The sequence below is a fragment of the Lygodium microphyllum genome, chromosome 23 (assembly GCF_053477565.2).
Source record: "Lygodium microphyllum isolate KBCC chromosome 23, Lygodium_microphyllum_v1.1.10, whole genome shotgun sequence".
Lineage (NCBI taxonomy): Eukaryota > Viridiplantae > Streptophyta > Polypodiopsida > Schizaeales > Lygodiaceae > Lygodium > Lygodium microphyllum.
Genome location: NC_141157.1, coordinates 58,457,955 through 58,530,043, shown reverse-complemented (window position 1 = coordinate 58,530,043; position 72,089 = coordinate 58,457,955). Strand labels below are relative to the sequence as shown.

General features: G+C 39.2%; 1 protein-coding gene across 1 annotated transcript; it reads right to left on the bottom strand.

Moving 5' to 3' along the window:
• Positions 1-42,298: 42,298 nt before the first annotated feature.
• LOC148016226 (uncharacterized) lies at positions 42,299-62,017 on the bottom strand. Its single transcript, XM_087664094.1, has 6 exons — positions 61,798-62,017; positions 43,580-43,672; positions 43,145-43,175; positions 43,037-43,066; positions 42,762-42,876; positions 42,299-42,682 (listed from the first exon to the last, which is right to left on the bottom strand). Exons 1-6 carry the CDS (start codon positions 61,855-61,857, stop codon positions 42,628-42,630), a joined length of 384 nt encoding a protein of 127 aa, XP_087520220.1. The 5' UTR covers positions 61,858-62,017; the 3' UTR covers positions 42,299-42,627.
• Positions 62,018-72,089: the final 10,072 nt, after the last annotated feature.

Below are 72,089 nucleotides of genomic sequence, written 5' to 3'. Positions count from 1 at the left end.
ACTAAACAGGTGCATTATAATGTGGTTGAGGAAGCACAGAGTGCTTAGTAGCATTTGGATAAAATTAAGAATCTATATGACAAGAAAAGTCCTCATAGTACAGTACCAAAATGTTTATGTAAAGTTTCAAATTGATAATGTATAATACTAATGGATCTAGTACTCTAGTACATTCCATAATATAGTACCAAAAGGCTACTATGAAGCAATACATGCTTTTGTGAAGTACCAAATTGAACATGTGTAGTACCAAATGGAGTACTCTAGTACATTTCCTGGTATGATGCCAAAAGGGAACTATAAAGTAACAAATGCTTTTATGAAGTATCAAATTGTTATTATACAATATTTTGATATATTTTTCAACATAGTACCAAATGCTTTTGTAAAGTACCAAATCATTAATATGCATTATCAAAAGGGTCTAGTACTCTAGTACATTCCCTCTAGAACAATACCAAATGGGTACTATAAAGGTTCAAATTGGTATAGCATGGTACTAAATGGGAATACCAAATGGCTCTAGTACTATTATATTTCCTACAATAGTACCAAATGCTTCTATAAAGCTTAAAATTGATACTTTATAATACTATTTCATAGCACAACATCGAAATTCTTCTGTAAAGTACCAAGTTACTTCTATATACATTCAAATTGGGTTTGTGCAATACCAAAAAAGATACCAATAGAGTTTATTACTACGCTATTTTTCCTAGGTACTAAAATATTTCTACAAAGTACCACATTGGTTTTATATAGTACCGAATTGGATCCTGACGGGACCATAAAGGATTAGTGAATGGGTTTGGTACTCTATTATATTTCCTAGCACAATACAAAAATTTTGAATATAAAGTCTCAAGTTTGTATAGCAAATTTACAAATATATATTGCATAGTACCAAATAGGGCTATCAAAATATTGGTTATTTCTTGTTGCTCCAAGTAATAGTAGCACTCCCCAGTTTCATGCTATTTTCAAGAACTTGACTTCGCAGGGAATTACCTTTAATGATGAGGTTACTCGATTGTTTTTGCTTGGGACTCTGAGTGAGTCATGGGATGTATTTTGCACTGCCTTATGTGCTCCTACTACTATTTTGAACTTGCCTATTGTAGAGAATGCTCTTCTGCAAAGATCAACCATAAGAACTTGGATGCCTCTCATATGTCACATGCTTTGACTTTTAGAGGCACAGATGGTAATGGAGAGAATGAACGTGGGTTTGGACGTGGTAGAGATTGTTGCATGGTAAGTCGCGCAGCAAGTCTCATGGGAGAAATGCTAATGTGACATGTCATCATTGTAGCAAGAAGGGTCATATGTACCCATAGCGTCATGAGTTGCACAATGAGAAGTGCAAAGAGAAGGGGAAAGACAAAGTACAAGAAAAGTCCTCTGATTGCAGCATTATGTCTATCAAATCCAGTGTGAAAATTGAGGAGATAAATGTCATGCAGGAGGACTGATGACTCTAATGAGGAGTATATACTTGCAGTTAGTTCTTATAATGCTATGCCATTGACCAAGGTTCACTCTATGTATGCATAGTGTTGGCTTTTGGATTTTGGTGATTCATTTCATGTTACACCATGCCATTCCTACAACACTGTCTCTGGTTCAGTTTGCTTGGGTGACGACGGGCCACTTGCTATTGCTGGCATTGGGGATGTACGACTATAGTTCTTTACTGACAGTACTTTTATGTTATAGGATGTATGCCATGTACCTACACTTACATGCGATCTTATGTTTGTAGAGGGCAACTTGATGATGCTAGATTTCATGTTTCATTTGGGGATTTTGCCTGGAAGATCACTCGTGGCGGCAGACTTGCGCTTGCTCAAGGTGCCAAGGTTGGCAGCCTCTATCCTCTTATAGTTGATGGGTCCTCTATTGACCATGTTTTGTCAGTCGATTTCATCCCACATGTATCTCTTTGGCATGCCTGTTTGGGCCATATGTCCTTGAAGAGAATGGAAATGCTTTCTGGTTTTTGTAGTACTTATCGCTCCTTGACTATGCATATTTTGATTCATGGGAGCATTGTCTTTATGGCAGACAGACTAGGAATACACATAAGAAGTCTGGTAGGGCATGCATAAGTGAGCCCCTAACATTGGTACATTCGAATGTCTGTGGGCCCATGCCTTGTCAATCTATGGGTAGTGCAAAGTATTTTATGGCATTCATTGATGATTTTTTGCGTAAAGTTTGGGCTTACCCCCATTAAGCTTAAGTCATATATCTTGGATGTTTTTCAGAGATGGCTTGCATTGGTTGAGAACCAAACTGGGCATATGTTGAAATGCCTTAGGATTGACAATGGGAAAGAATATGCGTTACATGCCTTTGAGCAACTATCTCACGAGAGGGGTATTAAGCGTAAGTTGATCGCCCCCTATACCTCACCCCAAAATGGCTTGGTTGAGCCAATGAATAGAACCATCTAGGAGCATGTATGCAATATGCTTAGACATATAGGCCTACCACATACCTTTTGGGTTGAGGCAATCAGTACAGCTGTGCATATCATCAATAGATCACCTTCCAATGATTTGGATTTTCAGGCTACAGAGGAGATATGGATTGGGAAACCTCGGTCTTATGCATATCTACATGTCTTTGGATGTGAGGCATTCTGCCATGTGCCCAAGGACAAGTGTAGTAAGATGGATATTAAGAGTGTCAAATGCATTTTCCTTGGCTGTGGAGATGTAGGTGAAATGGGTTATCACCTCTGGGAGATCTACATGGGCGGAAAGTCATCGGCAACCATGATGTAGTCTTCCATGAAGATAAGATGCATAGGCGGCGTGAGAAGGTGGTCAAGATACAAAGGGTTATATTCTAGGAGGATCCCCGTGCTCCAATACAGTAGCCTGCACAACTAGATGGTCAGCCTGCATCAGCAGTTGTTGGTACACATGGCCAAGGTATTGGATAGGATGCTAGACATGTAGTAGAGCCTGTAGTGAGGCAGTCTACTAGAGATAGACGTCCACCTAATCAATTTGAGCCCTCAATGCATTATGTCTTGGTTATAGATGTAGGAGAGCCTCTCACATATGATGAGGCTATGCACAAGGGTGAGAGTCACTCTTGGGAGAGGGCTATGTAGTTTGAGATGAAATCCCTGCATAAGAATATGACTTGGGATTTGGTTGCATCGCCTAATGGCAAGAAGGATTTGCCATGCAAATGGATGTACAAGCTGAAAAGTACCCCTGGGCACCCCAAGTTGGCTTATAAGGCAAGACTGTTGCTAAGGATTTTAAGTAGGAGCATGGAGTTGACTTTGATGAAGCCTTTTCTTCTGTGGTCAAGATGACCACCCTATGCTTCGTTTTGGCCTTATTCACGCAAAGCTTGACTTGGACATGTATCAGATGGATGTCAAGACTACATTCTTGCATGAGGATTTGCATGATGAGATTTACACTGAGCATCCTAAGGGCTTTGTAGAACCTGGCAGGGAGCACTTACTGTGCAAGTTGAAGAAAAGTATTTATGGCTTGAAGCAGGCACCTAGGATGTGTTATCATAAGTTTGATGCCTTTATGCAATCACAGGGCTACAATAGGAGTGCTATGGATCCGTGTCTTTACACTAAGACAGCCCATGATGGCTCATTGCTTATTTTGGTACTTTATGTGGATGATATGCTGATAGCAAGGAAAGCTCATGATGAGCTGGATGCTCTTAAATTTCAAGTGAAGAAGAGATTTGAGATGAAGGATTTGGGACAGGCCTCTCACATTCTTGGTATGCGCATTAAGTGTGATAGGCATCACAGACTACTCTATCTCTCACAAAGGGAGTACATTCATAAAGTCCTTGAGCGTTTTTGCATGCAAAAGACGTGAAGCCTATTGACTATCCATTATCTTCTTATGTGAAGGTTTCATAGGCCGATTTTTCCCACAGAAAAATGAGCACATGGCCAAGATGGCCAAGATCCCTTATGCATCAGCCGCCGCCGCAGGCAGTTTGATGTATGCCATGATAGCCACTCGACTAGATATTGCCTTTGCAGTTGGTGTTGTGGGATGCTATATGGCTACACCTAGAAAGAAGCATTGGGATGCCGTGAAGGGTATCATGAGACACCTGAAGGGCGGCAGAGCATATATGTGTATTTGCTATGGCAACCAGGATACAAGAGTTGTGGGGTACACAGGCTCGGATTATGCAGGACATGCAGATAGTAGGAAGTCCACTTCTCGTTATGTATTCACCTATGCTAGAGGTGATGTCTCTTGGATGTCCAGGGTTTAGAAGTGTAGGCTCTCTCTACCATTGAGGCCAAGTATGTTGCAACCTTTAAGGCTTGCAAGGAGGCCATATGGTTGGGCTGTTTGGTTCATGACCTTGGGATTGATTCTATACCTATGACACATTCAGATTCTATGAGTGCTGTTTAGCTAGCTAAGAATCCGGTCTTCCATGCGAAGACGAAACACATTGAGATGAGGTATCACTTCATACTTGGGGTTGTGGAGGACAAGTCTGCTGACCTTGTTAAGATATCCATTGATAAAAATCCTGCAGATTTGTTCACGAAATGCCTCACTACTAAGCTCTTTGCCTTCCTCAAGAGATTGATGGGCGTTGGATGAGATGACATTTTACCTCATCCTGTTGTACATGTGTACATTGTATTGTCTTTTCTTTTTCTTTTCACTCCTCACTGGGGTAGATTCGCCTTTACGTGGGAGGTTGTTGGGGGTAAATGTGCCTCTGCCTAGCTGCCAGTGTATTACTACACTAACATTACCCGCCATTGCACACGGCAAGTGGCAGGCCCCAATCACTGTCACTTTATTCTTTATTCTTTTAGTGACAGTTTGAATAAAGGAAGGCCCGGTCACACATTGTGACTGTTGGAGTTCCCATTTGGTCTCTCTCTCTTTCTTGCTCTTGCTCTCCTGCCATAGCCCTTCCAAGCAAGCTTCGATCCTTCTCACCTTTCAGAAAGTTGAGGGGCTCCTCCCCAATCTCCTTACCCACATCCTTGGTCTCCTTGGTGCATGCCAAGAGATTGGTAATCTTGTTGAGTATAAGAAAATGTTGGGAGAACAAATGGTCTAGCAGCATTCTAATTGGTAGGTGCACTTTCTCATATGCCTTGCCATCCCCCTAGTATATGGGGCCCTCAAACTACAAGCATTATAGTAGTAGACCTTTGTATTATGAATTGATATCTTAATCAAATGCTACATCAGCATTGATTAAGTCTACAATGTACACTTTGGTGTCTATGTCAGTATCGTATTTGCCTTCCTTAGACTTATGGCTTTTCTCAATGATTAGCCAGATTTCTTCATCTTTTTCTTTTTGATAAGGAAAGCTCTACTCACAATGCGGCCTTGACAAAATGTTCTAGATCCTTGGTCTTTCATTGCCAATGCCCTATAGAGTGTGTGATGTGGGCCCTGAACATAAATAAAATGCAACATTTCCTCTTTGGGCTTGGCCATTGGATCTGTAATTTGCCAAAGTAGCATGTGAACCTATACATTATAGAGTTGAATATCCAAATTTTCCTTCTTGAGATCCCAAAGGCATTCCACCTTCTAAGGATGAGTGTGCTCTTGTTGAAATTAAGCTAAGAAGGCCATCTTGGCATTAGGGTAAGTTGCCCAATTTCATTCTTCCTTGAGCTAAGTATCAACTTGCTGTCACATGGTGGTTTGAAACACCATAGCACAATGCACTTCATCCATATTTCTCAAAAAATTGATGCCATATGCCACCGTGAACTGGCAAATTTGAGCATCTAAATCTTGCTCCTTTGTGCCCCCCATAAACTTAGGGAAGGGAACCTTTTCCACAACTACCATAGTTACACCAAAAGGAGATACAGGTAGATCCAAACTAAGGTTGAAGATGTGAATAATAGCCTAGCAAGTGTTACTTGTGTAGAAGGTGCAAAGGGTGGCAATGGAGATGCTCCTCAAACTGAAGATTGTGATTTAGGCCTTTGTGGCCACAATTACTTTGAGGAACCATCCACATTAGGAGTAGAATGCAAACCACTAGAAGAGACAATTGAGGTTTCAAACTCTAGAGATGTTGCATGCCATGACTCATGCCGAGTTCACCATCCACAAATTGGAGTAAGAGGTGGTGACAAACCTTGAGAGCACATGCACATGCAAACTCACAAATGTAGAAAGATTATCGTGGTTGCCAAGTGTAATTGGATAAAGATATTTCCACAAAATACATCAAAATACCATGTCCATACTCGACACAGAGAAAGAAATACTAAATCATAGTGAACATTGTAATTTAATAAAAGAAATAATACATAAGAAATACTTATAACAGATATTGCACAAAGAATAACACTGTTATCTTCATTATGATCATTGCCATTGAATGAATGTAAATATAGTAGAGTATACTACATTTAAAGCCGCACTATCAAAACTCACAAATCTTGAAATACATGGGTATCAATACATGGCCATTCAATGCAACCATACTACGACCATCCATCTAGTGTCAAGTGTATTGTCTAGTGCTAAATAAGCATGATAACCAAAAAATTGAATGAAATATTTAAATTGTCCTCTAGGTAAGGTTGCATGACTTGGATGAAGACCTACATTAAGGGCCATTGTGAAGTTATGTAAAAAACCAGGAGATTGCATCTTGTTGAGAAGCTCATTACATATCCACATTTCACCAAATGTTGGTGCTTGTTCTTTAGTAGTGTACCAATCCTAAGGAAAATCAAAATGGAAGTGTGTAGTGTTTGTGAAAATGTAAAGGCTCAAAAAAATAGTATCACACAATCAGACAATCTTGTAATGGCAAATGAAGGACTATAACTTCATCATGAAGAGCAAGCAACATAAAGAGAAGGATATACACATAAACTATGTGTTCCACGATAGCCGTGCAATTGACACCTCCACCACCACTCTCACCAATGTTGTCTCTAGTTCACATAGTTTAACATGTTGTCCTTCCTCACCAACATGCAAGCACTCATATGAGTTGCCACAAACAAGAGAGGGGGAGAGTATCTCATTCACACACACAAGAGAGGGGGAGAGTATCTCACTCACAAACAAGAGAGGGGGAGAGTATCACACACACACACACACACACACACACACACACACACACACACACACACACACACACACACACACACACACACACACACACACACACACACACACACACACACACACACACACACACACACACACACACACACACACACACACACACACACACACACACACACACACACACACACACACACACACACACACACACACACACACACACACACACACACACACACACACAAAGAAAGAGGTAGAGATAAAATAAGGAGATATTTATAGATAGATAGAGGATATATATATATATATATATATATATAGTGAGGTAGACATAGAGAAGGAGAGAGAGATATAGAGAAAGAGGAGGGATAGAGAGAGATATATATAAATAGAAAAATGAGAAGAGAGGGAATCTCCTAAGGAAGAGTGAAAGGGCAAGCTATGTAACACTATTAAGGTTGGAAGCTCAAGATGACTACATGTTGGTATCTCATACCTAGGCACTCCATCAAACCAAGCAACATCCACAACTTGCAACAAACCCCTAGGTACTTTTTACATTCCTACTCTTGGTCTTGACCATTTCAAATATGAAACATGATTGAATAGGAAAGGAAGAAAGGCATTCATGATTGTAATCCTAAGTCGAGAAGGAACGAAGTTATCTTCTATAGAAAAGGAACTTTGAGTCCCAATGGTACTAAATTGCTAAATTCTTTTGCATGAAGGAACAATCACTCATTGAAAGTAAAGGCCATTCATAGGGTTAAAATAAAGAGAGCTATGAATGGTTTCTCTATGAGAAAATATTGAAGCATTTAGGAAACAAGGTTGTGATGTTGTGGATTTCATATTCTTTTATGGTATCCAAAGGACATAATTTTGGTTTATTAACTTTTTCTTCTAAGATAAGGTTTATTGATCTAGGGAAGAGATCATTTCCCTATCCAAAGACAAATTGAATTGACTCTTACAGAATAGTCATAGCGATTGTTTGGTTGAAATTACAAAAAAGGGATGTTTTCCTAGCTATTGCTGATAGGTTGATTATCTTAGTCATTTATTTGTACAAAAGTTCTCGTGCCCCATGGGTGGATTTCTAGTTCCTCACTAAACCGATCGGGCCCCAAACCGGATTTCTTGTGCCCCTTGGGTCACAAGAACTTGTACATATCTAGATCGCCCAAACCAAAGCCAACCCATGTCACGCTTGATTTAAAGACAATGAGAAACAAAGGGGAGTGTAGCACATCAACGCTTGTATCTATAGGACATAGTCTCATTCTCATCTCCTAAAATGACATAAGTCATGGTTCTGCTTGCTTACCTAATTGGTCAATGAGGGATTTGCTAAACTAATGGGACTTTGGAGGGAAGCTCTTAGCTAATCAAGACCACCTTCCCTTAGGACAGACCCATTGAGGATCTCAACCTTTCGTATCCCTTGATTGTATGTTTTAGTTATCTAATTACCATGGGTGGATTTCTTGGTAGAAAGTTATTGTGTCCCATGGGTAGATCACAAGGACTTGTACCTAGCTAGATCACAAAATTGATTGGGCCCCAAGTTATTTGGTAGAAAGTTCTTGTGCCCCATGGGTGGATTTCTTGTTCCCCATGAGGACACTCAAAAAATCGATGCTAGATGATTTGATAGGTGACCTTAGTCAACTCCAAGAACCTAGATTCAAGTTGATCCTTATGGACTACAACTAGAAATTTCTAGTTGCGAGTGGACTCAAGAAAACCTAGGTGATAAACCCCGTATTATTCTAAGGAGTACTAGGTGGAACCTAGATTCAAGTTGATCCTTATGAACTATGGCCAAAAATTTATGTTGCAAAGTGGACTCAAGCAAACCTAGTGATAAACCCCCTATTATTATAAGGAGTACTAGGTAGTGTCAATTAGGATTATCTCTTGAGAGTAGGTGACTAAAATTGTGCCAATGAGGGCTCCTCAATCGAGCACGTTACAGTTTCCAAACTATATCTGCAAGTAAAATTGTGCTCCTAGGGGTGTGCCTAAGTTGATTGTGCAAGGTAGATGGATGGGTGCTCAATTGGGAGATGGGCTTAGTGCTAAGGAAGCCAATGCTTCCTAGGTATGTCGTCCAACACTTGGGACCTGATGTATATGAGAAGTTGGTCCATTTGTGCTCAAAGATGGTAGGTCTACTAAGCGATTTAGAGATGTCCTACCTTGATATGCCTTGGAGTGTGAAATGGAGGACGGGGTAGGGGATCAGAGATGGAGCTAGTCAACTAAGGCCAATGGGCACTGCTAGCTTGAGGATCCCCTATTTGTAGTATTAGTACATGTGCCTAATCTAAAGGTGGAGTAGATATCCCTAGTTGTAGTATTAGTATGAGATTAGTACACATGCCTAATCTAGAGGTGGGGTAGATGCATGCCTAATTGTAGTGTTAGTTCATGTGCCTAATCTAAACGTGATACATTCCTCATTCATCAAGTATTCCCTAAGTTACATTTACATTGCCATTGGAGTAATAGGTGAGAGAAACATGTTAAGTAGCTCTTTCTTGTCTTCAAGTAGCTCAAAGAAATATAGAAATTTAAGTATTGTTTACAAAGAATGAGCCAATCCAAGGAGCTACAATCAATTCCCACATTGATATCAAAGAATAATGGATGTAGCTGGCATTTGTATATCATTTTCTTTTGGCAAATTATGAGAGGAATAAACTTGCATGGCTAAAGTGGTGCTAAAGGATGGAGTTAGTCAATGAAGGTTGTAGCAAAAAGCATTGATTGATACCACCAAGTTTCAAGGTTGTAATAAGCAAATACTCAATGATTCCTTGGCATTTACATTATGAATCAGTAGGAAGTTAAACTTCCCATGCTTTATGGATAATATGAAATTCCATACTACCTTCAATAGCAACAACATGTTTGGTACACGTTCTCTCAACTTCATCTTTGGCACATTAGATGGCTTATCACTATCTCTTGCTCCTTTAGATAGCCCCTTTCATGCTTGGTTTGTGACATATTTGAGGTTGTGAATGAAATCCTTGTTCTTTTGTTGTATCCTTTCTAGCCCATGATTCAAATTTTTAACACTTTGGGAATCTCTTATGGCCTGTTTGAGCACTAATTCTCATTGTTTTTCTAACTACCACCACTCTCTAGACTTCTTTCTATAGCATGGTGGTCTTTGCTTGCAAGATACCCAAGTAAAGCTGGAAGTTTTGGTACTTGTTCTCTTAGGATTCTTTGCTCTTTCAAAGTCTCCTTTCAGCTCCATATCTCTTGTGTTGTTCCCATCATTTTCCTTGGCTACCTTCTTCTTGCTTTCTTGTTTATGATTGAGCTTTCTTCATTTAACAATATCTAAGTTTTTGTGTCCCCTCTATAGTAGGACTTCCACAACCAACTAGAAAGCAAAAACAAGGAACTAGAAAATAAGAAAAAAGAGTTAGAGGAGTTGGAAATTCGCATCTAAGGCTTTGAAAAGGTGCATAGAGAAGTTGAGGACTAGAATACAACTAACCAAAACTAGAGTGCAAAATAGAACACAAAAAAAGTGGTAGGTTTGGCCAAAGAACTTGCAAATGTTCAATAAGGCCATGCTCAATTACAAACCACCATTCATCAGCCTGCAAGCCACACTAGAAACCAATATTGTAGGCATAGTAGCCAAAGTGAATGAGGAAGTTGAGAAAGTTTAGATAGCCACACTTCAATGCATGTCTATTAATCTAGATAGTGTCCTTTTATGGATATTTTGGGAAGATCAATACAAAGAGTAGGTAGCTATGTGCAAGCATGTGATCTATGCCCATGTACCACAAGGCAGTAATGACCATAATAAAATTACAAACAAACTAGGCTAAGGCTCCAAAGGCCCACTTGGGAGTATCCATTGCTACCTTGGAAAAGATTGACTTTGTCTAATTGATGATATATGAGCCTACAAAGGAAAGATTTCTTTCTCATTTGTACCATGTAGGGTATGATGATCGTAAATTGAAGGACATGGGATTTTTTGTGCCTGCCTCCTCCTCATCAAGTGGAGAACATGGAGGCAACATGGAAACTACCCTCAATAAGGCCTCCTTCAAAGGATTTTCTAGAGCTCTTAAATTATGACACCCTACTAGAGGGAACCATACATGAAGTCTTGAATCATGAACATGACTCAAAATTATGAAAGGATGTTGAAAGTGTGGAGAGCCTAGCCACAAAGGTGACGGATGTCCCTTTTAACATACAAGTAACACAAGAGTAGGTGAAAGCCTAGAGGAACCCATGAATAGATATCAAGAAAGGCAAGTTCATGAAGTAGAGTTACCTTTGAATTTAAAGTGTATGAAGACTCCAAGTTCAAAAATCCCTTGCCTATGAGAATAGTACATTTATTCATTGAGGCAAGGTTGAAAATAAGGATGAAAATAGCTCAACAATGGCTTGACCAATTGGATGTGGAAACTCTTTGCAAAGTTTGTAGGTCATAGGTACCAATGGGAGAGCAATAGGAGTAGTTGTTGCATTGAGCGACAATCTAGAGCAACATGGTTGGGATAGCCAAAATGGTAGCACCCTATTTTAGAAAAGGAAGGGTTTGTGTGGGATACTTATTGCTATCAATATGTGGATGAGCAAGTCAAGATTTTGAAAATAAACACAATAGGTAAAATTTCCCTAAGATCCCTAATATTCAGGCCCTTGAGCATGAGAAGTCATATCTATTCCATCCTATAACCTAGTATCCTCATTCAGTGACTTTCTTAAAAGATTTAGTAATTGCCATCCATGATCTCAACATGTAACTACCTAAGACTACTAGTGATGCTGCTTTTTCACTGATAGGCTCCTTATGAAGATGGCCTTCCACCTCTCTTCTTTGATGTGAACACTTGAATATATAGGATGGCTATTGTATGACTACATCTTTGTGCACTACTCATGTCATCTTATTGTATAGACATCTTGAAAGATATGGTTGACAGTTGGTTCACCAAAGGCACCCACCCATTCTACCTAGAGTCTCTGATCACTTTCAGGCTATTAGTGAAAGATTACTTGCTAGACAAGCGTTGCCTAATGAGGACAATCTAGCCACTTCTTGAGGAATGAAAATCACCCGTAAAAAGAGAAAAAAATGAGAGAGAGAGAAAAAGAGACATGCAAATAAGATAAATAGCTCTACTTAGATCAAAACATTGCAAAATCACCACACCTAGGGATCCTCAGATGGAGCTTCAATTGGCCAACTCCACTTCCAACCCCTTAGCCCCTTCCCCCATGACACATGATCAAGGCTTAGGACACCCTAGGCCACCCAATAAACCTGTCACCCTAGGTAGTGCACTGCACCTCCCCTCACACCAAACTGGGTCCTCAAGTGTGGGACAAAATTTTGGGTTAACTTAGAATTTGACCCAACTCCCAATTGCACTAACATGTGCAGTAGCCAAAGCACTTTAAGATAGTCATAGTGCTTAGGAAAGCACTAGTGTATAGATAGGTACCATGTTATTTTTGAATATCCCTCAACATTGGTGGCCTTGTATCATCCTTAATCTCTATCACCACCAAGTACAAAACCACTCTTGAATCCACCAAGATCACCCATCAAAGCTCCAAATCATGACCAACATTAATAAACCCACTTTATTAATATTTCTTCAATGACTATTTCAACAACAAGTCATTTATCAATGCTTGCTAGAGCAATCTACCTTCAATGGAGTGCCATGGAACTGGCACACATCTAAGAGGGGGTTACTATTAACCCCAATAGGAGAAGGCAAAGAAGCAAGGGAATGCCAATCAAAAAGTGATGAATAATTTTTTACAATGCAAGCGCTCGGGGTTTCTTTGAGGGAAATACTTGTGAGAACTTGATATGGTAATCAATTTGATACCAAGAGTTGGGTTCACTTCCATGCAAGTTGTATTAAGTTTTATATAGAGTAGAGCCCCATATAGAGTGAGTTGAGTGAGGTCACTAGAGTGGGATAACTATCCAAAATCCAAAAAGGGTCAAAATCCTCAAATGCATATAGGAATGAGACATGCTTATCAAATGTGTGCCAACTTTTGGACTAGCTTTCTTTCTTTATTCTTTGGTTATTACTTGTGGCTCTTGTGCACTATTGAGAAAGGGAGTGAGGAAGAAAGTGTGACAGTGAAAGTATAAGGGACACAACATGAAGCATTTGGCAAGCTCTCTAGTTCTTTCTTAATTTTGCATCATTTGCATGTTGGTGACCTAAGTCTAGTGGTGGGTTGGATGTTTAGATTGAGAGCTCATTGAATGAGGTAGCTGCACAAGGATTGTGACACCTACTTTTGTTTGCAAGGGACTACACCAACGAGCAAGTTTGAGGTGTATCTACTACAAAGTTGGAGATATTGGTTGCTATTACTATAATGAGAGTGGCCAATGGTTAGGAGGAGAGAAGTGAGGGACTAGGTGAGAGCTCGCTTACATCGATTGGTTGAACTCCAAAAACAATAGGAGCTTCACACTTGTCCCACTATCAATCATAGTTGTGCCTTGGCACACGGAGCTCATTGTTGTTGTGCATTCTATTAGTATAAGAATGCGTGTATTCGTGATGCTAGTATTGTTTATGATTACATATGATTTTATATATTAATCTGTATATTTGAACAAATATTAGGTTTCGAATGTTTTCTCTAGGTTTAGTTGATGTTTCTATACTAAGAGATAAATACTACATCATTTTACTACAATAATAATGTATGGAGTAACTTATTCTAGAAGCTATAATTATTTACGTTATGGAACATATTAACCTTGTTGAGCTAAATTTGCTTTTATCTATATTTAGGAAAAATGAATGTGTATCTTTTAAAATTTGTATGATAATTTAATTGATCATATTAATCTTTGTGAATTGAATGTGCTTTTAATCATATCTAGGCGAAATGAATAGATATTTTTACACAACTATACATGAGGTAAACATCACTCACAAGTTTTTGAAGCCGGTCAGATTTGCTTGGAAACTACCACATAGCTTGAGATGTTATGTTGATGAATAATACTTTGGAAAACTTCATATAGCCTCAGTTGTTATGGTGATGAGCAGTACCTTGGAAAACATTAAAGCAAAAGCTAAAAAGCTTGAGATGTACTCACTTTCACATTTTATTGTTTTTTAAATTAAGAATTAACTTATAATTTTGTAAAAGCATAACAATAACACAAAAACATATGAACATGCTATACAAATACCATGTCAAAGAGGTGGGACAATTCCCTTGGTTGTTTTATAATTGTGGGGGAAGGTGTTGTTCCCCCATCTTTTAAGAATATGCACTTTCTTTTGCTTTACTATTCATTATTACAAAAAATATTATAATATTGTGAAGGTTATACATATGAAATAGTAGTTATCTTTGCTGAAGTGAAGCTTGCATTGATGAGATAGAATTGAATGAGCAAACTTAATCAATTCTAACTAGAAAATTTTCTAGTTGCATGTTTATGACTACTTGAAGTAAGTATTGCATTATAATAAACTAGCAATCAAGCTACTATTATATACTATTAGTCTATGTCTAAAATAGCATATATTATAACTAAGATATTAAAAAAATTATATACAAAATGTATTAACATAGCATATTATTCTTATATAATGATATAGATACATAATTATAATATTAGCCATATATATACTATATTAAGATTATATAGATATATCATTCTTATAATAGCATGACTAGAATATTAGATTTGCATAAACGATTAGACATACTCATAACATATTGTTACTCTCCTATAGCTTCCTTCTCCAGCTATAGCATCAACTATTGACATGTAGATGACCACCCCATGCGAGAGAGAGAGAGAGAGAGAGAGAGAGAGAGAGAGAGAGAGAGAGAGAGAGAGAGAGAGAGAGAGAGAGAGAGAGAGAGAGAGTGAGTGTGTGTGTGTGTGTGTGAAGTATTCACTGCAAGATACATGCCATATAGCGAGTCTAAAGCGATGAAAATATTTGTCTAAAAATTTATCCCCGTCGTTGCTAAAAATGTCGATATACACATCTCTACAAATCCATCACTATTTGCATCACAAATACAAGTAACAATACTTTTTTAATGTATTTATCGACTTTGATAGGAATGCGTGCAGAAAATACGAACATTAATAGTAGCGACAAAGAAAAAAAATGTGGCAGGGCTACCCTGCCACCTTCCATCACCATGTGTTGAACAATGTTTCATAAAACAATTGTAAATTCAGTATACAATTATCATCAAAACATTCACATCATGAGATGTTCGAAAAAAAGAGTCATTGAGCAAGGTTAGGCAAGGTTGGGGGAGTAGTCAAGGACCCCCAAGAGCTCCCTCTTGAAGGGCAAAGTCACCGGTAGAGAGTAGGCATCACAAGAAGCAAGAGGACATGGCTACCTTGCTTCACAAAACATGTGGACTTGTAAAATAACAAAAGAGAGCTCCAATACCTCTAAAGGAGTGCCCTGAGAGTGCCCAAATAGGCCGGATAGGTACTCGGGAAGCCGAGGAGCAATCAGAGATCGAAGGAGTCAAATATGGTTGCCGAGAAGGAGACCCAATGAGTGTAGGTAATTAATAGGAAGCTGAAGATACCACGAACCAAGCTCAAGTAGTCATGAATCCATGCTTTGATATTAGTTGAAAGGTGAGAAGGATCGAAGCTTGCTTGGAAGAGCTATGGCGGGAGAGCAAGAGCAAGAAATAGAGAGAGACCAAATGGGAACTCCAATAATCACAATGTGTGACTGGGCCTTCCTTTATTCAAACTGTCACTAAAAGAATAAAGAACAAGGTGATGGTGACGGGTGTTGAGATATCGAGCTCCACTCATGATATGCCAGGGTGACCGTTGTGCATTCATATCACCGACTTGTTAGGTGCAGATGCGGTTGGTACACCGCCCATGAATAATAGCTAGATGACAGCTATCCTTATCTACTCTAGTTCGTGGCTCTGTTAGTATGCCACCTTAGTTAGTTGAGTTTGGTTTGAGACCCATATATAGGGTTCTTCTATTTCTTTGTACAAGAGTTCTTTTTGGCTTACATAAACTAAGAAGAGGAAAACTGTTTTCAGCCTCCACCTTTGTGTGTATTCCCCCATTGTGCAAGCAAGAAAGCTACAAGTGAGACTCCTTCCTTCTCTCCCACAATCTTGACATGGTATCAGAGCCTTGTTCCTGGTAAGGAGCTCAAGAAAGCAAACCAAGTTCGCAGTGTTCTGGTAAGAGGATCAGTGTTGCTTTCATTTTTCTGTTTTGGGAGCAAGTCTCTGCAGGTAGCACAGCTGGGAAGTGCAAGAGTACATTGTCTCAAATTGAGACGCTCTTCACGGTGTAGCAAGAGGGCAGTATATGCTGCGGGTAAGGGCTTTAGGCCTTGGTTGCCCTATTTTTTTGATTCGAGGCCATTTCGGTGCTTGTTTTGGAGGCAGAAGTTTTTCGCATGCACTCAGGAAAAGGCCCTGTTTTTTGCTGTGCGACCACTGTTCTATAGGTCGGTGAAAAGTTACTGTAGAAATTGCATCGTATGCGTGTGCGCAGAGACATTGGGAGTTACAGAATCATCCTTGTTGCATGTTGATACAAAATCGTCACTAGGAAGTGACTGTGTGGTCAAATACCACTTTCGTCAGTTTTGCAGATTTGCCCTTGTAAGGCTGAAACTGTGTTTTTTATAGTGACAAATTTTTTTGCAGTGTTCTGTAATGGCGTCTGATTCTCATTCCTAGATTGCCACTGAAAAGCTTGACAAGAATAATTTCCAAGCATGGAAGTTTAGAATGATGAATTTCCTTATGGGAAAAGAATATTGGGAATTCGTTGCAGGAAATGAAGAAGAACCAGTTCTTCCTGATATTCCCAATCAACAGCAAATGCAGGCATTTAAAGGATAGCATGAGAGAGCCAAGAAAGTTATGTACTAGATGTCTATCAACATTTCAAACTCTATGATTGTGCATATTCAGGATGCAAGTACGCCAAAGGAGGCATGGGATATTCTGTTAAAAATGTATAGCACAAATACACAAGCCAGGAAAATGCAGCTCAAGAAAGAGTTGCACAATGTGCAAAGAGAAAGTATGAGCATCAATGACTACCACATGAAGGTGAAGAAGATTGCAGATGCACTTGCTTCCATTGGGTCGCCAGTGGAAGATGATGATTTAGTTTCTGTGACCTTGAATGGTCTAGGAAAGGATTATGCACAGTTTCGAACATCGATTTCCATTCGTGAAAGATTTTCTGATTTTGAGGAGTTGATTGCTCTTCTAATTTCTGAGGAGCAGAGAAATGGTGGTGCATCTTCTTCAAGAGGAACTTCAAAAGAAGCTGTCTTCTACTCAAATGCTGGAAGAGGTAGAGGAGGCCAATCTGGAGGCCGTGGTAGAAATCAGAATATGCATCAAACTCAAGAAAATCAGTCCTATGGAGGACGACGTGGTAACTCTAGAGGCAGGGGGAGCCAAAGAGGTCGTGGTGGATGGCAAAGAGGCCAAAATGCAAACAGCAATGTTGAATGCTACTACTGTGGTAAAATGGGTCATATGGCTAAAGACTGCTATAAAAAGTAGAATGACATCATGAATGGAAAATTGCAACAAGGGAATTATGCATCTTCTAGTAGATAGGGTGATGACAGAAATGAGCATTTTTTAATGGTGCAGCACATGACCAATTCTGTGACAAGTGTAGAAGAAAGCAACGATGTGTAGTATGTTGACTCAGGTGCATCAAACCACATGATAGGTCATGCAGAATGGATGCAGAATGCAAGGAAAATGAAAAAACCAGGATTTATGGAGACTGGTGATGATACTGCACATCCTATTGTGCAGATTGGAAATATTCCTTTGTCTATGTAGGATGGAAAAAAGAAATACCTGTCGGATGTATTTCATGTCCCGAATATCACCAAGAACTTGGTTTCTGTTGGTCAAATGGTTGAGCAGGGCTTGCAAGTCAGATTTAATTCTCATGGATGCTTTGTTGAGGATATGAAAAATAAAGGTTGCTTGATAGCAAAAGGAAAGAAGAAAGGCAGAATGTTTACGTTGGATGCAGACATGCCTGAATTGAGTGCAGCAATGTTTACACATAGAACCGGTGTAGTTGCAGATATTGATATCTGGCATAAACACATTGGTCATGTTAATGTACAGTGACTTAAATCAATGCAAGCCCAAAATATTGTTACAGGATTGCCTACATTCAAGGTTGCAGAAATGCATAAGGTATGTGAAGCCTACCAATTTGGAAAACAGGCAAGGAAACCATTTCTTAGACATGTTCAAGAGAGTAAGAAGCCATTGGAATTAATCAACTTTGATGTGTGGACAACTAAAGCTGCATCTATTGGAGGATGTCATTATTTTGTCACTTTTATTGATGACTATAGCAAAAAAGTTTGGGTGTATTTTATGAAAAAGAAAAGTGAAGTGTTTGGGCATTTCAAAACTCTTAAAGCTATGGTTGAAAAAGAAACAGGCCTGCAAATAAAATGCCTAAGGTCAGATGGAGGGGGAGAGTACCTCTCAAATGAGTTTGCAAGGTTCCTACAGGAGCATAGCATAAAGCAGCAATATTCATGCAGTCATACCCCACAACAAAATGGAATTGCAGAAAGGAAAAGCATGCATATTGGAGAGGTATCTCGTGCCGTGCTCAACGAAAAAGACTTGCTAGATTTTTACTGGGCTGAAGCAGTTGCTATAGCAGTCTACATAATGAACAGGACTCCCACTGTAGCAATACATGGGATGACTCCAAAGGAGAGGTATATTGGTAGGAAACTGGATATTTCTCATTTGAAAATTTTTGGTTGCATTGCCTACATTCATGTGCCAGATGAGTTGAGATCCAAGTTGGATCCAAAAGCTGAGAAGTGCATCTTTATTGGTTACTCTTTGCAACAGAAAGGGTATAGATACTATAACCCTTCTAGTCGTAAGTTTACAGTGAGCAGAGATGTTGTTTTTGATGAGATGAGTAGCTGGTATAAACTAGTAAATGTGATTGATAATGTAGTTGCACAAAATGGTAATGCTGCACAGAATTCACAGCATCAGTCTCACAAGATATTAGTGGACCTGGAGCGTCCTCTAGTAGTGGTTCACATTCTTCGCCATGGACAAGCAGATTGAGATCAGGAGAATCTTCTCAAAGCAATGCAGATAGTGGTATGCAGGTATCACGAAAAGGAAAAGAGAAGGTAGATTAGCCCATGTTCGATGTGAATGCAGGTCACTCTTATGTGGATGGTGAATCCAGTGGCTCAGAACAGAGCATTGATGATGAGTTAGGTATTCCTTCTATTGTTTCACCTGGAGTAAGGAAGACCAGGGATGTTTTGAGAGCACCTGGGGGTGAACCTACTTTGCGTAGGTCTACCAGAGCTAGGTATCATGTGGATAGGCTGAAATATGATGGATTTACAACCATTCACTATGCATATATGGTCAAAGTGATACAAGAACTAGAACCCACTTCTTTTGAGCAAGCCATGGGAAAAGAAAAATGGGAGAAAGCCATGGATGAAGAAATGGATGCCTTGGAAGCAAATGCTACATGGGAATTAGTACCTTTGCCTAAAGATAAGAATGCAATTGGTTGTAAGTGGGTTTATAAGGTGAAACACAATGCAGATGGTTCTGTGAATAGATACAAGGCAAGATTAGTAGTCAAGGGGTATGCACAAACATATGGCATTGATTATGAAGAAACATTCAGTTCGGTTGCAAGGATGGCAATCGTAAGAGCAGTCATTGCTATGATTGTATCAAAGGGATGGTCTTTACATTAGATGGATGTAAAGAATGCCTTCTTGCATGGTGATTTGCAAGAAGAGGTCTATATGGAGCAGCCACCAGGCTATGTGCATGCTGTTTATCCTGAGTTTGTTTGCAGGTTGAAGAAAGCCTTGTATGGCTTGAAGCAAGCACCTAGAGCATGGTCTGACAAGATAGGACAGTATCTTGTCACTATTGGCTTTCAGATTTCCAAGGCAGATTTCTCACTTTATGTGAGAAAAACATAGAAAGGTATTATGCTACTTGTCATTTATGTTGATGGTTTGATTATCACAGGTGATAGTGATGAAGATATCCTTCATAAGAAAATGCTATTGAAGCAGAAGTTTGAGATGAAGGATTTGGGAGAGCTACGTTATTTCTTGGGCATTGAGGTGATTAGATCACCAAGTGGGATACGACTCTTGCAGAGGCAGTATGGATTGGACATGCTGTCCAAATATGGGATGACAAGCTGTAAGCCTATTTCAGTTCCTTTGGAGCAGAATGTGAAGCTGAGCGCAGATGCAGGTGAGCTTTTGGAAGACCCTACTATGTACAGACGCATAGTAGGAAGTTTGATTTATATGACTATTACCAGGCCAGATTTGAGCTATGCTGTTGGATTGGTAAGTCAGTTTTTGCAGGCTCCAAGGAAACCACATTTGGATGCGGCTAGACACATACTCAGGTATGTGAAGTCCACATTGCAGTATGGACTACTTTATGAGACTGGGGTTCAGATACAGTTGCATGGATACACTGATGCTGATTGGGCTGGTAGTATTTCTTATAGACGATCTACAGTGGATATGTGTTCTCTTTTGGGAGTGCTGTAGTCACTTGGAGGAGCAAGAAATAGCCTACAGTTGCCTTGTCGAGCACAGAGGCTGAGTACAGGGGTGCAGCAATGGTTGCATGTGAGGTAGCTTGGTTGCATAAGCTACTTTATGATATGCGTCAGCCTACAGATGGGTCGATTGTCATTTATTGTGACAACATGAGTAGTATACACTTGGCAAATAACCCAGTCTATCATGCTAGAACAAAGCATATTGAAGTGCATTATCACTATGTGCGGGAGAGGGTTTTACTAGGTCTTATTGATCTAGTCTATGTCAGCACAGAGGATCAGGTAGCTAACATATTCACGAAGGCATTGGGCATAGAGAAGCTGCGCAAGTTCAGAGACCTACTTGGTGTGCAGGAATTGGGATTGAGCTCGAGGGGGAGTGTTGAGATATCGAGCTCCACTCGTGATATGCCAGGGTGACCGTTGTGCATTTATGTCACCGACTTATTAGGTGCAGATGCGGTTGGTACACCGCCCATGAATAATAGCTAGATGACAGCTATCCTCATCTACTCTAGTTCGTGGCTCTGCTAGTATACCACCTTAGTTAGTTGAGTTTGGTTTGAGACCCATATATAGGGTTCTTCTATTTCTTTGTATAAGAGTTCTTTTTGGCTTACACAAACTAAGAAGAGGAAAACTGTTTTCAGCCTCCACCTTTGTGTGTATTCCCCCATTGTGCAAGCAAGAAAGCTACAAGTGAGACTCCTTCCTTCTCTCCCACAATCTTGACAACAGGCACCCGCCACGTGCCATGTGCAATGGCAGGTACTATCAATGTAGTAATACATGGGCGGCTAGGCAAAGGCGCCTTTACCCCCAACACTTTCCTAAAAGTAATCTTTCTTCTATATGCAGAAATGCCACTAGCGAGTGAAGTGCTGGAAGGTCCAAGCTTTTGATGCCAAGAGTGACAAGACAAGGATAAGGTGCCCATGCCTTTTGTTAGTACTACAATGGATTTTGAATAGCCACATGTGATGACTTGTTTGTGGAAATGACTCAAGCTAGTAATAATAGGTGTATCTTGGGAAAAACAAGAAGAAGTTTGCCATTGCTTGGATGAATTTAGTGTATTCAATGCTATGCTACTTCACCTTCATTAATTATGGTTGTGCCTTACTAGATGCCTAAAGGTCAACTTGAGCTCGAATCCTGTGAAGACTATGCTTGTAGTCAAAGGAGGAATGTTACTTGGACATGTTGTTTCATGTGATGGGATTTCAATGAATTTTCCTAAGATGACTGCAATCATGTGCATGCTGAAATTTTGAGGTCCCACCATTAGCACTAATGTGGTCTCTAGGGAAAGTCTACTAGCATGGTTTCCATCTTCATCTTTTGGACCATGCTGTTATTCCTCTCAAAAAATTAGCCATGTTTACAAATCTTATTTTAAATGCAATGCAGTGGCAAATTTAGCATTCCATCATGTTCAACTAATGTTGTCTAAAGCATCAATCTTGATTTCTTCGGACTAGACCAAGGAATTACATGTGTTTGTGGATGCATCAAACAACACAATTGGGAATGCCATGATGTAGTAAGATACTAACACATGGTTCTGGCCTATTATTATGATAGCGAATGGTTGTTTTTAGCTAAGAAGAATTATTTTATTATTGAATAGGAATGTTTAGGCATGGTGTACTTTGTGAAGAAATTTCAACACTACCTTTTGGGTCACCCATCTCTGATTTATGTTGATCATTTAGCTTTGGTATATTTAGTAAAGTGGTAGAATGTGACAGAGGCCACCTGGCACAATGGATCTTGTTGGTACAACAGTGGTTTGCAGGCCTAGAGTTCAATATTGCTGGATGATTTACTTTCTCACCTAGATAATGGCAACGCTTGAGGTGGGGTGGATGATGATTTTCCTAATGCACAGTTTTTTGTGGCAATTGTTTCTTCATTCTAGGCCATCTTTATCTCATTTAAAATTTTCTAAAGTTTTGCAATAGGTGGTATTGCATATCAAATAGGAAGTTTCCATGGAGGAAGCACATTAGGGGCTATGTGGAGGACATTTCGCAAGTGATGTCATGGTTAAGAAACTGTGGTGGCCAACTATGCATGGCGATGTTCGAAAAGTGGTCTATCAATGCAATTCATGCCAATGATTGGGCCAACCATATGTGCAAGTTAGATTACCTCTTCACCCTATCTCACTCTTGGAGCCCTTTTATAAACAGGGTTTGGCTTTTGTAGGCACATTCACTGCTAATGTGCGGGTCAACTATATGTGCAAGACACGTTACCTCTTCACCCTATCTCACACTTGAATCCCTTTCATAAATGGGGTTTGGATTTTGTAGGCACATTCATTGCTATTGTGTGGGCCACATTCACATCAATTATATCTTGACTACTACAACTTATTATACCAAATAGGCTGAGGCATGGCCTCTGAAGGACAACATAGCTCAATCCATAGCAACTTCCCTTTTCAAGGATATTTTTACATCGTATGGATGTTCGATCAAATCAATTAGTTATCATGGCAGTAACTTTCTCAAGAAAGCCAATAAGTGCCCAATGGCATTCTTCTTGATTATCCATAAGATGTCTTTCCCCTACTACCCTTAGGCTAATGGATTGGCCGGATCCATTAATAAAACCTTGTGTAATATCCTAACAAAGCTTGTGGAGCATCATTGAAAGGTTTGGGATACTAAGATTCTAGTTGCTTTATGGGATATCATACTTCATTCAAGGTGGTGCTAGTCTTTCTCCATGTGAATTAGCTTTTGGCTTGGACTTTGCTACACCATTTGAATTTATGGTTCCCAATATGCAAATTGCAACTTCAAAAATGCTTCTTTCAAACGAATCATTGCCTTTTCGATTGGAATCCCTAGACTAGTTAGATGAATATCCAATATGGAGTGCTCTTGTTTGAGCTACAGCTTTGGTAGAAGTATCAAGTTGATCAATTTTATAAGAAGTGTTGATTTAATAGTGGGCAAGTAGTGTTAGTGCTCAATACTGAGATGGGAAAAATTTAAGCATTGTTTTGCCTCTTTTAGTATTAGCACAAGAGGTGGTTGAGGTTGTGATGGCATTGTCATTGAAGCAAAAGCAAATCTTCAGCCTAACTTCTAAAAATGAGTTTCGCCTCAATACCATGCAAGAGCCCTACCGGTCTAATGGGAACCATGTAGAGGTTCAGGAATCATATAGAGGTTTGAGGATCATCTAAATCTAAAATAATTTATTATAGAATATATTGTAAATGCACAACAATCTTGCCACAAATGATTTACAAGTGACCCACTATCCAAATGCCATTACAACCATTGCTTTGTTTGCTTGGTTGGCCATACAAGCTATTAAGGATGGACTAGAGCAAGAGCTAGTGTCTACCATTTTGCAAGGCGTGGAAGGTAGCCTCCTTAAGTCTATGACAATTTGCTCTGATTGTAGTAGGTGGGACTTGATCAGAGAAGAGACCACGAACAACCATGTCCACTTAGCTGTGAGAGACAAGTTGCCATGGTTGTAGAGAACAAGAGGTCGAACCTAGGTGGCTGAACCCCACCTTCCATCCATCCTGCACACATCATTATAGAGGCCATGTATTTGTAGTTGAAGTCCTTCAACTTCTCCAACAAGGTGGCCTCCTTGTTCTTCTTGGAAGAGAGCCCCTTCCCTAACTGGAATGCACTCCTTTTGTTGCAGCTTAAAAATCAAGTGGGTGGTGACTCACAAGACCAAGGTTTTTACCAAGCTTGGGCAACACCTTACCTTCCTTTTCCTCTTCTGGGTGCTAAAGAACCATTGTGAGTGGTTTCCCCTCTAGTGAGTCAACAATGTCTATTATGGTGGGTGGTAAGGGTCTAGCTAGTGCTTGTAAGGAGCGACTGGGTCTATCTTGTGTTGTTAAGGAGTAGTCAGCAAAGTAAGAGGTGGAAGCAACTCTACCAGCTATAGAGGTGATAGTGGCGATGGATCCGATCTCTAGGCATTGTTGACCAAGTTGCTACTAGAGTTCAAGAGTGAATTTCATCCTGTGGCCTTGCTTTTTGTCCTCTATAGAATCTACTCGAGGATGTTTCCAAGCCATCAAGTGTTTTTTGCCAATTCCATCTCTACAAAGAGATGAGATGGATTTCAAGACTTGGCTAGAGTTTTGAGAGAGCTCAAGTTGTGGCAGGAAGTGGCCTCAGGTGGTTCCCCTTTCCAGTCAGAGGCTCTTGTTGCCGTTGCCACGTCTCTAAACTATAGTGGCCCTTGCCCACCAAGAGACGTCCTCCACCAATTTGTATGCTACTTTTTCATCAAAGGAGTTCATTGTTAAGTATGGCCAATGATGCCTCTCATACCTTGGAGAAGGCCTCATTGGCAAGTGACCTGTAACTCTACAACAAGAGATAGAGACAATGTAGCATCAATTGGTGAATGAAGATTTGTAGGAGTAGAATCACCACCAACAAGGAGCTTTATGAGAGTAGTGGCAGCAACTTGTAGGTACCCTCCCCTCGTCCTTCCCATTATTAAGTTTTTTTTGTTGTTTTTGCCGACGTAGCTCTACGACGCTTTTTACACATCTTTTATCATGTTAAATCACGTTAAAGCATTAAATTGTTAAATAAACGCAATGCTTGTTAAATAACGTTGTATGCCGCTGTAATAATAACATGCTTTTAAAGAATGTCTTTGGCGTCCGTTTGCTTTGCGTTTTCGTAATGCATCATCCATGAATAACGTGTTTTGGCATAATAAGAGAGAGCAACTTGCAAGGTCATAAACAAGTGTGTGGAAACGCGTGTGCCGGTTCATCGATCATCGTGTTTGTAAGACACAAGGTTACATTCAAATCTTTGTCTTTCGTTCTTTTTAGGATTAGTTCAAACAATGTTGTCCCTCGTCTTTGTCCTTTCTTCATTCTTTTAATGATTAGTCACAATGATTATTTTATAACACTTAGTTTATTATGATTAGTCCCCATGATTAGTTAGTCTTCATCGTTCCTTTGAATAGTTAGTTTTGTCATAGTTCAAACAACTAGTTTGAATGATTAGACTAGATTCCGTCATCTTAGTTTAAGCTGTTAGTCTTAACGATTAGATTGTATTATTATAGCTAATAAATTTATTAGTTAGTACTAACATATATACTATTAGTAGTTACACTTATGTTAGTTAAACTTATTAGTAGTAAATAACTAGTTAGACTTAGTCAAGGAAAGTGTTAAGGTTCGTCATTTAGTTTGTCTCGATCATGATACACAATCACGTTATTTCATATGCAACAATTAGTTCTAATTCATAAATGATCGTGGAATATCTACCTTAAGCAATCAAAATCGATTAATTGATCATAAGGAATCACAATTAGTGATTACAAAGGCTGATGACCTAGGCATGCTGAGTCCTAACAAAGCACACCCTTAGTACTGTCATTGATAGCTGGCATGCCACGATAGACCCGCCATAGCTACACTTGATCATCACTACATCAAAGTGGCCACTAGGTTTAGCACCACCACCAGCAGGCAGAGTTGGACGGATTGAATACTTGCATAAGCAAAGGCCAAAGCAACAACTTGATGACTCTTTTTTTAAAAAAATTACTTAGTTGGGCAAGACCACACAGAGAGAGAGAGAGAGAGAGAGAGAGAGAGAGAGAGAGAGAGAGAGAGAGATTGTACTATTATTAGTTAATTAGTTAGACTTATGTAATATCAATAGTATTTATAATAGTTAATGGATAATTAATAGTTGTAGTATTAGTATTAGACTTATGTTAGTTAGACTTATTAGTAGCATTAATAGTTGTAGTGTTATTAATAAATTAGTTAGATGTATGTAGTATCAATAGTATTTATTCTAATTAATAGTTAAATAGTAGTGAAACGAAAGGGAAATAAAATGATCTTTTGAACGTATGGCGAAAACAAAAGCATAACAATCTTTCAAACGTACTGAAAAAAATAAAAACATAAAACTTCAACAAACGGGATATTTTGAATGGATGGGGGAATAGCACCTTCTCCCATAATTATTTAATTATGAAGAGACATATGCCAACTCTTCGATATGCTATATAGCATGTTTTTCCATTTCATTTAGTTTTTGAAGTATTGTTATTGTTTATTGATTTATTCATTTATTAGAATTACTATTAAGAGAAAAAATGATCATCCTTGCATGCCAAAGGGATAAACTATATTTTTAAAAAAACATGTATTTACGAAGTATAGCACGTTGTTTTCATGAACAAGCGTAGTGCCATTGAATGATTAAAATGTATTGTTCTCATCAACATCAATGGGGATGCTGTGCAAAAACAAATTCACAAGGCATCCTTCAAGACTTCTAGAAAAAGGAAAACTATGGCTTGTAAAAAAAACATCATTAAAACCTTTTGCTACAACTTGGTATGGCATAGAGAAATTCGAATCATCTTGGGCAAGAGAATGTGAAAGCATCATTGGAAGATGAACAATGTTCACATCATGTGGTATAGTCACAATGCAACATCATGCTATCATCTCACAAAAGAATGATCCATCTACGAAAAAAACTACAAGTAACAATGGCTTTGTCAAGCACTATTCACATCCTTGCATGCTATTAGCAGGGAGTCAACATGATGATAGCGAAATGCTGACCGTGTCTTGCGAGCAAAGATAGAAACAAATACGTGGTCTCATTGTTACAAGACTACCCAAAACAAATTCTCAATGCAAAGCCATTACAACTTCAACTATTGAGCATCATTGATATATCCATCTCGGTCTCCAAAACGATTAGAGAAATTGCAAATTGAACCTTAGACTGCCGATCTATTCTCGACAGCCCTCTAGTCTCTTGGAATCATAGATTGCTTCAATGGCCATCTTCTAGAATTGACTTAACTACATGTGATATTGTGGACGTGTTTGCTTTCAACATGCTATATAATCTACTGATCCAAAAGTACATGGCTATAGCAGAACATCCACATCCAAGGATAGGGCTTTGCATCCTCAACAGGCAATCCATCGTAAGGATTTTAGACCTCCATTGTGAAAGCTCTCAATTCGAATCTATACTCCAAGACAAACATGAGAATGAAAGAGGTTATAGTTTGCTAGACAATATAGTCAATCCAAGTTGATGACAGGTATTCAAAAGAGCTTATGAACACGAGTTCACATGCATCATATTACCTAATAATAACTATCTCGTAGAAAGAACATCAACGTTCAAGATGGACGCTTGCCTGCAAGAAGCTCGCATTGCCTAGATATCACCTTGGAAAATGCAATGTTTCTAATCCTTTTCCCACTTGGCCATGGCACCTATGATTGTAATATCTATCTTAATGAGTACATCAAGAGGCAAGCATCAACCATGTTTTCTATGTACACTCTACACAAGCCTTACATCTTGATTCTATATCAACTAAAACAAGTTGTCTTGATCGTGAACAACACAAGCACAACTTGCCTACAAAGGGACATCGACAACTATAGGTGCACAAACAAGCACAATTTCAATGAGGAGGTTATTAGGCACATCCTTCGCTATAGTGTTCCCGCTTCAATAACAAGAACCCCATCTTGGCACTAGCATAACTTGAAGGACCTTATCACAATGGTTGATGTATGGGGCATGCCTCATTTCTTCCTTACATTCACTGCTACAGACGAGGTCACCAATATAAGGTGGGCCGAGATCAACAAGTTGGAATGCATTGCAATGAAGTTCAATCTTGAATTCTCGTGGAAAGATTGCCCCATCGAGTGTGCCATCCTATTCCACACCAAATTCCACATTTTCTTTAACCAATACATACTTGGCAGAGCTGCTTATGTTGGATGCATCCAACATCATGTTGTTAGGTACGAGATCCAAAACAAGGGCTCCTTACATGCACATATCATCCTATGGTTACATCATGCAGATTTTGCAAATATGATAAATGAGATATGCGTATACATTCCATTCAACAGTTTGATAATAAGACTAAGAGGCCTCATCATGGCAAAGCAAATTCATAGGTATCGTCGTGCCTGCTACATAAGAAAAAGTAACGGCCGCACGAAATGCAAGTACCGATTTCTGTATGTCTCATGTGAGGATCTAGAACCAACAATAGACCCTGAAACTCAACGATAAATCTACTATCGTCCTAGAGATGAGAATAGAAATATTGTGCCATATCACCCAACGCTAATGCTTCTCTGGGGAGTGCACATGAATATTCAATGAGTAACAAACTCTTCTATCTCTTACTACCTGCTCAAGTATGCAATTAAGGCGGAGCTGATTAGAAAATTAAACATCCAAAAAGAAGATGCCAAGAGACTGGGATTGCAAGACTTGGATGCAAACAAGTAAAAATTAATTTCTGCCACACTATTGTGCAAGCTAGTATCACCCACGAAGTAGTGTTAAATTGCATATAGATCCCAATAGTCACACGAAGCGAGTTTGTCAAGTATATCCACAACTCTCCTGCACAAATATGAGAATGCAAGCTCATAAGGACAAGGAATATCATCATACACCGTGTAGACCTTTACTGTGCCTGACCATCAAGCTTAGAGCATATAACATTCTATCACTATCACAAAAACTATAGCATTACCAAAACCACCACTACATCTAATCACAAACCCATTCTCCACAATGCTTATCGCAATACTATGAAGCAACATTACAAGATTGGTATGATTCACATATTTTCACCTAGGCCATCAAAATGAAGGTTTCTTCTTTAACAAATTACTGCAACAAACAAGCTTCAAGTTAGAGACCAAATGAATAAGCGTCAAGAACTCGGCACAATCATATTACATCAAGTGCTAACTCCATGGTCTCATGACCAGTGAGGAAGACGTCAAAATGTTCATCACGGACTACACACAAAGAAACTTGCTTGTCTTGGACGGACCCACCAACTGATAAACATGATCATTCAAAAGATCCCTTTCATCAAAGACAACCGAGTGACATTCACAGTACCTCCAACAGCTTCTATCTGCGAAAGTAGCATTAGATTAATAAGGATAAAGATGCTACAACTCATGAAAGAGTTCTGAATAATTCCAGGCACGATACTCTAATAAAACAAAACAACAAGTTGTCTACAACCACCTCATTAATGCGACATATGGCATACACATCATCAGCGAAACACCATGCAATGGAAAGAGCTTCCTCATATGTTACTACATTTACAACCTCATTGCCAGGAATAAGAATGTACTCTTGATAGCAATCATAGGAGCAGCTACAACTAGACTATGCAACTAACCCACCACGATCCACTACCAATTCAAGATACCAATACATGCAAAACAATATCCAATATAGTTGCAAGAGACGAACAAACACTACATTGCAATACAAGAGGCTGATGCAATCATCATCAATGAGATGTCCATGTTAACAAAGATGATGTTCCATATAATAATGCATCATATATTCAGTGTCTGCTAAGGCTTCCTGCTCAAATCCATTTAGCAAAAGAAACTCGTGATATTATTTGGTGGTCTTGCACAGTTTACCGCATATCTACAACCACCAAACCGATTTCCATGAATAATGTCACATCACCTCCTCCTCATACTGGGCATATGGAAAGCAACACACTCTCCAAACCTTAGTTCGGCATGCACGTAAAGTGTCATTCCTATAGTTTCTACAAGTGATCGGACATCGTTGTCCAACAAAACAAGAAATACATGAATGCTTAGATCAGGGCCATGATCAACAAGAAGGACATCCTAGATTTTGTTGATAAAAAAACAACAATCATATGCACACACATGGAAAATGTTTGCAACTACAACAAGCAGACTGTACACAAACACTACACAGTCGAACATATCTAGACCCGTCAAAGTTCATATGAATGCAATCGACAAAGATAGCATTGCAAACCTAGCTACATGACAAGAACTTTCACCAAACGAGATAGCAGTTGGCATGACTACAATGATATCTGAGAATATTTAGCTCACCATAGGTGTAGCAATGGTGCGATGTGTAAGATCATCCGTATCGACATATGAAATGACAAAATGATAGCAGGAATCCAAGTCATGATCCAGTCAACAAATCGGCAGCTCACCTTGCAATGCAACAAGCACCAACGCAATGCACTAAATAGCAAGTGACACCATAAATCCACGTTCTCTTGACACTCGCATACATGATCACTGGTCAAAAATCACAGGGAGCCAAAGTCAGCCAAAAAACACTTATGCACATAGGAAACATGTTTGCATCAGAACTAGTCTATGTGATGCTCTCTCGTGTAACCAAAAGAAGAAATTTGTGTATCGTTGGCCTTCTAGATTCATTTGCCTTTGCTCTGACACCTTTCTTGACACCATGACTCAAGTAAAGAAACAACACAACTCAACAAAAAACAATCAAAGACTAAACACAACACATTCTATCACACAACAATCTCATACACTTCTTGTAGCAAGTAATAAATCAATCTTCTAAACCTTCTTTCACATGTTGTTTGTTAATATACTAATGTGTCTTCCGAATTTTCTTCTCCAACTAATAGATTTATTAACATACTAATGTGCTTTCCTCATTTCCTCCTTCACAAATACACAACGCTCACCAAGCCAAAGATGACTTTGGATGAGATTCGCACAATCCAAATGATACCTAGTATATATAAATATACAAATATATTACTTCATCTAGCTACATTGACCTATACATGTAGATGTTCTAGCAATACATTCAAAACCACATGAGCACCCGATGCCAGATCGAGAACTGTCCTGTAAATACACAAAGTTGCACATACACAATGACGAACTAGATAAGAATGGAAAATGTTGTTGGTCAAAATCCATCAACATACATCAATGACTTCACAATGTACAACGACCTCTAAAAACGGATGGCCACATGCACATAAATTCTTGACAATGAAGGACGTCTCGCATCATATGACAAGCTTGCTCTTGGCACATAACCTCCTACAAAATTCACAACCATAATTTTTTCTTGAAACAATAATGCTAACTAATATGCACTCAACATGTAGGATTCCTCCAAAAACGGATGGCCACATGCGCATAAATTCTTGACAATGAAGGATGTCTCACATCATATGACAAGCTTGCTATTGGCACATAACCTCCTACAAAATTCACAACCACAATTTTTTCTTGAAACAATGATGATAACTAATATGCACTCAACATGTAGGATTCCTCAAAGACATACTCAATAGACTCGAACTCATACTCAATAGACTCGAACTTGAGTATGAATACTTGATTAACAATCCACTACAAAGAACAAGGACGGCCCAAGTGCTTTTTGACACAAGAAAAAATGGCATTGGAACATACCCAATTAAGCTACTACACTACGGATTTAACATTTTGCTCAACCAATTGGTAGAAGTCACGAAAAAAGAAGGCAAGGGCACACTAGAAGATTACATGAAAAATAACCACTATAATCACAATTGTGACAATCATGCAATAACGATCGATAAGGTCGCATACTTGTAGAGCAGAGAGGTCTACACCCAGAAACATGGTTCCAACTCCAATTGATTCAACAACATAATCTATGTAACATGCAAGTTCTCAAATACAACTTCTTCTCAAACATTTTTAAAAAAACCAACTATATCAACTTGTCTTGCAAAAATGCAGACAAAAGCAAACCAAGAAGAAATGAAACTTTTGCCCATCCCAAGCTTATAGCCTCAACCACTACAAGTCATGCCACCAACTCAAGTACTCCCATATCGTTTGGCACCATCCACAACCAAAACCCATGAGACAGTCTAGAAATGCCAATGCAGAGACACAAAAGCAAGTACTTCATCACTACAACATAAAGATGTAATAAAAATGGCAAGGAGTATGTAGGATAAACAAACAACATTAAGAAAAGAATCCAACAACACCAAAGAAATACCATCAAGAAAATGAAGAAAGACATATAAACAATCCAGTCGTTCGAGGATCACTTTGAGGTTAACATAGAAGAAATAGTTGATAGCATAGACAAGGCTAGGAACTTTGAGTAGGCCACCATCCAAATGAAAAATGCAACCGTGACATGGTTCAACAACCTATATGGACACCTAGCAAAATGTAAAAAGTATTATTTTTTGAAGAAAAGAAACCTCATTTAACAAACTAAAAAAAGTGAATGTTTTAACTCATGATCATTGACTCCAACTATATAATTATACATATTCTCCTTTCCAGATTCTCCATGAATTTAAACAATGCTAAAAATATCTACGAACATAGTTCGCTTTAAACACATCACATGTCTAAACACATTAAAAAAACTACTACATAACAAACATGCAAGAATTGCATATGGAACTTCATACTCCTTTACCTAGCTGCATATGTCAACCTAGTTTATGGACAACAAGGTAAAAGGCAAAGCACCAATGTTAGAGGAGCTTGTATTACTCAGCGATGAGGATGATTGGCCTTCCCTTCCAGCATTCACTGATGTTATGATGATGTTTCTAGGTGGCAATTCAAAGAATCTGAAAATGGGACTACTATTGAAGCATTGTCAAGTGTTGGGAAAGATATTCTAATCTTCTAGAGGGCATAGTATATTGAGGCTTTGATAGTGGATTTGATTTTCTTCAATGTGCTTGAGCTGCTTTGTGGAATGAGATTGATCTCCAGGTGCAGCATAATCATCTTAAATCATCAATTTCTACCGCTTCCACAATGCCCTCTTGGTCCACCTATAGTCTAGAATTGGGCTCCAATCGTTGCACCTCATTCTCAAGGTCAACTACCAAATGATTATTTTCTTGCTCCATGACAACCTCTAGCACTTGTTCTTGGTCCTATGTAACGTGGATGATTGTGTTGACCTCGAAGATTGATTATCATGGGTTTGAGTCCTTTGTGCATGCCATGTGTTTGGCAATAGACAATATGCTATGGTGGTTGCAATGTATGGTTGCAATCAATAGTCATGTCTTTCAAGATTTATCAATTGGCAATGCAGCTTTAACTTTAGTGTGTTTAATTATATTCACATTCAACAATGCATTGGACCCAAAATGGATTGTTGTAATGCATGGTTGCAATGATAGTCATGTATTGATTATCATGTCTTTCAAGATATGTTGATTAGCAGTGTGGATTTAACCATAGTATATTCTATTGTATTCACATTCATTCAATGGCAATGATCATAATGAAGATAGCAATGTTATCCTTTGTGCAATCTTTGTTCTTAGTGTTTCCTATCCATTCTTTCTTTTATTAAGTACTACTATTTGCTACGATATGGTATTCATTTTTCTATGTCGGGTGTGGATCTGGTGTTCTCTTGTATTCAATGGAGATATCTTTACCCAATTACAATGCTTAGGTGCCCTATATATGATTATTTCAAGATTATTGTTACCTAGACTTCACCCTATTTTAAAATTTATCTTACAAACCACTCAATTATAAATATGCTTTTCTTTTCACATAACCATGGGATCAACATAGACAAAAGAAAAGTATATTGTAATCATACATTAAAAATATTGCAGGGTCTACAATTTTTCGTAATCATAAGTAGCAAGATCATTCTTTTGACAATAGTCGTACTACAATGCAAACTTGATATGTCTATGACATATGAATAGTTTAGTAGGCTCCATACTATTGTTTATTGTATTCTTTTGGATACCCACAACTATTTTTCCACCACAACCTTCTTATATTCATGATACGTCTTTGAAGGATACATGTTGTGGTGGGTAGCAAGATTGTCTGCATGATTTGTTGAGTGCACCTTTGTATCATGTAGGGAAATCATGAAGTCATTCAAAGTATTTTGATAAAATGGATTCCAATTAAATGGCCACTAATTTTAATCTCTTGATTGATGATTATGATAATCCATGTCATTATGCTTTACACTTTTGGTTGACTGCATGTACTTGATAAGTTATCTAATGCAAAGGATTCAAAAGATAGTGCATTTGATGCATCATAGGAACAATGTACGATAGGCCTTTGGTAGAGAAAATAGATAATTGGTTATTACTGAGGAGGTGAAAGTAATTAAGTGCCTCTACTTGTAAACCCTAGTGTTAAGGACAAAAGTCATTTACGAACACCACAATTAAGGCTAGGGGTAGAACACTAGTTGTGAGGTTGGTGTTTAGGCTCCAGCTAGGTCTAAAGATAGCCATTTTGTTAAAGACCTCCTAAGTTTGGCACATTTAGTTTATAAAAATGGGTACTCAACTCATTTCACTTATTTACATGAGTGGAAGATCAAGAAGCTAGAGTAAATGAGAATTGCAGGAGTAAGAGAAACCCCACAAATCTAGCGCAACCACTTCCAACACCAACACCAATTGCCAATGTAAGCCATTTCTAGCCATTGTCAAAACATTTATTTAATAGAATAGCTACATTGCTAAGATTTTTAAAGTGCTCCTTTGCTTTTGAGGAGTTAGATACTTGGGTTTTGCGTGCTAGATGCTTAAGTGATTGAAAAAAGTAGTGCATGAAAGTAGCTTAACTTGATGTAGCGCATCAAATTTTACATAGAGCATTAAACCTACTTGATACAACTTTAGGTAGTGCATCATGTTGTTGAGCCTATTAAGAACATAACTAAGAAACGCTCTTTAGCTTCAAAGGCAACTTAATGTAGTGCATGAAGTTGTAAAGGAACCTTAAGAATTTTCCAAGTAACTTGATGCACTATATCAAGTTTCCTAGAAATATTTACAATTTTATGGCCAACAAAGTATATACATCAAGTTGTAAGAAAATTTGATAATTTTTTGACCAATTCAATGCCACTCATTAAATTCCCTAAAAACTTTGACTTGGTGTAGTGTATCAAGTTGTGTAGAAGTTTTGTTAATTTATTCGGTCAACTTGATGCAAAGAATCAAGTTTCTTGTAATGTCATGATAATTTTTTGTGTATAGTGCATTGAGTTTCTTTGGAATTTGCTTACTTTTTGGGTAACCTGATGCAACAGATCAAATTTTTGGAAACTTGGTGCACTCTACTTTTAGCAGATATATGGTTTTGAAAGCCAAATGCATAATTTGATATTCCAATAATCGAAGCACCCATAGCCCTTTAGTTCATGTGCAACCTTTTGATTCTGAAGTCATTTTTTCCTTCAACTTTTCAAATGCTGAAATTTCCACTGCTATCCATCTAAATGACACATCCTTCTTGTGCAAAGTATACAATGGAGATGCAATTTCAGCAAACCTGCATACATACTTCCTGTAGTAAGAACATAAACCCAAGAAGCTACAGATCTCATGCATATTTCTCAAAGGTGCCCATGATCGTATTGCCTCCCCCAACCTCTGTTGACCCTTAGACTAGCATTAATTACTTTATTAATGCCTAGTCTCGAATGTTACGGCCCACTGATATTAGTGGCCAACAAATTGGTCTAGGCCCAAATCTGACACCGAGTACCACCTAGGGGATCTCTTATAGCAATACAACTTGTGTTTGAGGTAAATTGAACAATGCATATCAATAGAAGTGTCATGATGATGGCATAAGCATAGATAAATACATCATAGGATAATAGTGTTTTCAATGTGAGTGCAAATCAATAGAAGCATGCAAGTCAATAAAACTATGCATGTTAGTGATATAAACCTTTAGAACTTGAGTTAGATTAGCTTAGTTGGGACATCTATGATATCTTTTGGATCTTGAAGTAATCTAATAATCCGCCATAAGGCTTGCAATATGTGCTATGGAGCTTCTAATAATCCACCAGAGGCCAAATTATTGTAAAGCTTTAAATATAATGCAACCTCCTTGTCCAATTTTTCTACTTCTTTGGCTTCTAATTCTTATATATCTTAAATCAATACATATTCTTTTGAGAATATGCTTGCACATTATCTCAAAGATTTTCTCAACCACACCTAAAATATGATCAAGAGACCCTAATACAAATAAAAGATAGAGGCTGCCAGCCTTGGTGCCTCGAGCAAAGACAAGATTTTCATGGGTAATCTTCCATGTGGAATCACCAAAAGATACATAATAGCCTGCATAATCTAACTATCCAACAAATAGAAGGCTTTTGGTCAAAGCGAGTACATGCCATACGTTATGTAGAGTGAAGGAGCTGCGGGAAACTGTAGCCTTACATCCCCAATGCCAATAATATCCAATGCAAAGTTATTTTTCTATCACACAGAACCTATTATGCTATAATAGGATTGACACCAATCCCCATGCAAGGTAACATAAAAGGAAGCCCCAAAATCAAGCAACTAACACTGAGAATATGTAGATTAAGTATCTGCCAACTAAGAAGCATCAAGAGAGGAAGCTACTAAGATGTACTCATCACTTAACTCTGGTTGCACTATAGTTTTCTCTTCAATCTTTACACTCAAATTACTATAGACCATGTTGTGATCATCATACTTTTCCTACACTTTGCCCTTGCCTTTCTCTTTGCGAGTAGCATCACACATCTTATGACATTGCAGCTGAATATGACCTCCCACAATAATGACATATTAGAGAGGACTTATGACCATGCGACTTGACAAGATTGCCCATAAGACTTAGACCTTTGTGAGTCTCTACCATGGAGGTCATTATCACTCTTACCATCATGGCTATCCCTAATTGTCAATGCATGAGAAGTACAGATTGCATCCACATTCTTTTTGTTTATCTCCTATGTGAGTAAAGCACCCTCAACATCTTAGAGTTTTAAGCCATCCTTAGGTATATTAGCACATGACTATACAAAAAGTGTCCCATAACGTGGAAAGTATCACAAGCAAGAACAAGAAAGGTAGGTTATCCTTGAACTCAATTGTGAAGTCAACTTGTTAAAAATCAAATGAAATTCATTCAAATACAAGGACACACTAGTCCCTTCATACGAAGGTCCATAATTTGTTTCAACCAATATACCTGTGGTGTAGGACTTTGCTTGTCATGAAGAAGGTATATCTTTTCGTATAATTGCCAAGCATTATCCTTAGGTGTGCCACAACATTGAAGTAATTCTATTTAGACAATGATAGTATAAGGGTGGATTTACATAGCTCATCCCAATCATCTTGATCCGTGCCTTCGGGCCTTGCACTCTTGGTTTTCAATGGACTAACTTGCTTCTTTTGAACTAGTACCTATCATGTATGTATATTCCAATATGTGAAATTTGTGCCATCAAGCTTTTCAATATTTAAGACAATATTACCATTTGAAGAACCAATCATAATGATAGTATACCAATGCAAAATCCAAGAGAATGGGCTGTTGTAAATGACCACCAACTAGTCCCCAAAACTCAATCAAAACAAGGGCAAAACAAGAGGGAATACCAAAGTATAGCGTTGTCCACCAACTGTAAGCAATAGATTGTCAAAGTATAATCTCAGTAGTATATATCAATCTAATTGTGGGCAAATAGCTAAGAAAGAAAGCTCCCACTGCCAAGGATATCTGAGTAGCAACCAAGATACAAAGAATGCAACTAGCTGTGACTAAGCATAGACCATCAATACCAAAGACTATCATGAAGTCAAAGTGTTAGTAAACCATACATCTCATAAGCATATATATCACTAACAAACTACTCACAGAGATAAGTGACGATGTCCAAAGCATACGGAAGGAATCAACTCAGTCCACATGCAAGAGTATTTGCATTCAATAGCATGATGTCAAAGTGTTAGTAAACCATACATCCCATAAGCATATATATCACTAACAAACTAGTGACAGAGATAAGTGTCAATATCCAAAGCATATGGAATCAACTCTGTCCACAAGTGAGAGTAATTGCATTCAATAGCATACAAGAGAGCAAATACATGAACTAAGGGTCCTACTATCTCAAAGAACCAAGCTCTACCAACTACAAGTGTCTCCCACTAGAAGTGAATCTGGAATGCAAAGTGAGCAAGTAAAGCTAATGATATATCTATCAAAGCATTAGAGAAGCCCAAGCACATCACAAATACATCTAGGACCATAGTGTCCAATGAAGCTTCAATACCCGTAAGTGAATAAGATGGAAGCTCAAAGAAATCAACAAAAGCCCAAGTACATCAAATGTAGCTCAAATCCAAGTTCCAAATCATGTCATAACCATATACTAGTTCATACATCAATGCTAGCCATCACCATAGACATGTAGCATACCCCAAATACCATGTAGGTATAATAAACATTCAAAGCATGAAGCTCACTATTGTATGCTTTCTTCCCAAACTATTATCACAACAATAAACCTTTCCAAAACTAAGCTAATCAAGCTCTAAAAAATCCAACTAGTATGCTAAAGCATAATCCAACTAGTATATCTAAACAATCCAACTAGTATGTTAAAGCATAATCATACCATCTAGACGCCAAAATAGCATTCCCAAAGCATCAAACATGCATTATAGAATTTATTATTTGTTGCTAAGCCAGAACTCTTCTGTTCTATGTAAAACAGAGAACAAGAAACTACTCAAAATCAATTGTATAAGTACTCAAATCAGTATCTCTCATCATGCTATTTATTTCTAACTATAGAACAATTGAACCGATATCATATGCAAAAAGTTATGGCCAAAATATAAAAGTGTTGTCAAGTTGCCATAGTTGTTCACGACTTTTACATCATGCTTTGTGTCCACTCAAAATGGATAGAATGGTTGCTTCTCAACTCCATAAGCATTCAACAAGGCTTAATTAAGCCCTAGGAAGCTTCTCAACAAGCCATGAGTAAACTGAAACAAGCTTAGAGAAGGGAAGACTCAATGCATACCTTAGGAGGAAGAAATAATGGCTGCCATGAAACCTTAAGTTGAAGCTTGAATCTGAGTTGAAGCAAAGGATAAGGATCCCTCTAGTACCTCTGATTCTAGTTGAAAGATAGATCTTGACTTGAAGCATAAAAGGGAAAGGAAGAACAAACCAAGATCTATGGCATATGGAGCAAGAGAGCAAGAGACGACAGAGACACCATATGTGGAAATTCCAATAGTCACAATGTGTGACTAGCCTTCCCTTATTTAACAGTCATTGAAAAATAAAGAATAAAGTGAAAGTGATAGGTCTCTACCATGGGCAATGTACAAGTGTGCAATCAGGAAGTGTGTGGTAAATATAGGGTGGCATAAGCACATACACATGTACCTTTACCCCCAAAAAATTTAGAGTGTAATGTGATGCATTGTAGTTCAAATTCTCTTGATGGTTTTGGCATTTCCACATATCTCACTAACACATTGCATGATCACATTGCTTACCTAGAGAAAGAAAGATTACTACGAGTTAAATAATGAGTTCATCAATCATGAACATGTGGTCATGAGGCTTAAGAAGCACAAAATTGTAACTAACTCCTTAAAAACACAACTTTGGCATTATTTCCACACTAGATACATTGTCATATTTTTTAGTAACACATTTATCTAGTTTCCAATAATACATTGTTGGAAACCACCTATTTTGGTATACTTTTACAATGGAATCTCATGCATTGCTTCAAATATTGTATAATGTATATAAAAGTTAAGTGATTCTTCTAAAACTCCGTCCGATTAGCAAAATATTCATTAATGCATGATATGTTATACCAAATCTTACATAAATATATAAGAATAGAGCTAATATTTTGGAAGTGGTTCAAGGAGACCTTTCTTTTTGCAATTATAAAACTAATGCTAGAGTGTGTTCTATCTTAAAATTGACAAGTGGAACAATAAATATTAATGTTTTGCATCAAACTCTGCATAGATATTAATCATGTTCATTTTAGAATGTTTGTATCTTGTAAAGAAGAAAAAGGTAAGTGGAATTTAGTTTAAGATATTAAGATGTTACTTTTTTAAGTGTAACACGTCTTAGTGTTTAAAGTAGCAACATAGAAAATTTTCTTAAGTGGAATTTAGTTTAAGATATTCAGATGTTACTTTTTTATGTGTCATAACACGTCCTAGTGTTTAAAGTAGCAACATAGAAAATTTTCTTAAGTGGAATTTAGTTTAAGATATTAAGATGTTACTTTCTTATGTGTCGTAACACATGTCCTAGTGTTTAAAGTAGCAACATAGAAAATTTTCTTACTTTTAAATGAAATACATACTTGAACTAAATTATTTGCTCCTAGAATGAAAACTAAATTAATAAATCTATTTCAAGCTAAGCAATTAAAATAGATTTTTATAGATCAATGTATTTGGCTAGGCTCAAATGTATGCTAATCACATTAAAATTTGTTAAATTTCAATATATTTTTTAAAACAATGTTAAGGAAACCTTTCAAACTTATAAATTGTGCTACATTTCAAAAGTTCTTGGAATATACATGTTCCATCTTAAAGATTTGGGCTTCAATATATCAATAAAATAACCACAAATGAATACACTACAATCATAATGTCCTTGTTCATTTCACTTTTGTATTAAATAACTATTTGCCACATCTAACATCCAAGAAATGCTTTTACCATTGACTATGCTCTAGAATTCATGGTCATATTGCTCAAACTGAAGGCTTGTCATAGCTACAAGCAACTTCTGTGATATCAACAAGAGTTGTTATTTGTGATGTGCCTACTCCATTAGTTAGAGATTATTTGCACCCCTCTTATTAATGTTTGTGCATGAGGATGCAAGATACTGTTAAGTGTTAAGGAGCTTTAAGTTCCATTTTTCTACTAGTAGCCATGTGGCCTCATTTAGGTTTTGCATTTTCAATGTGTATATAACCTTTGCATGTTTACTACATGATTCTTGTAGATTTGGTATCCTTAATTTGTACATACATGCATGCATGCACCAATGGCTTTGCATTGCCTCCTAAGCAAATGACCCTACTAAGGATCTTGTCCATGAAGAGTTGTATTCCACGGCAATATTAAAACTACAACATAGGGTAAAGTGGCGAACAATGTGAGCATCTCAAAAGTAAAACACTCCGTATCCCAATTTGGTGAAAATTTTGCACAGAAGATGCATCAATTTTGGCCACTTAAGTTATGACCCAATTCTTACATATCATATATATGTTTAATTTGAGTCAAATTGTTGAGCCATGTACAACCTGTAACATTTTAAATTTTTGTGAAACTTAAAAACAATACCCTAAGGCTCACTCTATTGGCTCTTCATTCTCACTCTTTTGTAAACTCTTGATTTATAACTAAGCCTATCATGATAATATCAAAACTCCATAAACCCTTGTATTTAAGTGCAATAAAGTACATGTACTTTAGCCGATTAAGAAATATTACAACACTCAAGTCAATTTAAAAAGACCCAACACAGGATAGTTAAATGTCATTCTATTTGCCCCTTAACCCTACTAATTTTTTTAAACAAATAACATCAAATGGTGTCACCTGTCCTAATTGGTTTTAGTCTACTTTACTTTCAACCTAGTAAAACATTTTTTGTTCTTTGGTACCGGCTATAAAAAATGGATGGTGTTACCACTCCTAGTTAGATTTGATCCAGTTTATGTTTATAGCCTAGTGAAAACTTTTTTTTTCCTTTGGTACGTTAATTATTTGTTTAAACACAATTATATTTGTTTCCATCAACTATTCAAGAATTTGAAGGCTTCAAAACAATCATTTAACCATTATCATATTACGGAGGAACCTTTACACTGCCATCCAAGAGAGGGCTTCAAAAAGACCTCAGGCAATATTCTGTAAGTAAATTTCATCTAGCTAAGAGAGCCCACTTCATTGTACTCTAGGCTTCAGTGGATTTTCATCTTGTTTACATCAATGCACCATCAAGATGATTATTATCTTGAATTAGTCACATGACTGACCATGTACAAGGTTTATGCACAAACCCCGCTTACAAAAAAAATTTGTTGCAGACATGTACATTGTAATTTTACTTGAGTGAAATGTTTGATGCAGGGGAGATAATTCTTAAGGGAGGAATGGATTCTGAAAAGGTGTGGCCTGCTGTTGCTTTTTATAAGCTCTGTAGCAGGAAACATTCTCATCAATACAAATAGAAAACTATTGAATCTTAAACAGTGATAATTAAGGTAGTAGTCAACCTTCTAGCTTGAAATCCTCCCAGACAAAGGGTGCCACAAATTATAAACAGGAAAGGCACTGCAGCTGCATTATGCATTCTCTTGCCTGCCTTTGTTCCATGACCAGTCTGATAATCTGCAATTAATAATAAAGCCATCCCCATGGGAAAAATAAAAGCAACAGATAAGCTGTGCACTTGACAACAGGGATAAGAAGAGAGCACTTCACAAATGGAACATAATGCTTTTCTACTGTAACCCAAATAACGTTGACATTTTGCCAATGATTGAGTTACCTGTAGACAATGACTGGCTTGATATGCTTGCTGCAACATTAACAACAGCTTTCTTTAAAGTCTGAACTTCCAAAGTCGGCTAGAAAAACGCAAAATTTTGTCACTCACCAGCCTTCAAACAAGTGTATGCTTCCGTAATCTGCAATAGGAGATCAAGCATTTTTTTTTTAAATTCCAAACATATTTTGCTCAAGGGATAGTTGCTTCATACTCCATTATGAGACTCACTGCCCCTTCAATCACTTCACAAAAAACTAAGATTAACAATTGTTCAGGTAAGGTCCTATCCTTCAGATGACAATGTATGCAGGCAATAATTTCTGAATGTCCCGTCAATAAGAAGAGTCCATGTACTGTGTGGCTACCTGTCCAAGGACCTATGAGACCAATTTGCAAACTTAACAAGATCCAGATTCCAACCTTAGCACACTATTACCAAACTAAACCTGGCACTTCAGCAGGGCAATGTCAAATTTCTAAAATGATAATTTGGTCTAATAAGCTTCACATTCCAAGTAAGCTGCTAGCCTCTCAAAAACCCACCTGTCTAAACTCTGCTTCACCATGTTTCTTCAAATCAGCTGGAAGACGATCAGGATGGTTTTCCAGAGCTTTCTTTTTATAGGCAGCTTTGATCTGATTTTTAAAAAAAACTGGATTATTAGAGCCCCAACCATGGGAAGAGGAGAGAGAATGAAAACTTCAGACAGGGATGCACATAATTATGAAACCGTGTGACATACTATGCATCATTTTTAGCTCCAAAACTTTTACCAATTATACCATGGTCTAGGAAACTTTCTGAAAAGATTCTAGCTCATGTACATATACTACATTTGCCCCCACTGAGACTACATATTATTCTCAATTGCAATACTTCTGGAGAACTGCTAATGGAATTGCTAAATAGTGGGGGAAGTGTTTGCTACTGACTTTAGACCAAGGAAGACAGTCAATTTGCTGATTGTTGATTGAGTCGAGCTCCCCACTGCCAAAACTCTTACTTTGTTTCTAATTGTCCTTGTCACTCACATTTTCTGATATGCAGCAGCTAGAGAACCCTCTTCTCATTAGAACCTAGACCTGTTGCATGTTTAAGGGGCTTCCTAAGGAGCTAGCAGCATAACTCCTTGCCTTTGAAAGGGAAGTCAATGTGACATCTAAGCTATGCCACTAGTTTGCTTATGGGGAAAGATACGAGTCACAAGTATCCCATGCATCGACATAGTCAGCCCTGTGATTATTACCCCCCCTTTCCTTTTTTGTTTTCTAAATCTCCTGCCTTTCTGATTGCTATGATGATAGAGCTCTGCAAAGATCAACTCCTCATCCAATCCGAAAGAGATCGAATGCTTAGATAAAAACTCACAGCATTGAAAAACTACCTTTACCTAAGATGGTTCTTGGAAGATTGTCTTAAACGATCAGTGTGTTTTGCTTTCATCAACGAAAGGTGTTTGTTGCCTCTATGTACATCTTGCTGTGCATTAGGCATTCTTTGATTGGGACCCAGAGAGCTCATAGCAACTTGGACACTCGTGCTCAGGGTGCTTGTGGATGAGGAGTTCAGGTAGGTGGTAGAAACCTAGTCATTTGGCATTCTTTATCAACGGAAAGTGGTCCAAGTGGTTTGTAGACATATGTGAGGTGGGGCTCTACTCGCTCCAATCCCATGCCTCATGATGACATCCCCTTGCCTAGAGAGCATTACCTAGGGAGCCATCATTTGATAATGATGGTAACCTTATCACTCAGGATGAGTGTGAGAGTATCTCACCATTAGCCTCCGAGGAGTCATCTTTAGATTCTCTTGTTGAGCACTCTAATGCAAAAGATACTGAGAATAATGATGATGATAGTGATACCTCATTCTAGATGTCTCTCTCCATCCAACCTCACCTTCTCTTTTCCGTATCCACTCCTATCTATGTAAGTTGTAGCACATGTTGCACATGTGGCCGCCAGTATATACCATAGAGATTTTGGCTTGTAACTGTTAGACAATCATTTCCTGGACACTTGGCAAACAGCAAGTTCCTCAGCAAGTTGGTGGACAACAGGCTCCACGTCAACAGTACGGCAGGGCACTAGTACAGTCGGCTAGATTTAATGCAGTCGACTGCATCGAATTATTTCCTATTTTTTCGGCTATTTATAGCCGGTTTCGTGGCTCACTCCAGTATTCATTATTCAGATTCTGATCTTGAGATCTGTTGGCTAAGACAGATTGTGCTCGGGCTGACGGAGATCGTGGTCATCAAGTCGGAGACATACACAGATATTTCCTCTTTCGCCTTGTGTATTTCTGCACTCTTATACAGCATACTACACCGCAGATTTTCTGCGTTTACACTGTCTCCTTTTCTCTCTCTCTCTTCTCTCTGTGTTCTCTCTCTCTCAGTCTTTATCCTACGCTTCCGCATCACTGCACTCTGACATGGTATTAGAGCGGTGAAGATGGACTGACAGAGGGCTGAACCTATCTGAAGAGGAGATTTCATCGCGACACAAGGCTGCATTTCCAGGTTTCGAGGGTGAGCGGGAGGGCTGCCCATCGGATCAAGGCTGAAGCGAGTGTGGGCGTGCGGGAAAGAAGTCTAATCGGTGAATTTGAGCAGGTTATTGCTGTTTGAAGTTGAGGAAGGCTGCGTTCGAGGCTTTCCATTGCAGATTTTACCTTTTCATCGCCTCCGGTGGGTGAAGAAGGTTTGAGCAGCGGAGGAATTAGTCCTAGAAGGCTGCGTTATCACAGTCAAAGGGGGCTGCTTTTGCATTTGTGCAGGTATTACAGGTTAACATGTCTTCAGAGACTGATTTGGAGTTCCAGGCGATCATGGACAGGAAGGTGCCTCTCCTACCAGCTCTTCCAACGGATCAAAAGCTTGATGGTGACAATTACCGAATCTGGCGGGTGATGATGTTGGCCATTTTAGAGTCTTATGATTTGGCGGAACTGGTGATGGAGAAGATTAACAGGCCCTCGGTGAGGGATGAGTCCAAACTCTCTTCCAATGCTCGTGCGGAGTTGACTAAGGTCCAATCTCATTGGAACAAACTGAATGCCAAGATTCGATCTTTTCTGTTTCTGTCTTGCACCACAGCTATGATAGCTCACATCGAGCACTTGACGGTGGCTCGTGAGATATGGCTGGAGCTCAATCACATGTGCAACCGGATGACCCTGATGAAGAGGGTTTCTTTGGAGGTGCGGATGCGGACTTTGTCCGTGAATAAGTCTTCTTCACTTCGGGAACACATCAACAAGCTTCGGCAGCTTCAGATGCAGGTTTAAAATGCGGGGAAGTCTATTTCTTCCGAAGACATGGCGATCACTTTACTATTCCAGTTGCCGCCACGATTCGGTACTTTTTATTCCGCTCTTATTGCTTCAGGACGGGAGTCGACTCTTCGGTGGAAAGAGTTGGTTCCTATGGTCTTCGACCAGGAGGAATAATTGAAGGGACAGAATGCTTCCAAATCGGAGGCACTAGTTGGTCAAGCCTCTCAAAAGAAGGGGAAGGACCAAAAGAAAAAGGAGGACAATAAATCCAAGAAGGACAAGGAGAAGAAATCAACTTGCCATATTTGTGGCAAGACCGGTCACTGGAAGAAAGACTGCCCCGACAAAGACAATAAGGATACCAAGAAGAAGGACACGAAGGACTCTGGAGCGGTGGCTGCACCCTCATCAGCTACTTTTCTACACTTAGCAATCATTGAGGACTCTACACCGATAACTTCTAATATTGCGATGACAGCTCCCCAGGCTCGAGAGCGGATTGTGGACAGTGGTGCCTCACGGCACATGACTCCTTCCGTTGGTGTTGCCCATTTGCAACCTTCGCGTGGGCAGATTCTCATTGGAGACAGCTCTTCTGTGTCTATTACTACGCGCGGTGAGATGCAGCTTATCCCAAATAGACATGGTGGTACCCACACCTCTGAGGTGTTGCATGTGCCAGGATTGGGGTATCATTTACTTTCAGTTCATAAGATTTGTGCTCTTGGTCTCTTGGTGGAGTTGGACAATGATACTGTTCGCGTCCTTGATCGTGGATCAAGAAAGGTTCTCTCTGCAGGGTATGAGGAGAATGAAGTCTACAAATTGAAGTCTTTTTCAGCTCTTACTTCTCTTCTTCTTACTTCTCAAACACAGTCCGACCTATGGCATGCTCAGTTTGGCCACCTGAACTGCAAGTACCTTCGGAAGGCGTCGCGAGGGTAATTTGTCCGAGGCCTGCCGGACATAGTGGTGAGCCATCAGCCATGTGTCTCTTGCATTCATGGGAAACTGCATCGAGATGCAATTCCCAACAAAGCTTCTAGGCAGTCTACTTCACCCATGGAGCTTGTATCTACGGATCTTTGTGGCCCGATGAGGACGGAGTCCCTGAAGGGGAGCTTGTACTTCATGTTGATCGTAGATGACTACAGCAATATGACTTGGGTCTATTTCTTGACTTTGAAGTCGGAGGCTTTCACTCATTTCAAGGATTGGCTTCTCTTTGAGAAGAACCATTCTGGGGGACTTGGAAAACAATGTGGCCTAGCCAATTCAATTATTAACAGGGGAATTAATTTTTTTTAACACTAGAATAATTATTAAATTATTTATTAATTAATATTTTAAAATCAATTTAATAAGCTAAATAACGTTAGAAAACAGAATTAGAAGGCTACCACTTGGCAAAACTTGCCCATGCAAGTGGAAAAAACGTTTTTAAGAGCAGGTGGAGTCTATTCCAGCCATTTTGAAAGAAGAGACTATTAGAGAGCAAGGAGAGACTTCTGATGTGATTTGCAGCCACCAAGAATCAATCCTACAACATGTAAGAGCTGTTTGAAGCCCTCTAGAAGTAGATGACAACAGTCCAAGGTCCTGGTACAAATGACAATATATAGAAGAGGGTAGCAGTACTTTTTCAACATTTCTTGCAATGAAACTCTTAAATTCCTCTCTCTACAACGTTCTCTCTCATCCCCCAACCATCTCTCAAGTTTTCTCAGCATTTTCCAGCAGCTTGTGTCATCAAGATAAGAAATTTCAATCAATCTCTGCTGTAAACCCTAATTTACAGCAAAAATTAGAACTTTGACAGCCACAATGGGATGCATGCTTAGAATTGAGAGCCTAGGACTTGATTTCCAACAACTAAAATTGAGAAATTTCAAGGAGATTCAAGAGGCCAGCCAGACAAATATCAGATTTACGGCAGCTGAATTTGTCTTTCAAGAAGCATGGTGAAGGCCAATGCCCAAGCAAACCAAGGGGCAAATTGGTTTGGAGGCTTGCTGGTCAATTTTGACAACAAGAGGCAGTTAGATTAGCAGCAGAAATCAAATGATCTCAGTTATACTCCATCCATTTGCAATATAAGTTAAAGAAATACCGCACAAAGCGCTAGTTTTAGGGACCAACACGCTGTCCAATGTCCAAGATTGTATAGTAAAGTGTGCATTTCAATTTTGTAAATTTGTTAATTATTGTGATTTAAGTGCTTGAGAAGGAAGGCAGGTTTCATGTACAAACACAACTAAAATACAATCACGCAATAAATACAAACCCTAAATGCAAAACGCAAAAACATAGACACAAATAGAGAAAGAAAAGAACTCTAAAGTGAGAATGAATCAATGATGTAGATGAATAGAAGAGAATGCTCAAGGGTAGAGTATTGAATGATATTGAAGGGTGACGTTCACCAGAGATGGATCTAGAGTGTTATTAATTGTCAGCAGCCATGTGTGTCTTGTGCACTCATCTCCTACTTGTGAGCCTTGGCCTAAGTTGGTGAACGAGAACATTACGAACTTTAACATCATCTTTGTCTGTCATTTTATGTGTTTTAGATACTTTAGGTGGAGGGCACATTAATGTGTTTCTTTTTTGACACTTTTAGCCATTTTTAGAAGTTTGACTATATTTTGGGTTTCGCCACTTTTTCGCCTATATATAGGTAGCTTGTGTCAAAAGTGGATGCAATGATGGAAGGGTGTGAAACACTACTGTAATAGACTGCTATACACAAGAGAGAGAAAAGAGAGAGAAACACTGCAAAAGAAAAGAATGTTATACAAGGAACTCAAAAGCAAGAGATACTTGGGAAATGGAATCTATATACCAAGATTGTAGAGTTAAAGCGGAAGCAGATAGAGAGAGAAAACAGAGAGTAGGTGCATTAATCGAGGTGCTCAATGATCCAAAATTGAACAGTGAGATAGTGCAAGTGAGTCGACGGGTCGACGGATAGGTATGTACCAATGTTGTACCAGTATGGTACACACAAAGAATAAAAGAATGTATTTATACTTAGGGTATGGTACACTTACACACGCTAGGGTGAGTTCACGTGTTTGAAATAATATATACATGGGAGAGCGTAAAGGGCCTTTACACCCAACAACCTCCCACTTAAAGATCCGAAGCAAACCTTTAACCAACTCCCACAAGTCTAATGCAATGCTCATGTTGAGCCTTTGCAAGACTTTTAGTGAGAACATCTACAGGGTTATCCTGTGATTTGATCTTAGTCAGGGTGACTAGACCATCATCCAGAACCTGTCTGATAAAATGATACCAAACATCAATATGTTTGGTACGTGCATGAAACATGACATTCTTAGCCAAGGATACAACGCTCTCGCTATCACATCTAAGTACAAGCGTTTTGGTGGGTAGCCCAAAATCCTTGACCAAACAACCAAGCCAAACTGCTTCCTTTGAAGCTTCAGTAGCTGAAATATATTCAACCTCAGTGGTAGAGAGTACTACTATTTTTTGCAATCTAGAGTACCAAGAAACCACCCCACCAGTCAAGGTAAAGATGTATCCGCTAGTAGATTTGTGAGTATCCAAGTCACTTGCCATGTCTGCATCACAATACCCCTGCAGATCTAACGTACCCTTGCCATAGCAAATGCATTTTCTTTATATGCCCTTAAGGTACCGTAAGATACATTTCACTACTTCCCAATGTGCTTTACCAGGATTTGATATGAACCTGCTTACAACTCCCACTACATAAGCAATGTTAGGTCTAGTAGCAACCATAGCATACATGAGTAAACCACAAGCTGAAGCATAAGGAACACCCTTCATAGTACTAGCTGCCTTATCATCTTTTGGGTAATCTGCTTTGCTAAGCTTAAGATAAGGTGGAAGAGGTACACCAAGAGACTTAGTATCAGCCATAGAAAAACAATCAAGTACTTTGCTAATGTGCTTTTCTTGTGAGAGAAATAAGAGTTGCTATCTTTTCAATGCATTAATCTGGCTTTTATACTTACCAGCATTAAGCATATCATCCACATAAAGCACAAGTATAATAAGGCTTCCATCATCAGCCTTCTTAATATATAAGCAATGATTTGCACTACTCCTTTTAAATCCATGTGAGAGCATGAAGGCATCAAATTTTTATACCATTGTCTAGAAGCCTGTTTCAAACCATACAAGCTTCTCTTAAGCTTACATACCAAATGCTCTTTTCCTTGTATAACAAAGCCTTCAGGCTATTTCATATATAGCTCTTCTTCCAGATCACCATGTAGAAATGCAGTTCTAACATCCATCTGATCAAGTTCAAGATCCATAGATGCTACAATGACAAATAACACTTGAAGAGTGGTCATTTTGACAACAGGAGAAAACACTTCCTGAAAATCAATGCGCTCCTTTTGTGTATAGCCCTTAGCCACAAGTCTGGCTTTGTATTTGGGTTTGCCATCCACACATTTGATTTTATAGACCCATTTGTTAGGAATGCCTTTTCTATCCTTGGGCAATGTAACCAAATCCCAAGTATCATTCTAATACAATGACTTCATTTCTTCCTGCATAGCTAGCTCCCACTTTTTCTTTAATTCACATGATAAGGCCTCTTTATACGTAAGAGACTCACCTTCATCTATGAGCAAAATGCAGTCCAACGAAGGATCAAATCTTTGTATAGGTTGTCTGACACGTGTAGACCTTCTTACCCAATGATCTGTGTTATCAGGTGATGGATCCACATCCAAGGGAATGTCAATGACCTCATTATTTGGCTACTGAACTGCATATTCAGGTTGCTGTAATACAATTTCAAGCTGCTGTAATTCATTTTCAGCATGCTGATTTTGGTACTCAAGCTGATGTTCAGTATCCCCTTGCTGCCCATTTTCATCTGGCTCAGTAATAATACGCCGATTGTCATAATCAGCATCAAAAGGAGCTGAATTTTCAATGGGCTGATGGCTACTGAAGTAACTGATCATGCTAAAATTTAACTTTCTTTTTGTCCTAGTCATTAGATGTGACATTTTTTAGCAACTTTGACTCATTAAATACCACATCCCGGCTGCGTAGCACCTTTTTCATGCTTGGAACCCAAACTCTATAGCCCATTTTACCTTCATCTCCATAACCCATGAAGATGTCTCTATGAGATTTCATATTAAGTTTGGTTTTGCTATCAACAGGTACATGTACATAGCATTCACGGCCAAAGACCCTTAAGTGGTCACATGAAGCAGGTTTGCCAGACCAAACCTCTTTAGGGATGCCACTTTCAAGTCCACGGTGTGAAGATTATTGAGAAGCCCTTCACCCACAGTTTGCGTTTTTGCGTTTCTACATTTTGCGTTTAGGGTTTGCAGCCCCAAAAATGGGCGCCATCCTAGACTGACTGTGCCTATTTATAGGCCACTCTCTCATTCATTCCTTACGGCTTATTCATTCAATCCGTCACCTCTTCTCTCCAGCCTCTCCACTACCCTCACACCCCTTCAAGAGGACATTGCGGTTTGTGGTTCGTGATTGTCTTCATCATCTTCCTTGTGCTACAGCGCCCTCGCTCCCTTGAATCACATTCACTCCATGATTCAGATCTTCATCATTCCATTCATCAGAGTTTCTTCTCTCTTCTCTTCTCTTCTCCATGTTTGCCGAGTTCACTCTGTTTTCCTCCCCGCCAACCCTACTGTCTTGCTGGTATGTCAGCTTTTGACATGGTATCAAAGCTAGATCTGCTCAAACACTGGCAAAGATCCTCCACTCCAATGAAGGCAAAGACCGATGGCGGATTCGGCATCCACTTCTTTTCTTCTTCCGCTGCATCAAAATCTCGTTTTTGCAGGTTTCAAGTGTTTTCAGCTTGCTACCCACACCCCTTTCGCGGAGGACATCACAATCTCAGCTGTCCCTTGCTGTTATCTACAATCTAGCGCCTGTTTTCAGCCTTCCACCTGCAGTTTTCAGCTGTTTACAGCAGAACGACTATTGCTGATCATTCTCCATTCAGAAAACAATCTCGTTTTTGTAAATTTCAAGTATTTCAGCTTGCTGCCCACACCCCAAATGCGGAGGACATCACAGTCTGAGCTGGCCATTGCTGTCTACAACAATCTGGCACCTGTTTCTAGCCTATCACACACTGTTTGAAGTTGATTTCAGCATACTGACTGCTACTGCTGTATTTTCCTGCGTTTTTAGTCTTTCTCTCTCTTGCAGCCTACGTTTTTAGTTTTTCTCTCTCCTACAGCCTGCGTTTTTAGTCTTTCTCTCTCCTGCAAGCTGTTCTGCCTGCATTTTTAGTATTTCTCTCTCTCCTCACCTACGTCTTTCTACTGGTTGCAACCTCTTACTGCTAGTCACATCCTCCTCCCACTGGCAACTCACTTCCAACCCTTCCACTACCCTCCCACCCCTTGAGGCAGACATTGCAGTTTGTGCTTCACACTACCCTTGCCTCCCTTTTGGCGAACATTGCGTTTTGTGGTTCATGGTGGCTAACCTCTTCCTTCTTCAGCAAGGCACACTGGTATTCATGGCTTTTTTACCAATAGATGATCAGACTATTGGGTGCTCCTACTGTAGCATCACCGGACACACTACCAATACTTGCCGACTTCGACCTTTGCTCCCCCCCCCCCGGGAGTATATGCATCTTCCACCAGGCACTCCTTATGCCACCTCTCCTTTCTGGGCCATAGAGATCATTCTGCATCAGCTACTATCAGAGTACTATGCTCAAGGCAATAAGACACATCCAATGCGCACTACGTCCTTTCGAGCACATGGAGGATTCATTGGCGTTACAACCTCCTGGAGATCGTCACAATGCCAGCGGCAGTCTTCTCCCACTTATTTTAAGGTACAGTGGCTTCCACAACCTACGGATTTGCAGTCCGCTCCATCGAGAGACAATGATTGTTTGATACCGTCTCCTCGTTAGTCCGCTCCTTCGAGAGAGAGTGGCTGCTTGACTCCTTCCTTTTCTTTGCCTACCCAGTCTGCTCCACTGAGAGACAGTGACTGTTGCCCACTTCTTGCTCATTCTGAGCCCCACCCTTCCCCACCCTCAACTACTCAGGTTCGAGAGGCTACCTCTGAGAGCTCTTCGGCACCCCTGATACCTTCTTCGGCACGATCGGCGACACTTCTTTCGTCATCAAACATTTCAAAGTCCGTGATCCATGAGTTTTTGGATTCCCTATCTACTTCAGAGGGGGATATTATTTATTTGCCCTCATAGGGGGCATCTACTTCTTTGACTTTTAGCGCGGGCCCCTCCACCTCCCACCTCAAAGTAGAAATCTACTCCACATGAAGTTCTTCACTCATCCTCTACTTTCTTGGGGTGGCTATCTTCGACCAGTTGTCTCTTCTATTGATACCCAGGATCTTCAAGTACCACCTAGATTAAACCTCGAAGGTTCAGCCCCACAACTTGGTGACAAGGCCTTCGTATTCCTTCCAGCATGGATGCACGGAGCTAGTGGCTTCTCTCCCAAGGTTGAGTTTCGGGTTTCCTAGTTCACTTTGTCTACTGTTATTTACTGCAGGTTCCCTTTTCGGTGGAAATCTTGGATATTAGGAATCCTCTATATCTTCTTCCTCCTCTTCTCTTCTTGCCTTGGTCACTTGGTTAGCATGGAGCCACCTCCTGAGATCAAGTACGGGCATATCCTTATAGTTCTCGACACCACACAAAGTTCAATATTCCTCCTATGCATTGCATGTTTTTATCATCTTTGTACTAGGGCACTTGGACAAGTGAACAATTTCCCCACGAGGAGCACTGTCCAAGTGGCACTTGCTGCATGAGCATTCTTCAGCATGTAGCATTGCAACTCCACCTCACTCTTCTCTTGTTCCCCTTCTTGGGCCTAGGAGGGGATGTTGAGAAACCCTTCACCTGCACTTTGCGTTTTTGCGTTTTGCGTTTAGGGTTTGCAGCCCCAAAAAGGGGCGCCATCCTAGACTCACTGTGTCTATTTATAGGCCACTCTCTCATTCATTCCTTATGACTGATTCATTCAATCCGCCACCTCTTCTCTCCAGCCTCTCCACTATCCTCACACCCCTTCAAGAGGACATTGCGATTCGTGGTTCGTGGTTCGTGGTTGTTTTCATCATCTTCCTTGTGCTACGGCACCCTTGTTCCCTTGTATCACATTCACTCCATGATTCAGATCTTTGTCATTTCATTCATCAGAGTTTCTTCTCTCTTCTCTTCTCCATGTTTGCCGAGTTCACTGCGTGTTCCTCCCCGCCAACCCTACTGTCTCGCTGGTACATCATCTTTTGACAGAGATTAGTTGCAAATATGGACCACAGTTTTTAAGTGCCTCTCCCTAAAACGATTGCGAGAGATTAGCTGTGGACAACATGCACCGAATCTTCTCACATAACGTGCGATTCATTCACTCAGCCACACCATTAGATGATGGATTGTAAGGAGCTGTAAGCTCTCGTTTAATCCCATTGACATCACCAAACTTATTGAATTCTTTAGATACATACTCTCCCCCATTATTTGTTCTTATGCATTTTAACTTTAAGCCCTTTTGAGTATTAATCATCGCATAAAACCTTTTAAAAGCATCCAATGCCTCACTTTTCTGCTTAAGCAAGTAGATCCATAGCTTCCTAGAATGGTCATCCCAATAAAAGACACAAAATAACGGAAACCACTATGAGTTTTTATTGACATGGTGCATACATTAGAATGGACTAAATCCAAGATGCATGCCTTTCTAGAGGCTCCATGAGAGTATGGACTCTTTACATGTTTACCAAGAACACAATCATCACAAAAGTCAAGCTTTGAGTTTTTCACATCAACTCTTCCAAGTGAAGAAAGTTCCTGCAAACCCTTTTGACTCATATGTCCAAGAAGCTTGTGCCATAACTCCATGTGTGACTATACTTCAACAACTACAACAAACTTTCCAGGAAGTACCTTGCAGTAGAGATAATACAAAGTTCCCTTTTTACCACCTCTAGTGACTAGCATAGATCCTTTCTGTATTTTCTACATACCACCACCAAAAGTAGTAAAGTAACCTTTGTTGTCTAGTTGCCCAGCAGAAAGCAAGCTCTTCTTGATGCCAGGTACATACCTAACATCATGAAGAATCAATTCTTGACCATTTTCTAGAGCCACATGTATGGTGCCCATTCCTTCAATATCACATACATGATTGTTACCAAGGTAGACTTTTCTAAGATTACCTTCTGCATAAGTAGAAAAACACTCCAGAGATGAAATTACATGAAAAGAAGCACCACTGTCAACAATCCACGATTGTGACAAACCATCATGAGCTGAAACAAAGCATCTATCACATCTATTTTAGTGATATACATGTTCTACACTGTCATAGCAAGCGGATCTGAAAATGCAACCAGCAAATCAGCATCTTTATCATCTTCTATTTCCTCAGTAACAACACTAGATACCACATTTGCCTTTTCTATCTCTTTAGGGGTAGAGCTTTCATCCTTGTCATTCTTTTTGCCTTTTACATTAGCCTGCTTCTTGCATTCTTGTTCCTTTTTAAAGTACCTACAATCGGCCTTTTTATGCCCTTTGCAACCACATTGATAACAAGTTACATCTTGTTGTTTTTCCTTGCTTCTGCTGCGTTTTTTTTTTTTTTTGGCAACATTATATCTTTTTTCAGTTATTCCTCTTACATTGTAGACTGATCCATTCTTTTTCCCACTTGCCTTACATCTAATCTCTTCATTTAGAATAGAACCACGCAGACCATCAATCTGGCAAGGTCATGAGCAAAAAGATAGGCCTCAATTTAGGATCAAAAGCTGGTAAACCTGCAGCCTGTAACTGACTCAAAATACCAGTGGAAGCATAGGCAGGCTTGGACTCATCAAGCTTTAAGTTGACCAATTCCCGCATAAGATGTACCTAATTGACAGGAGTTATATTCTCATAAGTAGCCTTGATTTTCTCCCAAACTACATATGCAGTATCAAGCCCCTTTATATCAACCAAGATATCATTTGTGATGGCCATTTTAATGTAAGTAATGGCCTTTTTTATTCATTTTAGCCCAATCCTCATCTGACAAAGCAACAGGCTTATGTTCTGCTAAAGCATCATCACAATCCTTTAGAAAGAATATACCCTGCATACGATCTTTCCAAAAATCAAAACCATTGCTATCGAATTTACAAATCTCAAAGAGATTCTTTGTGTCAGATGTAGATGCACTGCCAGCCATCTTCAGCAATACACAACTGCAATAAAGGGTTGAATGCTTTCAGCCAATAGCAAGGTTGCTGAATTGTAACAGCAAGTACACACTCTTGTACTTCCAAGATATCCAAGAAGCAAATGTTTAGCTGCAATTTCAGTCTCAATTACTGATTACAGCATATACATGAATCAAGACTGATACATTTGCATTAAAGGCAGCTCCCACTTCAGTAATACATCACCAAAATTCCCAAATGCAATGACCGAAATGCTGTATTTACCACTGTTTCATTGCATAGTGTGTATTCAGCAATACACGTACCAAGAGAAGCTGCCCTTTTTCAACATTTGAAGCATCCAAAACTCAAAAGACTCCCACTCAGCAAAGAATCTACTGCAAATTTCATTGTCCAGCCTCAAATCGACTGAAAAATGCATCACCGATGTGAAAAGCCCCAAAATTTCTACAGTGAATCTACTCCAATTGCATCAATACATCTTCCCGAGTATCAACTACGGCCTAATGTTGCAGAAATTTCACGAATTCTGCAAAAGCACCAAATTCCGAGGTCCAAGAATGCACAATTACCAAGAAATTGGCTCAAACAAGTAAAATTTTCACTTGCATCTGAAAATCCCCAAAATTTCTGAGGCACGTGCACTCAATGTCTGCAATTTATGGATCAGGAGTCACTGACACATGTGTCTAGCATTAAATTTGGGAAAAGCCCCAAATTTCCAAGCTCAAATTTGCACAAATCTGAGTTTTGTGCCTCCAGCACATGATCTCCGTTTAGAGGAAGGAGTTTCAAAAAAGAATTTTGAGAAAAATAATGGTTTTTGCAAAAAAAAAAGGACCCGCCGAATGACGGGTCCGTTGACCTGTCAGGTCTGACGGTGCCTAATCCAGCCACGTGACTCCCGTCGACTGCCACACCCGTCGACAAGGGCCACACCCGTTGTGCCATGTGGCCCCTGTCGCCTAGCGCCCCTCAACTGCCTGCTTCGTTCGCCTACACCCAACCCTGTTGCCTGGCACCCATCAGCTGCATTATTCGCCTACTGGAATTTGTTACCTGCTTGCCTACTCCTTAACAGCCCGACAGACTGTTACGCCTGTTGGTCCCAAAGGTGATGACTACATTCTCAGCAGTGGCTATTGGTCACGATTGCCTGCTTACGTGAGCCATTGGCTCTGATACCAATTTATAGAGTTAAAGCGGAAGCAGATAGAGAGAGAACAGAGAGCAAGCGCATTTATTGAGGTACTCAATGATCCAGAACTGAACAGTGTTGAACAGTGAGATAGTGAGAGTGAGTCGACGGATAAGTGTGTATCAATGTTGGTACACACTTAGAATAAAAGAATGTATTTATACTTAGGGTACGGTACACTTACACCCGCTAGGGTGAGTTCACGTGTGTGAAATAATATATACACAAGAGAGCATAAAGGGCCTTTACACCCAACAAAGATATGAGACAGTACATAACCAATGTGAGTCACCAACTATGAAGGTACTAGCACCTGCTCCTCTCCCTCCACCAGAACCAAGGAGGTGATGAATGATCATAATTTGGAGAAGCAGCCTGAATAAATAGGCAAAAATAATGCCATAAATCATGTCAGGTCGGCCAGCATTTAATGATGGTCGGCCAACAATAAATGTTAAAATGACTATGATAAAATGCCAAGAAAAATGCCTAAATAATCAAGATAATGTCTTGGTGCCCTAGCCCATTGATATGCACACATCCCTAACATATCTACTAACACCCTCTCTCAGATCATGGGTGATCCAATACAATACAATATACAATGATAATGTCCCATCATAGTACATACAACAAGGACCACTAGAGTAGAACCATGGATACCCAAGCAGTGGGTGTGCAAGTCACCACCACCACCAAGGTACCTCAAAGAGAACCTGATGTTGATGTCGATCGTACCAACACCTGAAAATAGAAAAGAATCACAGCAGCTCTCAATATCTGTCAACAATGTCTCACAGTAACATACAAGACCATCCGATCAAAAATGTCTCTGAATATATGTAACCATGGATTCCTAGACCGCCAAAGTGTCTCCTCATGTGAGCTCAAACTAGGAGACAATCCTACTCTCTATCAAATAAGTAGCTTATCATGAACCTGGATGTCAATCCCGGCTCCAAGATTTGAACCTGCCAAACTTTTGTCAATGCGTCAAGGAATCCCCTCTCCGAAACTTGTGCACCTATATAGCTGTATAGATGAGGTTCACCTTTCCCATCTCACCACCCTCTCACTCCCTATCTGGCACTGGAGAGTTGTGAGGGATAACCCCATTACCTGTACTAGTAGCCTGGAATAGAGACCCCTACAGCCATCGCTGAGGCCACATAGATGGAGCTAAAACTTAGACCTGAAGAAGAGAAAGACTCACCGAGAGAGTCATCACCTTGTATCACCATCTGCACCTACACCACCCTCTCACTCCCTATCTGGCACTGGAGAGTTGTGGGGGATAACCCCATTACCTATACTAGTAGCCTGGAAGAGAGACCCCTACAGCCATCGCTGAGGCCACATAGATGGAGCCAAAACTTGGACCTAAAGAAGAGAAAGACTCACCGAGAGAGTCATCACCCTGCATCACCATCTGCACCTACTGCTATTGTAAAGCTGCTAGTGTCTTGTAGTCCTTCTAGAGATATCCCTTCTTGCCACAATAATAGCATAAAGACTTCTTCCACGATATGGCACCCCTCTCTAAAACTGGAACATCTAAAGTACTAAGAGATAGCATCCTCACAGAAACCTGAAGCTGAACACAGCAAGTCTCCAACATAGCACTTGTAGATAAGTAAAGAATATTTGTATGCAAGCCATCAGGAGGAGATGTCGCAGGAGCCATTAGGAGGGAGATACTGAGAAGATGAAGAACGCTAAGGGATCTTCAAGGAGAAAAGCATGCCAAAAATATAGACTCACAAGGATTGCACAAGTTCCAAGCAGTAAAGAAAGCACATAGAGAAAAGATCAACAGTAACCTGAGTGTAGTAATGAGAACACAACCACCAGATGCGCATGAACCCTCTCTGAATCTAAGCAGTGTACCACAAAGTAAGAAGACGGACCAAAAATAACCAAAACCAACCTGAAAATACTGTCGCCCAGCACTGCACAGGAGCAAACAACCAAAACACAGGTGCCGATCAATAAAATGCAGGCAACAGACACCAAAACGCAAAGTTAAAAAGGATTACTAACAGGTCCCCAACCCTAAAACAGACCCAAAAAGCTGAAAATGAAAATGGCAGCCTATAAAACATTGAGGAAACAGGCCGAAAATGATCGTAAGATGGTCGCTCAAGCTGGAAATCAGTCGCAGCAATCAGAAACAGGTCCAATCAGCAGACAAAAAGTCAAAACTCATACTTGAAACAATGTAAAACAGCAATAGGAACAATGATCCTACAATCTAACACCATGTCACAAGTGGATGCAGTGATGCAAGCATGTGGAAAACTGCTGTAATAGACTGCTATACACAAGAGACGAAGGAAAGAGAGAGAAAGAGAAAGACTGCAAAAGAACAGAACACTGCACAAGGAACTTAGAAGCAAAGAGATACTCGGGAAATAGAATCCATATACCAAGATATGAGACAGTACAAAACCAATGTGAGTAACCAAATACGAAGGCACTAGCACCTACTCCTCTCCCTCCACCAGAACCAAGCAGGTGATGAATGATCAGAAGGCAAAAATAATGCCATAAATCATGTCAGGTCGGCCAGCATTTAATGCTGGTCAGCCAGCAATAAATGCTAAAATGACCATCATAAAATGCCTAAATAATCAGGATAATATCTTGGTGCCCTAGCCCACTAACATGCACATACTCAGCCATGAACTGACATATCTACTATAATAGCCTGCCCTCCCACTCTTATTATCCATCATTGATTCTTCGTGATCAGGCAGCCCTCCTCATTCTCTCATCCCCCTGCTACCATCTAGAACCCACATTGATGGATAGAGCTGCATGTTGGCGTTGGCTATTGCAACCTTGTACCTTCAGCCATTGCAGTCACATTGTTCCTTCTCTCTCTTGCATTCTCTCTTTGTCTCCTTCTCTTCGTGTTCACTTTCCTCTTTCCATTGCGCACTCTCACACGGTATCAGATCCAGACATGGGAGCTAGAGATCTTGAAGAGGAGCACTCTATTCATGGTTCCAGCCACATTCATCACCAATTTTGGGGGCAGCACATCTGTGTTTTGCCTCATATAGTGCTGGGTGGCCTATTTTCTGGTCTGCCCTTTTGCATTCTGCAGGCAGTCCCCCACTCCAGCACACATTTCAGGCAGATGGTACTCTCCTATTGCTAGGCAGCGGCTCCTAACTGCTGGCAGGTCATTTCCAGGTGCAAGTGGCCAACCTGTTGTCAGGCAGCCAGATTCAGCATTGGATGGGATTCATTGGTGATGAAGTGTGGCTGCCCCCTTTTATCCCTTTCTATAGAGTTTGGGCACGCAGTTGTCTTACGTAACTCAAACTAAGCAGTCAATCTAGTTTGGCTCGTTTGGGGGCTGTAATCTGGCCAATTTTATTTTTTTTAATCAGCAGTAATGTTGGCATAATTTAGCATCCATTGGTGCCAGACAACGTCCATGGGACTATCTTAGGATCTGGGTTGTCATCCCTCACCGTTGAACATTCTCAAGGATACTATAGTGGGCAGTATCACAGATGCGTAAGACCCCTCCATCAAAACCCTTTGCTAAATCTTTTGAGGTTGCACGAAAGCAAAATGCTCTTGTACACATAGATGGCAGTACTTTTTTGTTGATTTTCCTTCAGTAACATATACTGCGGATTAGTTGTATCGGTCAGGCCAGAAGGTTCTACTAGGCAATCCAAGAATACACAAGGAATCCTAAAGATTACTGTTGAAATTTTGGGAGAGGTCTCCTAGAATTTTAACCTCATGCAGATTGAATAACATGTTGAAGAGACCTAGAAAGGGATTCATGCCTTATTGTACACTTTCTTCTCGTTCTTTGTTTTTTCACACGCTACAAATCTCGTGAGACCTTCTCTCTCTCTCTCTCTCTCTCTCTCTCTCTCTCTCTCTCTCTCTCTCTCTCTCTCTCTCGTTCGTATTGGATTAATGGCTGAAACTCAATACAATTCCCTTCACTTTTCTGCAGTTACTGGATTAATCGCTGAAACGACAGACAGCATTATCGAAAACACACACACACACACACACACACAGAAAGAGAACCTGTGATAGGGAAGCGTTGGGAGGAAGGCCCAGTAAGCTTCTCGCGACAGTAGGTCTCATGGTATCCTGCCAACTAACGTTTCCCGTCCGCGAGACAATTTTCTGGCCTTCTCCGTTTTCATTGTTTGTACTCACACGTTTGTACTCTCACATTCATCAGTCTGGTACTCGTAGGTTGTAGTAGTACCATGCCTTTGCATTATATTGAGAATTGAGAAATTGGTTGTACTCACACGTTTGTACTCTCACATTCATCAAGTCTGGACTCTTAGGTTGTAGGTAGTACCATGCTTTTGCATTACATTGAGAATTGAGAAATTGGTTATATTCATCTCTACTTCTCTATCCCTACTCAATTATAATTGATAGATCTACCAAACCTATGTGCCAACCAAGGGATGATTCTAAACCTTTAAAACTTTACTCAATTATAATTTATAGATCTATCGAGCCTAGCACCAAACCTATGTTGCAACCGTGGGATGACTCTAAACCTCTAAAACTTGTAATTTTTTTAATAAACAAAAAAAATCTCTCTCACACAACTTGGTGCATTAATGCAGTGATTGCAATGTGCCCTCTCTCTCTCTCTCTCTCTCTCTCTCTCTCTCTCTCTCTCTCTCTCTCAGAGCCACTAAACTCATGTGTGGGCTTAATGGTGGCACAATTCCACTTGCAAAGAGTGTATAATTTAAGGAAGAGAGAAAGAGAGAGAGGGGAAAAGGGAGGGAACAACACACACACACACACACTCTCTCTCTCTCTCTCTCTCTCTCTCTCTCTCTCTCTCTCTCTCTCTCTCTCTCTCTCATGCTAGATTCTCCTTGCTCTTGTCTCTTTCACGTGCCATATATTATTTGCTCCTCTCCCTCCCTCTCTCTTTTCTTTACCCACTACACATTTGCTATGGAAGGACACCCTATACCTCTTCTACCATAGCCTTAGCTCTATGCATGTTGGCCTCGACCTTGCAGATGTCAACCACAATGCAGTTCTCATAAGCTAAGGACCACGTTATGCAACTTTGAGGGCTACAATCTATTGAAGACTTTGGAGGTGAAGGGATTTCCAAGAGAGGAGTTGTATGGATTTCTAAGAGAGGCTATTGGAATCAACTGTGTATAGGTATATTTTTCATTTCAATCTTTCTTTAACAATAAGCTTGTGTGTGTATATATATATATATATGTCTCTCTCTCTCTCTCTCTCTCTCTCTCTCTCTCTCTCTCTCTCTCTCTCTCTCTCTCTCTCTCTCTCTCTCTCTCTCTCTCTCTCTCTCTCTCTCTCTCTCTCTCTCTCTCTCTCTCTCTCTCAAAATTCGAAGTGAGCAAGGCATAACATGGCATGTCCACCCCCCCCCCCCAATGCACATGTAAGGGTCTTTCTTCAGAATCTTCAAACCATGTACATTAGAGGCACATGCACTCACTTGATAATGTAATGTAGCAACTTTAAGGCATGCCTTTACACTAAACCTTAACAATCATGGTTTATTCCAAATTGTTGATCCACTACTCTAGATCAATAGGTGAACAATTATCTTCCTTGGAGTTAGCAATGACAATCTTATCTTTATACCTTTTGTCATAGTGAGAATGCTATCCATCATAATTAGGCTATCCATATGAGTGTGGTCCATGAAAGTTATTATCATAAGAGTGTTGCCCATAGGAATGCTACCCAAAAGAATGATGACTATAAAGATATATATCTTCAAGTCTTATTTTATTATCTCTTTCATAAAGAGAATGATGATCTTTTTTATTTACTTAGTCATCATGAAATCTTCCTTAATCCTCATGAACAATCCAATTAGGAGTCACCACTCTACATGGTACATTAGTGGGCTAAGAATAAACGACTTATAGAATACATGGTACATTAGTGGGCTAAGAATAAAATGACTTATAAAATGGATAACACCCATGATGTTCTTCTTCTCTAAGAAGGGTCAAGAATCTTCACAGTTCTCATGATTCTTTGGAGAAAATTGAGGTATACCCTTCATAGTATATCTCAAATGCAAAGGCATTTGTTGATTAGTATCGCTAACTTTAAAGGTTCTTTAACCTCATATGTAGATGGAATAGGCTAACTTGAGTGCTTCATAAGGGTAGGGCCGAGTTGAACATTAGATAATTTCCCACTCAAATTGTTGAGGGCTACAACCATTTAGTCAAACTTTGATTCCATAGTTTGATTGAGTGGAGGAATCCCCACATTCATAAGGAATTACATCATGAGAAAGCTAAAGATAATCATTAGATCCATGAGATATGTTTGTATCAATCATATGCTTTCGGACAATGGGTGCAATATAGGAATCACATTCTTGGTTTAATAAACTCTTCTCAACACCTTCTAGACTTTGATTCATAGCTTCATTTGAGGGCTTAGGCTCTCCATAACATACCTAAACATCCACATTAATGTTGTTACCCCCTAATCTTTACTCTTGTTCCTAGCCATCAAAGAATACACTAGGGGATATAGAGTGTAGATCAATAAGATGTCAATAACTCTCTTAATACTCCACCAATCCAAGAGATTAAGAGCTCCAAATGAAGCTTAGAATGTAAGGAAAAAGTAGATTTAATAATCTCAAAATTTTATTATGGATAGCTATGTCAAATAGATCAAAACAAAGAGCTCTATCTAGCTATCCGATGTGTTTAGTAGTAGTCAAGAAACTTGAATAACTCTCAAAATATAAATATAAATGGAGCCTATGATGGCTCATTGAAAGGTGCTATAATAAACCTTCAAACTATACCTTTGCACCTATAAAAGAATTAATCCTACTACCCCAAAACTGAGAGTGACCAAAACTACCCTATTTTTTATTGTGTGACCACCATTGCCTGAACATTACCTTGTTTTGACTGCTCTTCCCCAAATTTCAATCCAAAGTCATTCCCAACAATGAATTTCCATCCAAATATACTTGCAAATAGTTCCTACAATGGGTTCTAAATGACCAAGGGGTAGGCAAAGTACTTCCTTAAGTCAATTGGTGAACCCCTTTGGAATCTTAGATAGTTAGGGAGGGTCACCTCTCTTTTGTCTCATACATCCCTTGATATCCACCTTTTTCCTCAATGGGTATGATATTCATTATATTACAATAGTACTAGATACCAATAACACAAGAATGGACTAAAATGAAAGATCCCTTTTGATTTGGAAAGAAGTAGCCTTTTCAAAATTGAAAGGAATGAACGGGAATGGAGATTGATATGGATTAACCAATACCTCAATGGATTTCAATGAGCTCACTAATCATTCCCTTATCCTCTTTGTGATCAAATCAATAAATCAAAAAAAAGACACTAGATGTTATGGTTAGATAGGATTTCAAGCATCAACAATCATTTGGAAAGATAGAGATAGAATTTGAAGAACTTTTACTAGAATAAGGCCCTAATTGATGATTTGTAAATGAGGCTAAATGATGGATCAAAATCTCTCTACAACAATAAAGATTTGACCCGACAACAGGATATGTGAGAGATTTAAAAGAAGGTCATGAAGAATACCTCATACAATGTAGCTAGTTGATGCTTGAAGGAAAAATGTGTCCATAGATTGAACCATTGAGGTAGAGATTTCATAGACCACTTTCTCTTGATCCTTAGATTCTAATATATGAGAGAATAAAATGATGATGTCCCCCAATTCATGTTCTATCCGACAATCTTGGCAAAAGGAACCTTCAATCCATCCATTCTTGATGCTATCCCCATTGGTACTTGATATAGTGTGAAGCCATGTATGTTGAGAAATATGCAATCACACCCATGTGGCAGCCTCTTTGTATGGAGCAATAGGGCAAGACACAAACAGTTTACTAGAAAGGATGACTAAATCCCATAAGCACAATGGAGAAAAAGGGAACCATCATGAGCCTATGAAGTGATGTACCTTCTTATCATTAAATGATGGAATACAATTGTACTTTGTCCTTTCAGTCATAGTCAATATCAATCAAGATTGTGTTTATGAGTCCAAGCTTCCATCTTGGAACCTAATTCACTTAAGTAACAGTTGGTTTTCTCTAATCTATGTCATCATGGACATTGTCTTTGTGTTCCATCCGCCATAGCCATGCTCTGGATTCGTGCTTTTAACATGGTACTAAGCTCAACTCATCTCCTATCTCCACTCTCTTAGTCTATCTCAACCTTACTCAGTGGTAGCTCATGACTTCATGATCAACTCCATTGTCACTCCTAGCTTCACTCAAGCTTCTTGTCTGCCATAACCACACAACACCTACCCTACTTTGAGCTCCTAGATCTCTTCAATCAGGCTAGATCTTGACTCGCTTTCTTCTGAGGATTTGTCCCTTTGCTTTAAGTGCATCTCCCTGTTAGCTCAATCATTGACATTGGCCCTTCTACAACCTGGCATTATCAAAATTCTTGGTCATAGCATGTCTATAACCCGTTGCCTGGTCGTTCACCATGTGCACATCACGGGGTCCACCCTAACCATAGGATTTTGAAAGCCCATTACCCAAGCTATCTTCTCACCAAGTATCTCAACAAATGATCATCCCCATGATCTATTGAAAGCAAAAAAACCAGTCACCTCCTGCAAACCCTAAAGGGCAACCATAGCCATTTCAACATCAAGCTTATCTTTTACTTCAATCTCTTACTTCCTTAAGCTCAAGCTTGCCAATGCCACTCTAATCTACCGTAACACTCAGTATCCAGTAACGAAATCACAACAAATCAGCAAGCAAGTGCTCCAACATCAAGATCTAACACCGAAGGCTAAACTACATTGTACCTAGTGTTATTGAACACTACTACCACTTGTGTTCCTCAAGCATCATCAAGCTCCTCTAAAGGCCTGACACTCTCTCTAAGCTGAATCACAGCTCAGTTTCCAGCAAGATTCACCACTCAAGTCATCTAGGAGATTTATTGGAAGATTTGAAGATCTCAAGATCAAGCATCCAACGCCAAGCTTCAAGATAGTATCTTTTTGATACTCATTCAGTGTTGATAAGCACTAATCTTCTTATGTCTATTGACACATTGAAGTATAACTCTTCTACGGTCCAAACTCAAAATTTGAAGCTCGTTCTCAATTATGGGAATGACCAAATTCAAGTCCTTTATGAAGATGCTTGTTATGAAGAGTGGTACAATTCTCCTTGCCAAATTGTACTACATAGAAGATGCTTTTACTCTATCTACAAGAAGAAATGTAGTGACCTACTCTAAAGTGCAATCAATGATCTTATTTGAAGTTTTTGAAGACATTCGTGCTGCCTTGGTCATAATGGAAATCTCAAAGATGATGATATCTTTGCTTGAGGGGGACATGGACATAAAGATTAATGCAAGCAAAGTGAATGAAGAAGATGACCAGAAAAACCATAAAGAAGAAGACAAAGTTAATGAAGAAGAAGGCCAGCAAGACCAAGAAAAAGAAGATCATGAAGAAAAAAAGAGCATCAAAGAAAGAAAAATGTACTACATCAAAGAAGAAGACAAAGAAAAGAAGATCTATTATGCCTATCATGACATATCTAATGACAAAAACCACAAGGGTCTATTGGTCCTTGTCTCTACTTTTCACTAGAACTTTTTATTCTAGATCATTGCCACTAATGGTCCTAACATACGCCTTGTAAAACTCCTCATGTAACCTATGCACAATAGCCCCTACACACTTAGTGAGGCCTTGTAATAGCCCCTAGATGTTATCCATGTTTTTTGGTACCCACACTTAGCCTTTTCTACGGCAGCCTCTGGTGTTTACCATGTTTGTGGCATAACCCACACTTAGCAAGGTTCTACTCATGACAGCCTCTGTATACTTAGTGCCTTTTTCACAGTTGTGATTGAGGAGGGGTGTTGAAAAATATCCAATCACACCCATGTGACAGCCTCTTTGTATGGAGCAATAGGGCAAGACACAAACAGTTTACTAGAAAGGATGCCTAGAATACAGGATGTGTGAATCCCATAAACACAATGGAGAAAAAGGGAACCATCATGAGCCTATAAAGCGATGTACCTTCTTATAATTTAATGATGGAATACAACTGTACTTTGTCCTTTCATTCATTGTCAATGTCATACTCAAGATTGTGTTTATGAGTCCAAGGTTCCATCTTGGAACCTAATTCACTTGAGTAATAGTTGGTTTTCTCTAATCTATGTCATCATGAACATTGTCTTTGTGTTCCATCCGCCATAGCCATGCTCTAGATCCGTGCTTTTAACAATGTAGCCAAAGATTGAAGCCTCCATGAGGAATCTTAAATCTTTCTTGAAGATTTAATGGTCATCCTATTGTTATGTATTAGGGATTTGACAATATAAATGCCGAGAAGATGAAGTAATATGTGTTCGATCTTGATAAGATGTCAAGAAGGTGAAGTAATAGGGTATTTTATCCTTGAGGAGATGATGCCTAATGGAGCTTAGAATTGGAGTAATGATCAAGAGGTGGATGGGGTAGTGTTCTAGTTGCAAGTCATAGAGGAGACAACTTACAATTGGTAATGCACCACATGTAAGTGGTAACAACCATTTGCATGGTGTAAGTGGTAGCATAATGTGGTGAAGCAATTGTAAACAGTGTACTGTGGAAAAACGATTGTAAGTAATTATAAGCGAATCAAAAAATTCATGATTGATAGTATAACACTTCTAAGTGGCAGTGAATCACTTGTAAATGGTCGCACACCTCTTGTAAGTGGTAGTGTAGTGGTGTTAGAAATGGCAACCATCCATGGTGTAGCACACCTAGCTCCAATAAAATGAAAGAAAAAATCATAGACAAAAGACTAGTGTATAAAATAAAACACATGTTTAGAGATAGAAAAGAGTTATAGTGCACAATATGAGCATGAGATGCATGAGATACTCACAAAATCACATGGGGGGATAGTAGGAGGATACTTGGAAAGGGACACAATTTCACAAAACATTCTTCAATCTCACTTGTGCCGATCTACATGTGATGAATGTTACCACCCAAAAGTGCGAATATGAAAAGATAAAATGAAGTTAACACCAATAATAGTACATGAACCCTTTTAAAAGGGGGGCATTGATTTCATTGGACCCATCAATCCTATAGCCCAAGACTTGCAAGTGAAGTGCATCACTATAGCAATAGATTATCTAATGAAATGGACTGAGATGAGGGCCACTTGAAAGAACAATGCTAGAACAATAGCTAAGTTCTCATGGAAGTAGAGGTGATCTCAAGATTTGATTACCCCATTAAGATCATGAGTGACCAAGGCACACACTTTGTTAGTGAAGTAATTGGCCATCTATTATCATCCTTCTTGTTCATTTACAAGAAATCATCAGCCTACTACCCTTAGGCTAATGGCCAAGTGGAAGCCATAAACAAAATCTTGATCAATGTCCTAATAAAGAGAGTCTTAAACTCACAAAGTGGCTGAGATCATAAGCTAATGGCAACCTTGTGGCCATATCAAATAGTCTATAAAATGGAAACATTATAAACTCCCTTCAAGATAACTTATGGGACTCACAAAATCTTAACAATTGAACTCTTCATTCCTAGTTTGCAAATTTCCAAGTGATAGGGCAACCTCAATTGAGCTTGACTACTGTCAAAATTGGCCCATATGGGAGCACACACTACACCCTACTAAAAAATGAAAGGTGATGATGACCATCGAGACTAAAAGCCCTTTTATAAATTATTACATAATGCCTAATGTAGAGGAAGTGGGAAAGAAACTCTATTGGATTGTTGAACATCTAGATGACAAACCAAGTGTACTATAAACTATGGCACACAATGAATACACATGGACCTGTCTAACATAAAAATCATTATGACTTTCAACAAGGGTAAGCTCATTTTCTTCAAAGCAAGTGATGTCACTGATTTCTTCAACTGCACCAAGTGCCACCTCTAGCCAACCAACAACAAATCTAATGACCATTGTCTCATAAACAATACACTTTTTCAAAGCTAGAGCCCACCAAAGTTTCAACTACCAAAGAATATTGTTTTCCCCTCTAATGACACCTATAGAAAATAATAATCAAAGTAGATAACCATCACAATCACCTTGAAAGAATCGCATGTTGAATCTTAAGCAAAACCTCCTATGAGGTTCGGTAACCGTAACCACCAAGGGTGCCATACCAAACTAGATCCACCTCCAAGATTACACCTTCTTATAAAAGACTCTCAATCATGGCATTAGGAAGTGACCAAAATCATCATCACTATTATTAAATACCTAGATAATACTTCCACCTTATTAACTTATAGCTATGAATGCTTAGATCTATGCCTTCCAAGGTAATGGTAGAGCTATAGTGGTTAGGTCACTTCCATGTTTACAAGATTTATTTGAGTGATTTGAGCTCACTTTCACCAAGCATCTTAGCAGAGTAGAAGAATTGATAGAACTATGCAAGTAACAAGAGAGAAATCCCTCAAACAACACTTGATTACCACATTCAAACCTAGTTATTTGGACATTGTGCAAGAGGACCTAGATGACTTAGATCATTTAGTAAAATCTAAACCCTCATTCTTGCAAAAGTGGTTCACATAACATGCATTGTGGGAGTGGGTTGACTATTAGATTATGAGTAATGTTGAACATTATCATGAATCAATTATGACTAATGTTGAACAGCATTGTGCAATCATGACCAATGAGTATAACCCTATCTACATTTCCCCAACATAAATTTAAACCTTTAACTTGGAATCAACCGCTTGAAGACCACATTATACTACCTCCACAATTGGACCAAATTCTAAGTGAAAAAGAGCTTTATGTGGCTAGTAATTGGATTTACGTAACCTCTTAACTAATGTCCTAATCCATGTAACCCATGTTGGGAGATATTTGTATTGGATGGATCACTATATTAAGGAAAATATGGACTAAAAAATGGCCCTTTAGCTTAAAAGTTAATGGATCTCCTAATGACAATAGATTTTAGGTGAACCAATAAGATCCCTTCTCCCCCTTGCCTCCACTCCTCCCCCCACTTTTACCTCTGACACCCCCATGCTAGGTGGGCCCTACATGGCATCTACAAGGGAGTGATAAATATTGGCATTTTTCCCTCCTCTCCCAAAGGCCCCTTTTTTCTCAAAAAATCTCATTTTATGTTATGTAAGTCAAAGAAAAGCTTTTTGGTGTGTCTCTCTCAGAACTACTTCTTCTTTTGGCATTATTTCTCTCCATTGCACAATATCATCCATCAAATCTTTCCACTACCTCCTTCCTTCCATAGCCTGCTGGCCATAGACATAAAGGTATCATTGTCGGTTTTGGTACTCTATAACCACCATTTCTCCCTTTCTTGTAGTCGGCTCCATGCCTTCTTCCTCCTGAGACCTACAAGCTTCTTCTTGCTAAATCATTTTGATGGCATTTACAAGTTGTCAATGATATCCTTGATATTTCATAAAGGCTATCTATGTTCATAATACAAAGTACAAGCATGGACAATGGATAGGAACAACATTCAAGAAAAACTCATTGGTGTACATGCAACCAAGAACAATAGGCCCTCATCGAGTAAGACACCAGGATTCATTAAAGAATCAATAAAAAGGTAGATTGCTTGGATTTAAGGAGTTTCAAAATGGAGTCTTAGTTGCAATAATACAATATGTTTACAATGCGAAAGATTTGAAGCTTGCCCCCCTCCCAAAAAAAGTGTCACGTATTCCTATCTAATTATAAGTATCCATGATGGTAATAAGCCCTTTTCTTGATTTAGTTGCTTGGTAGGTATGAATTTCATCTATTAACATGTATAGTCTCTCCATGTAGATGTTTTTCTATCAAATTTAATAGGGGAACAACCCTTGAGGAGCCCAACTGGAACCTTTGAAGCTTTGCATGTTGATGAAGGCAAAAACTTGATGGCTAGAAAGTCTTTACAAAGCCTTCTCAACTCTGAAATTTTCTTTTGCAAGTATTAATACCTCACTAGAAGGGGAGACTAGAGCAAAGGAGCTTGCCATAGAGGCGGCCTTGTCAACAGAGGCCACTAGTAGTGGTGGTGATGAGGAGGGAGCCTCTGGGGGATCCTCCCTTCTAAGAGTGCACCAAATTCACTCTAAACCTCATGACAATGTGGACGAGAACAAGGATGCAGACACAAAAGTGTCTTGCTTGGCCAATTAGCCTCACTGAGTTCATCTTTCTCCATCATCTCGAGAATATGTTTGGTCTATAGAGGATGAAGCACTCTCCTTGTTGGCAATAGCATGTGACTTCCTATTGGATACCATATTGACATTTCTAG

Excerpts from the sequence above, each read along its gene's own strand:
- LOC148016226 (XM_087664094.1), bottom strand. The coding sequence starts at position 61,857 with ATGAGACCTACTGTCGCGAGAAGCTTACTGGGCCTTCCTCCCAACGCT. Across the intron at positions 43,176-43,579 it reads GTGAAGCAGAGTTTAGACAG|ATTACGGAAGCATACACTTG; the intron begins GTGGGTTTTTGA and ends CTCCTATTGCAG. Across the intron at positions 42,683-42,761 it reads GGAGGATTTCAAGCTAGAAG|AGCTTATAAAAAGCAACAGC; the intron begins GTTGACTACTAC and ends TTCCTGCTACAG.